At 43.6% G+C, this 72,089-nt stretch overlaps 2 protein-coding genes and 1 pseudogene across 2 annotated transcripts; all 3 read right to left on the bottom strand.

Moving 5' to 3' along the window:
- Positions 1-20,162: 20,162 nt before the first annotated feature.
- On the bottom strand, positions 20,163-22,806 carry LOC112887957 (annotated as a pseudogene).
- Positions 22,807-30,502: 7,696 nt separating this feature from the next.
- Positions 30,503-34,803, bottom strand: LOC112886141 (ruBisCO large subunit-binding protein subunit alpha, chloroplastic). The gene is made up of 8 exons (XM_025951934.1): positions 34,648-34,803; positions 34,274-34,427; positions 33,615-33,736; positions 33,307-33,514; positions 33,034-33,179; positions 32,615-32,921; positions 31,256-31,707; positions 30,503-30,991 (listed from the first exon to the last, which is right to left on the bottom strand). Exons 1-8 carry the CDS (start codon positions 34,699-34,701, stop codon positions 30,701-30,703), a joined length of 1,734 nt encoding a protein of 577 aa, XP_025807719.1. The 5' UTR covers positions 34,702-34,803; the 3' UTR covers positions 30,503-30,700.
- Positions 34,804-37,866: 3,063 nt separating this feature from the next.
- Positions 37,867-43,403, bottom strand: LOC112887598. Its single transcript, XM_025953823.1, has 7 exons — positions 42,558-43,403; positions 42,065-42,117; positions 41,320-41,683; positions 40,359-40,590; positions 39,956-40,096; positions 38,449-39,847; positions 37,867-38,366 (listed from the first exon to the last, which is right to left on the bottom strand). The coding sequence occupies exons 6-7, from the start codon at positions 39,826-39,828 to the stop codon at positions 38,127-38,129; spliced, it is 1,620 nt and encodes a 539-aa protein (XP_025809608.1). The 5' UTR covers positions 39,829-39,847; positions 39,956-40,096; positions 40,359-40,590; positions 41,320-41,683; positions 42,065-42,117; positions 42,558-43,403; the 3' UTR covers positions 37,867-38,126.
- Positions 43,404-72,089: the final 28,686 nt, after the last annotated feature.

Raw genomic sequence — 72,089 nt, 5'->3', positions numbered from 1 at the left:
TAATTAACCTTAGGTTATTATTTAATTATGGCTTACTTTTGATTAATTAAGCAAACCTTAAGTTAGGAAAAATAAATTAATACTATGAAAATTATCCTAAGTGGGTTTAATTGAAATAACATTACCCTAATTTTTTAAATATTTTGTGCAATAGATAAATCAGAACAAATCACTTAATTAAACAATATGTTTACGTTGAAAGAATTTTTACAGAGCAAGATATTTCAAAACAGGAGCTATAAAAATTACTGAGCATAGATTTGTATTAGATATATTTACTGCAGTTTTATTGGAATTTTATTCTAAAAGGAACTAAGCCACAAAATTAAACAAGTTCAAAATTGAAATTTCAAGATGTAATTATAACTGGAGTTTTACACTAAAACTAGGGTTCAAAATTTAAGGACATCCTAAACTACTCAAGATTAGTATTTCAGAAAAGTTTCATAATTTTTCATGCATAACAATTATTATTTATGAATTACCTTTGAATTTAAGCTTGAAACTTATAACTCAAGTTATATTAGGTTTCTGATTCTCAAATTTTTATGATGGATCATACTTATAAAGATCAAGTTATGGTAGAAATTTCATCCATAAATATGAACAGATGCTTTTGAAATTTACTTGTGAAGGTTTTATTAACATACAACAAAGGTAGCAAAACATTCTAGCTAGAGGGCTGATCCAAGCCTCAAAAATTTACACAAGGCTACTCAAGCCATATGCAACACATGCTCCAAAAATCAACAGCAGCAAGGCTATGGATCACAAGATTTAATTAAAGAATCCCTTTACTTGTATTTAAAATACAGCACAAACTATACATTTTCATAGCATGATTATGAAACAAAAGTTGTAGAATTCATCACAAGGATCCTAACCCAACAAGTTTGGTATTTTTCTGATTTTTCTACACATTCCTATGATTTTCCAAAGGTCAGGTTTTAAATCCATGAAAAAGGACTGAAACTTTGCAGATAAGGCCCTAGAAGAATTCAAAGGCTTGCAATGTGGCCCCTGGCCGGAGTCAGAGCAGGGGAAGGAAATTTGACCGTCGATTCCGGCGAAGCTCGTCGCCGGCGGCGGGGAAGAAGAGGGGGAAATGCATGAGGGAGTAGAGGACGACCTTCTGGAGGTTTTGGGTGGGGTCGGAGAGGTCCGTGTGGGCCTGCCCACGGCGAGGCAGAGGCGGCGGCCGGGGAGAACGGCGCGGCGGCGCTCCGGTGTCCGAGCGTGGAAGGGGAATGGCCAGGAAGCTGCGCGAGGATGAGTTGTAGCTGAAGACGGGGTCAGCGCAGGCGGAGTAGCCGTGGAGGAGTGGGGCGACGGTGAGCTCGAGCTCGCCGGCGTTCGGGTGGCAATGGCAGCGGCGTTCTGAGGCGTCGGAGTGGAGAAGGAAGGAAAGAATGCGAGCATTAGCTCTGCGGGGTAGTTGTAGTGCTCAAGCGTGCGCAAACACGAGGACCGGCTCTTGATTTGGAGCTTGCCACGGTGACGGCTCGGGGGCGGCCGAGCGGCGGTGGCGCGCGCGTGGCGAGCGCAGGAGAAGCCAGGGAGGGAGGGGAGCAGAGGTGAGGGAGACAGAGGGCGACGCGTGGGCACGTGCAGGAGCTGGAGGTAGAGCTCGGGGTGCGGCATCGGCGGTGAGCGGCGGTGGCAGGAGCGAAGCAGAGGGGGAAGCAGAGCGCCAGAGGAAGAAGAAGCAGGGAGGTGTCAGAGGGACCGGTTTGCAAATTTAGAAAATTCCAGGGACTCCTCTGTAAAGATAAAAATTCCTGTTGATACAAAATCCTAATGAGAAAAATGTCTAAAGCAAAGTTGTAAAGAATTTCAAACCCTACAACAATGCTTTAGGGTTCAAGTTCAAAATCTCAATGGATATAGTTTTATTTTAAATTTTTGAACCCAACTCCATTTATAAAGCTTTTTGTTATAATTCAAACAAAATGCTTTAATGTTTTGGGCCTTTTTGCAAGATTGCATGCAGTGTAATCATGACTAACCTTTTTACACTTTAGCCCTTAGTAAAAGTAAAAGTTACTTTTGTATTTCAATAATTTTTGCACAAAAGGTCTTGTATTTATGTAAAATTACTCAAACACCCTTATTTTTCACATCTCTATACAAATTTCACTCAAATTGCACATATTTCACACAATAAAATATATGTCTAGCATTACCAGTACACGAACTGTCACATCTCCGGCCAGACTTCCCAGTAAGTGGTCACAGTAGGTCACCCTGAAAGTCCATTCTGGGTCACGAGAATCCATTGCAGGAAATAAGCCAATGGGATGTCCTGCAAGTTCCTCAGGATGCTGATCGCAAAAGACGTGGATAGCTTCCATAGCTGCCGCTTCAAAAGTATCAGCGAGGCGATAACCAATCACATTAACTTCAATGGGCTGCCACAGGGATAAAGTAGGATGCGGAGGAATAGTCATCTTCACTCTGCATCGAGGAACACCTTCTTCATCGTACTCTATTCCATCATAAGGTGGAGGCTCGGTGTAACCAAACATCTGAAGGGTCTCCCACAAAAGACGAGGAAAACCCTCCCAATGCAAGGCATTGGTATGATCGTGTCCTGCGGAATCCCAAAAGAACCTTGGAAGCTCGGCCATCTGAAACAAGGATTCAAATGGTGAGATTACAAGTTTTCAACCATACACCTTGAGAAGACTGCGGAAAAATGTGAGTTAGACTTATGGAATGACTGGAATGCAGCTATCCAGCTAAAAACTCACAAGGTAAAAGAAACAAGATAACCTATTCTGATAACAGCAAAGTTTGAAAATCAGAGGGTTGTTATAGATCTTGAGGATGAAACGATAAAGTCCAAAACATTAAACCCTAAGGCTATCGGTATGACCATTTCAAAGCTGTACTAGTGACAAACAAGACTCTAGACATCCTTAAAACAACAAACCATGCCACTCATTCAATCAAATCAAGAAATATGCATGCACATGCTACGCGTCCTCACAACTTAAAATAATTGCCAAATATGTTTGGACTTATGTGATTAGTTACGGTGGCACAATATGTTCGTCTCTCCCTATAATAGCTAGTCGAAAACTCTTATTCGTCTTAGCCTATTTAACCGTGGTTAGCGTACCTGCAGAAAACCACAATATATATGAACCTTTCATGCCAGCACTAATGAAAGCGTCCTCAAACATTACTGTTCACTATAGAAGCAGCATCTGTACAATTACCGCCGTACAGATAACGTTAACATACGTTATCGAAACAACGTATTCATGGAATACCGCAAAATGCGGGGCTATTGCTGTTCATACCCTGCGCCTAACTATATACTCCTAATATAGTCAACTGAAGTTGGTATATTGGCAGCATCTCAAGTAGGCCACTGCTTGAGAAACAGCGTTCGGTTCGCATCAACGATGGGAAGGCTAACTCCGCAGTTAGCTGAGGATACTTACCTTCTTACCTCATCGTCGAAAGCGTTGTTACAGAATGTAAAGTTGATTGTGCATAAATTTAAGGTTTAACAGAAAAGTAGTGCTAGAAGTTAGAGTTATATACATATACTATAGCCACCTCTAATTCCCGTATTAAACATTACCCTAGGGCTTTACGCACTAAGCACAATCCTTAACGGCACCAACGTAGTTTTGTAAAATACTTTGTTGATCCAATTTATACTAAAAATACTTTTAAGGTCAATCATATCTCCGGTGTACACTTGTTAGCTCTGATACCAGCTGTGGCAGAACCAACCTGAATTACACTGGCTCAAGTACGCAAGTTCTCTTTCAAGGGCTTCATACGTACTTCAAACAGTGTAACTTCTTGGCCTGTCGGGTAATGTCCTGATAAACAGTGTAACTAGCAGTTCCCAAACCGCCACTGCCACCCCCAAATTTAGCAGAGGTTATGGCACGACAGACTGAGCTTCTCAATCTGCTAGTGCAGGCCCAACGGACCCAGCATCGCCAACAATCCCGAGAGGTTGTGATGACCTCAACCCCCAAGTAGCAAGCTATCAAGATTTCTTCAGTACCCAGCCCCCATTTTTTGGTAAAGCTGAAGAACCTCTGGATGCTGATGCCTGGCTTCATACTATTGAATCGAAGTTCGCCTTTCTTAATATACCATGTGCGGACTCGAGTAAAGCTCACTTCGCCGCCCAGCAACTTCGTGGTGCCGCCCGCATTTGGTGGGATAACCATTGTGCCATGCAACCCGATGGCCATGTTATCTCCTGGGAAGAATTTCGGACTGCCTTCAGGGCACACCATATTCCTGAAAGACTAATGGAGTGGAAATTGAATGAATTCCTGGCACTTACCCTAGGCAACCTTACGGTACTATAGTATGCACAGGCTTTTAATCATCTATGCCAATATGCAAGCTATCACGCTAACAGTGATGCCAAGAAATAGGATCCTTTCCGTCGTGGCCTCAGTACCAAGCTCAAGGAACGCCTAAACCTTGTTAAGGCTAATACTTTCAGTGAGCTGGTTAATATGGCCCTAACCCAAGAAGATTGTATCACGGCACATCGTGCTGAGAAGAAATGGAAGACCCCCATTGGACCCTCGTGATGAGGACATCGCCACTAACAATACATCCACACCTACACCAGTATCTACTTCAACAACACCTCTTGGTCCTATTACTCGCGCCCGTGCTCGTCGGCTTACCCATCAAGTAAGTTCACTTTTAAGCTCAGGTTCATCATATTTAGAGAATGGAGACACGTGCACTCTTGTTTTACTCAGGAACCATGGATTGGATCAAAAGGGAAGAGGCATCGCGCAGGCTGGATTCGGACTGCAGGACAGACACAACTTGTAACGGCCGCCACGACTTCATCCGGACTCCGTTTTGGTCGGTCAAGTACTTTTTGGAAAGCTTATCAAATCTACTTTCCAACGGATCCGGAATCACCTCAATATCTATTCGGAATCAACCGCAATCCTAGATTTACTACAGAGTCCTTTTCAGCCACGGTGCTGCGTCACCCTAATTTGGCCCAACGGGTCGTGTATCAAGTAGAGTCCAAGACGGATGAGTCCTAGGGTTGGAATACGACCCCAGCACCCTTGTGGTCGTTCTCCCACTTCTTTATAACCTTTAGCCGCCGTCAAGAACACGCGGGTTTTGTTAGATGCAAGTTTAGCTTTTGCTACTTCCTTGTAGACGCGCGTGCTGATCCAGCCGCCCGTCCACTTGTTTTCGGAACCCCTCCATAATTGAGATTCGGTTTGAGACCTTCAATTACATCTCGTAATTTTCAGTACTTGTTCTACTTGTTCTTGCTAGTTCTTCGATTGCTTGCAGGACAAGTGCCCTAGTGGCCGGGTGTCGCGCTCCACAAGATCGCGGCAACCAAAGGAGGTGGTGTATCGGTTGCTAAGCCGCAGCATCCTTGGAAGGCTGTAGTCGGGCCGTGAACGTCGTCTCCTCTATCAATCGAGTTATTCCACGCCTCTCATCGAAAGATCAGGAACAAACCCTAACGGGTTCACATCACCTCGAGTGCTCAATCACCGAGGTATCGTGTTGTGCCCAATGCGCAATTCAGAGCGCCGCAGCGGAATGCTCCACCTGGCAGATTGGTTTTCCGTCCGCCTCAACAGCAAGGAGGGTATAGACCTCCCGTGCCTCCGCAATAGCCACAGCAGTTTGGCCTAAGGCCAAACAATCAACAAATTCAACAGAGAAGTAGCACTTATTGCTGTTTTAATTGCGGGAGTACGGATCACTTTATCAAGGATTGTTCTCAGCCCAGGAAGCCTTTTCAAGGGCAGAGTTCTAATCAGAACAATCAGGGTAAGGGCAAGAAGAGAGTAATGCAAGTCCGGCAAGGGCGAGTCAACTTCACCACCCTTGCAGAACTTCCAGAAGGAGCCCCCATAATGACGGGTACATTTTCTATCTACTATAAGCCCGTTATTATCTTATTTGATTCCGGTGCAACTCATAGCTTCATTAGTGACAAATGTGTTGCCCGAGTAGGACTTGATTCTTATCAAGCCAAGGGGTCATACATGATCTCTACCCCTGGGGGAAAGATTGGTTCCAATCAACTGATTAGATATGTGCCAATACAGTTGGATAGTAAGATAATAAAAACTGATTTGGTTTTACTCCCTTTAGAGGATATGGATATCATACTTGGGATGGATTGGATGACAAAACATAAGGTGTCATTAGATATCTCTTCCCGAGTTATTGAGATTGACTCACCATATAACGGAGCCACTACCCTCTATCTACCCCAACAAGAGTATTTCCACTCTTGTGTTTGTGCAACCACAGACATCAAATTAGAAGACATTCCTATAGTCTGTGAGTATCCCGATGTCTTTCCAGACGATTTGCCTGGGATGCCACCAGATTGGGACATCGAGTTCATTATTGAGCTCCAACCTGGCACAGCTCTTATTTCCAAGAGGCCGTATCGTATGCCACCTAATGAATTGGCCGAGCTAAAAATCCAACTTCAAGATCTTCTTGATAAGGGTTTTATACGCCCAAGTGCTTCACCTTGGGGATGCCCCGCCCTATTTGTGAAGAAAAAGGATAATAGGTTAAGGCCGTGTGTCGATTATCATCCACTCAATGCGATCACTGTCAAAATTAAGTACCCTCTTCCCCGCATTGACATCTTATTTGATCAACTAGCTGGAGCTAAAGTCTTCTCTAAAATTGATCTACGCTCTGGTTATCATCAGATCAAAATCAAGCCTAGTGATATTCCAAAAACGGCTTTCTCGACCAGATATGGACTTTATGAATATCTAGTTATGTCTTTTGGACTCACTAATGCACCGGCATACTTCATGTACCTTATGAATTCAGTCTTCATGCCAGAGCTTGATAAATTCGTCGTAGTTTTCATCGACGATATTTTCATATACTCTAAGACTGAAAAAGACCATGCTAATCATTTACGTGTCGTTCTTCAACGACTACGTGATCATCACCTTTATACCAAATTCTCTAAATGCGAGTTCTGGCTTGATAGTGTGAAATTTCTAGGACATACTATCTCCAGTAAAGGCATATCGGTTGATCCCGCTAAAGTTCAAGAAGTTATGGATTGGAAGCCTCCAACTTCAATTCATCAAATCCGTAGCTTCCATTTGCAGGATATTATCGACGATTCATTCCAGACTTCTCCAAGATAGCCAAGCCTATGACTGAGCCACTCAAGAAGGAGATTAAATTCCATTGGAATGATAAGTGCAAAGAAGTATTTCATACACTGAGAAAACTTCTAACCACTGCTCCAGTATTAGCTTAGCCAGATAATACCAAGCCTTTTGATGTCTATTGTGATGCTTCTGGAACCGGACTTGGTTGTGTGCTTATGCAAAATAACCGGGTTATTGCTTATGCTTCCAGAGCACTCCGGAATCATGAACAAAATTATCCAACTCATGATCTTGAGTTAGCAGCTGTTATTCACGCTCTCAAGATTTGAAGACATCATCTTATGGGCGCCAAGTGTAATATTTATACTGACCATAAGAGCCTCAAATATATCTTCACTCAAGCTGACTTAAATATGAGGCAAAAGCATTGGTTAGAATTGATCAAGGACTACGATCTTGAAGTACACTACCATCCCGGCAAGGCTAATGTGGTCGCGGATGCACTTAGCCGCAAGGCACATTGTCATTGCTTATCCATAGAAGTCTTCAGTGAAACTCTCTGCTATCAAATGAGGAAACTCAATTTGGAGATTATTCCTCAAAGTAGCCTGAATCTTATATCTATTGAATCTACTCTTTAAGATAATATCATCATGTCGCAATTGCACGATGAAGGTATCAAAATTATCAAACAGAAACTATCTCAATGAGATGCAAAATATAGATGTTTCCACACTGATAATCAAGGGGTACTATGGTTCAACAATCGTATTGTTGTACCTAAGAATCATCAGCTTCGTAAACAAAACCTTGATGAAGCACATCTATCCAAGCTTTCTATTCATCCTAGTAGTACTAAAATGTACCAAGACCTTAGGCGAAACTTTTGGTGGACCAGGATGTAAAGAGAAATTACTAAATATGTATCCGAATGTGATACCTGCCAGAAAATCAAAGCCAGTCATCTGAAGGTATCAAGTACACTCCAACCACTACCCATTCCATCGTGGAAGTGCGAAGACATCAGTATGGATTTCATCGTTGGTCTTCCCAACACATTTCAAAAGCATGACTCAATTTGGGTAATCATTGATAGACTCACCAAAATAGCACACTTCCTTCCTGTGCATACAACTCATACTGCTAAGAAGTATGCCGAAATCTATCTGGAAAAAATTATTCGACTGCATGGTGTTCCTAAGACAATCATTTCTGATAGAGGAGCACAATTCATTGCACGCTTCTGGGAGCAATTGCAGTCTTCTCTCGGAACCAAGCTAGTTCGAAGCTCTGCTTATCATCCACAAACTGATGGACAAACTGAGTGAGTTAATCAGATCCTTAAAGACATGCCCCGAGCTTGTATCATTCACTATGGTACGAACTGGGACAAATGTCTAGCCTTGGCCGAGTTTTCTTATAACAACAGTTATCAGTCCAGTCTTCAAATGGCCCCCTTTGAGGCATTGTACGGTCGAAGATGTCGAACTCCTTTGAGTTTGTCTGAGACCGGCGAACGCAAAATCTTCGGACCAGACTTAGTTACTGAAGCTGAAAAAAAAAGTCAAGATTATCCAAGCCAACCTTAAGGCAGCCCAGTCTAGACAAAAAAGTTATGCAGACCAAAGGAGAAAACCATTACAATTCCAAATAGGAGATTATGTCTATCTTCGAATATCTCCTACTAAGGGTGTTCAACATTTTGGCATAAAAGGAAAGTTAGCACCTCGATATATCGGACCTTTTGAGATCACCGAAGACTGTGGCCCAGTAGCTTACAGAATCCGTCTTCCTACTCAGTTGGCTGCTATTCATGATGTCTTTCATATATCCCAACTCAAGAAATGCATCAAAATGCCTACTGAGATCATTGAACAACAAACCATCGAGACTGAGCCTGATCTATCTTATGTCGAACAACCCCTTCAAATTCTAGATACCAAGAAGAGGGTCACTAGAAGAAAGAAGATTAAGATGTATAACATCTTGTGGGACCACCATACCATTGATGAAGCCACCTGGGAGACTGAAGACTATCTTCAAAACAACTTCCCCGAATTTCTTAAGATTCTTTAGGTATCTACTTTCCAAATCTACCATTCCTTAGGTATCTACTTTCCAAATCTACCCTAGGTGTCAAAATTGTAACACATTAGGAAAGAATGTGTAATGTATGTATTGAATTGAGTGAAATTGTGTGAATGTGTGGAAATAAGGACTTATATGTAATTTTTCAAAAAAAATAGGAGTCCTTTTATGCAAAATATTTGAATTAAAAAGGTAACTCTTAAATTTTACTAGGGGTCAAAGTGTAAGAGTGTTAGTCATCATTACATTACATAAAACTTGCAATTAAGTCCAAAAATAAAGGAAATTTACCCTAATAAGGACAAAAACTTGATGATTTTGAATTTAGCCCAAGGGTTCAAAAATAAAACCTTATCCTTTGAGTTTTTGAACTCGAACATTAAAGAAAAGTTGTAGTTTTCAAAAAGTTCTACAACTTTTATTTTGACCATTTTCTCATTTGAGCTTTAGAATAGTGGGAAATTTTGTGTTACAGTGAAATCCCTATAATTCCTGTAATTGCAGATAGGCCCCTAGGATGTTTTCCCCTTTCTTCTTCCTCTGCTTCCCCCTCTGCCGTGCAGCAGGCCGCCGCCGCTCACCGCCGCTGCAGCTCTGCCGGCGCCACCTCCTGCTCTGGCAGCTCCCACGCGGCGCCCCCAGGCCGGCCGCCGCCCTAGCCCCTCTCCTCTAGCCTTCTTCCGCGCGCGCCACGCCGCCCAGCCTCTGCCCGAGCACCGCCCGGCCGCCACATCGCCGCCGTCGTGGCTAGCGCCCATGCATACCCCCCTCCCTTCTTTGCTGGTCCAAGACCTTCAGTAGCTTCCCCTCCCTCCATTTTGCTCTCTCTTGCATTCTCATTTCACCCCGAGCTACTGAACGCCGTCGCCGCCCGTGTTCTTCCCCAGCGAACCCCCTGTCCACCGTGGGCAGACCACCCCAGCCCCTCCCGATCCACGACAGCCCCTCCCATAGCTTCACCTCGACCCTATGAAGCTCGCCCACCCTTCAATCGACTTCTTTGAAGCTTCAGTTGGCCTTCCTGACGCTCGCCGGTGTTCTTCTCCTCCGCCGCCGTTACGGTCACCGTCGGTCACCCCTCTTCCGTAGCCTTTAGCCTCAATTGAATGCAGCAATGCATCACCCATGGCTCACCGATGCTCGTGCGCAGGGCCTTCGCCGACGTTGATCGCCGGAGCATCGCTGTCGCCGCCGCCTCGGTCTGCCGTGGGGATCTACCTTTCTGACCACCCCAACCCTCGCCAAGGTGCTCAATCGAACCACCTTGCTCCCCTCGAGCTTCTCCCCAACCTCTGGACCGCCGCCGGTGAGCCCCCTCGCCGGAACACCGCCGGCGTAACCGCTCAGCCTCTGTCTCGCCTGGCCAGGGACCTAATTGCAAAGATTTTAATCTTTGCAGGGTCCCATCTGCAAGATTCCAGTCGCTCCCTTCAATTCAATCAGTGATTTTAGAAATTTGTAAGAATTTGTAGGAAATTCAGAAAAATGTCAAACTAGTTTTGTTTGAGTCCTTGAAGTAAACTCTACAACTTTTGTGTTATAGCCTTGAGCTGAATAAGTGAATATTTTGAATTAGAATAAATACTAGGAAATGGATGTGCTAATTAGATCTCTTGATGCATAGCTATGCTGTTGCTGAAATTTGAAACATACAATGTGTGTCTCATGTATAGTTTTATGTAAAATTTGTAGGCTCAGAACTGCTTCCTAGCTATGATGTTTAAGTGTCTTTGTTTTATATTGATGAAAGCTTTAGGATTTATTCCAGGGTGAATCTGTTAGTGTTTGTAGCTGAAACTTTTACTCTAACTTTCTTTCAGCATGTGTAATCCATGGTAAAATTTTGAATATCAGTAGCATAGAGTAGCTTGAGTTATGAATCTAGGCTTAGATTCAAAGATAATTCATGAATAATAGTTTGGGTTTATGAAAATTTATGAAATTAAATTAGAGTGTTACTTTTGAGTAGCATAATATGTTCACAAAATTTTAGCACAAGATCTTGTGTAGAACTTCTGATTTAAATAGATCTTAATATCACAATGCTGTTTTTGTCTATTTTATAGCATAATTGCTATAAGGATAAAATCTCGATAAAATCACAGTAGCTTAGATTCAGATCAACCTTTTTCTAGTAAAATTTCTATCCTTAGGTCTGCAGTAGATCAAACTAGAAAAATAGTTCATGATCTAAATATTGTTTGATTGAATTAATTATTCTGATTGCTATGCTGCATGAAATGTTCTAAAAATTTTGTGATAAGCTTATTTCAATTAGGCCTATTGATACTAATTTTTATAGCATTAGTAATCACTCCTAACTTAGGGTTTTATTATTTAACCAAGAATTAAAATAATAACCCTAACTCTTGTTGAATGAATAATTTAGTTAATTAAATCAACTAATGATGTTTAATGAATAGATTAGAGTTTTTCCATGTGTTTAGTGTCATTAGTTTGATTGTTTAGAGTAACTAGGTTGGTTATTTGATGAAATTAGGTAATGTAATTTAATACTCAATAAATGACTGCCCGTAGAAGAAGTTTAATTAACTTATTGGATTGCAACTTTATCGTGAAATGAAATGGAAGTGTATGCATTTCCTCAACTGTGATGTTTGCATATCATATAGACTCGACAACTCTCGCTGACGGAGATTACCAGCTGATCCCGGAACCAGAAGGGGATATTTTTGAAGACCCCGGGAACGTCATCGGAGATTTAACTGAAGCTCCGAACCCCAATTTGGAGGATTTTATTAATATCTCTGACCCCAGCCCAACCAACGAAGGCAAGCCCCGAACATAAACAGCTATTTTTACTACACTGCAATTTATATATTCATGTATATCTACTTGTGCATCTAAGTTTCCAGGAATTGTATTGAAACCTTAGTTGCATATTCATAGGAACCTACGTATTGAATACTAGAACCTGAGTCCGACTAGCTGCTAAGCTAATAGGACCGGTAGAAGTCGAGTGATTCCCTGTCACTCGCGAGCTTTATAGGAGTTGCAATGTTTACATTCCTACAACCACTATAAGGATGACAGACGGGGTTGTGATTATGATCCATGACCTTGGCAAAAACCCCGTCTATGTTGATGAAAATTTGATAAGGTCGCAGTGTGTGGTAGCGGTGGTTAAGCGTTTGAAAGTACTAGCGACATGCCGCGAAATATGGTAAGCGGTAAGCCTAGTAACCGATCGGCCCGAGGAGTGGACGTTCCGCATAGCGGACAGGAGTACGGTCATGTAGTCGCGCTACAGACGTACGTCCTGCACATTGGATGTGCGTATGGTCCTCCAGTCGCTTGTGGTGGCACTGATCCACGAGTCGGAATGAAAGACAAACGGTTGCTTCGGAATGATCGTTGGATGTTCCAAGCGTGTGAGTTAGGCTTACCCTTGCAAGGTTTGAAATTCAATTCAGAATCGTCCGTTTCTCGCGGAGATTGAGACTGCTTGATCCCTTTGCCATATAGAGTAATAAGAGCAACCTGATGATGATCAAAGATGATGTTTGCTTAAAAATTTCTACCATGCTTGAGTAGCTATAGTTGCTTACTTAGAATGGATAACCAACTAGAATCTGAAAGCTAAAAGTTGAAATTAAGGATCTACTATTTGTTGCTTTTCAGCTGAAATTATACCCAGAACCATTACAAGCCTTCATAGTCTACCTACATGGCTAAGTATACCATGAAGTGGGTAAGCCTTGCTGAGTATTAGAATACTCAGCCTTGCAATATGACTTTTGTTCAGGTAATCCCCCTGAGAACTCTGCTCTGCCTGTGCCCTGGCCCTATGCTCTTCCCGATGGTTGGTCCGTGGAGTGGGATCCGTCCCCGGCCAACACAGGTCCCTCCGAGTCATGTTGAGCTTGGGCTTAGCTCAATATCCGTTCCGCGAAGTCTGGTAGTGTCGTGTTTTATTTTCCGCTGCAGATACTCTAACTTTGAACAGTTTTGTATAAATTCGTACTAGTTAGGTCTTGCTACCATATATATTTGAATACTAATGTAATATTATGCCTGTGATGTAAAATTATCGTTGATAGTATCTCTGGACTCGCCTTCGTGCGAGGTACCTAGTTTTGATCCTGAGTTAGGTGGTTTTATCGGAACTTTACCCGACAGACCACGGGGTTACACCGTTTGAAGTGCAGTTGAGTCCTTACTGCCTTCCGAGAAAGGATCAGCGCACTTGAGCCGGTGTAATTCAGGTTGGTTCTGCCACACTACACTGACCATAAGAGCCTCAAGTACATTTTTACACAAGCAGATCTAAATATGAGACAAAGACGTTGGCTAGAGCTTATAAAAGATTATGATCTAGAAGTGCACTACCATCTAGGCTAGGCCAATGTGGTTGCGGATGCACTCAGCCGCAAAGCCCATTGCCATTGCCTATCAGTAAAAGGCTTCAGTGAAACTCTCTGCTGGGAAATGAGAAAACTCAATCTTGAGATTATTCCTCAAGGTAGTTTGAATCATATAGCAGTTGAACCCACACTTCAAGATAGTATCATTAGGGCACAACTACAGGATGAAGGAGTCAAAATCATCAAACAACAACTAGCCAGGGAGAAGAAAAGTATAAGTGTTTTCAAGTAGATCACAAAGGAATTCTATGGTTCAAGGGACGTATTGTTGTACCCAAGGACCATCAGCTTCGTAAGCAGATTTTGGACGAGGCACATCTGTCCAAATTCTCTATGCACCCTGGCAGTACCAAAACGTATCAAGACTTAAGACAGAACTTTTGGTGGACTCGCATGAAAAGAGAAATTGCAAGATATGTCTCTAAGTGTGATATTTGCCAAAGAGTTAAAGCCAGTCACTTAAAGACTGCTGGTGTTCTTCAAACTTTACCCATTCCTTCCTAGAAGTGGGAAGATATCAGCATGGATTTTATCGTTGGCTTACCCAACACTTTCCAGAGGCATGATTCTATTTAGGTAATCGTTGATCGATTAACCAAAACCGCTCATTTCCTTCCTGTGCATACTACTTACAATGCTAAGAAGTATGCTGAGATCTATTTAGACCAAATCGTATGTCTCCATGGAGTACCTAAAACAATCATCTCTGATCGTGGAGCACAGTTCATTGCTCATTTCTGGGAGCAACTCCAACACTCTCTTGGAACCAAATTAATTAGAAGCTCCGCGTATCATCCACAAACAGACGGACAAACGGAAAGGATAAATCAAATCCTAGAGGATATGCTTAGAGCCTGTGTAATCCAATATGATAAAAATTGGGACAAATGCTTAGCTTTGACAGAATTCTCCTACAATAACAGTTATCAGTCGAGTCTCAAAATGACTCCTTTTGAAGCATTATGCGATCGCCGATGCCGAACTCCTTTGAGTTTATCTTAAACCGGCGAACGTAAAATTTTTGGACCCGATCTTGTCACTGAAGCAGAAGAAAAGGTGAAGATCATTCAAAGTAATCTCAAGACAGCCCAATCTCGACAAAAGAGCTACGCGGACAAACGAAGGAAACCATTACAATTTGAAGTTGGTGACTTTGTATATCTTAGGGTATCTCCTACCCGTGGTGTTCAACGGTTTGGTATGAAAGGAAAACTCGCTCCTCGATACATTGGACCTTTTGAAATTCTTGAAACTTGTGGACCCGCAGCTTATCATCTTCAACTTCCTCCTAAGCTAGCAACCATTCATAATATCTTCCATGTATCTCAGCATAAGAAATGCATCAAGATCCCTACCGAGGTTATCAATTTCCAAACCATTAAAATCGAGTTAGACCTATCTTATACTGAACATCCGATCAGAATACTAGATACCAAAGAGAGAAGCACAAGAAGAGAAACAATCAAGATGTTTAAGATCCAATGGCACCATCATACCGAAGAAGAAGCAACATGGGAAACTAAATCTTATCTTCAGCATAACTTTCCAGACTTCCTTAGAGTCGAACCAAACATCTAATCTTCCAATTCCATCTTATTCCGGAATCTCGGGACAAGATTCTTTTTAGGGAGGGTGGCTGTGACATTTCAGGTACTTAGGAAATAGGCACATTAAATTCTAGTACGAAGTGGTGCTTAGTGTGTGTTTGTTTTGATGAATGCCTTTAAAAACTTAAAAATACGTTAAAATAGTATTTTTGTAATATTGGAAAAATTAGCGTTCTTTTTGTAAATTGTGTACAAATGGAAGGTAATTTCAAAAATATGTGAAGGGTTGATTTGCAAACGTGAGTTTTCACTTTTTAACCACTGTAAGAAGTGTAAATGCTTCAACGTTTCAGTAAAAAGGTCAAACTTATTTTGGATTTATTTGAAATTGAATGATTTGTTGGTTTTAAAAATAATTTCAAAACCCTAACTATTTTAAAGTTGGACCCTAAAGCAAAGTGGTAGATCTTTTTAAGCTCTACATTTTTGATTTTGGGCATATTTTTATTAGAGCTATAGTTCGGAAGAAAATTTTACTTTACAATGAACTCCTTGAACTTTTGCAAAATTTATGAACAGGTCCTCGTCTTCTTCCTCCTGCTTCCCCTCTCTGTTTCTCTGCAGCGCCGCCCACCGCCCATCGCCGGCATTTTCCCCTGACTGCCAGTTGCCCCCTCGCCGCTCTTCCTGTGCCACATAACCCCCAGCTAGACCGCCCGCCGCTTAAACAACCCCGCTGGCTCCTCCTCGCGCGGACGCGTTACGCCGCCGCCTGCCCGAGCCGCCACGCGCGCCGTCGACCGCCAGCAGCTGCTTGCCGCCCGCTTGCGCGCCTCTTTTTAGCTCGGGGACGCACCCAGTAAACGTCTCCTTTCTTCTGTTCCCTCGTGCACACCATATTCCTGTTCTTTTCCCCGCTCGACTACTTCGACGGAGCTCCTCTGTTCACCGCCGTCAGCCGTCTCCGCCGCTCCTCCTCTCCAATTTCATGCTCCACCAGCACCGCCGCATCTCACTGCCCGTTCCTCACCCGCTCATCTTCCTCCTCCTGCACACGCGCAGCCCAGAACGTTGCGCCGGCGATCACATCCTCCACCGCTGTTCTAAATTATTGTCGAACCGAAGTTCCACCCTTTTTCTCCTTCGCCAAGAGCACCATCAGCACCACATCACGCCGAGGCTCCCTGACCAATTTCCTTCGCCTTCCTACACTCCAGTCGCCGGAACACCATCGCCGCCTTCAGAACCTCACCGCGCCGGCTCTGTTTCTACTCGAACCGCTGCCTCCGAGCTTCCCTTCTACGATTCCAACCACCCCAAGTCCACTGTGAGCTCCTGGACCTTTTTCCCCACCTTTCCCTCACCGCCGGTGAGCCTCTTTGCCGGATTTTAATCATCGCCGCTCGACTTCTTTTGTTTAAGCCGATTAGGGACCCAAATGCAAGCCTCCATTTCTTTCTAGGGTCTTGTTTGTAAAACACACGCCTGCCAACTGCACACCCATCGGCCACATGCCCATCGACTAGACCCCTATCGACTACTTTTGCTGAAGAAAAATCACAGCCAATGCATACCCTAATCAGCTGGATAAGCTATCTGAAAAGCATGCTGTGAAGTAGATTCGATCAGCTCTGTAGTAATCTTCACCAATAGCCATTTGGAATAAAGTTTTTACACCAGAAACTCTACTTAAGTTTTTCTTTCAAATCTTTTTGTTTGTACAAAATTAGTTAAGTCTCGAAGTGATGTACTGAATGTAATCTTGTTAGAATGCAACTTTATCGTGAAAACAAAATAATAACCATTTGCTTCAAATCATTGCGTATCATGTAGATTTGACGACACTCGCCGACGGTACCTACAAGCTAATCCCGGAACCCGACGAGGGTATTTCTGAAGCTCAAGTAAACGTCACCAAGGGTCTTTCTGAAGCCCCGAACCCAGGTTCGGAAGATACTGACATCCCTGACCCCAGCCTCACTAGTGAAGGCAAGCCCCGGTGCATAACCCAGTATTTTAGATTATGCACTTATATTGTTATATATCTATCTTGTGCATTAAGTGCTAGGAGTTGTTATGAAACCCTAGTTGCATGAAACCCAGGAACCTATGTAATGTTTCCGAGTCCTTATCGAGTAGATGCTCTGCTAATAGGACCGGCAGAAGTCGAGTGATTTCCTATCACTCGCGCGATATAAGAATTGATTGTTTACTATCTTGCAATCACCATAAGGATCATGGACGGGGTTATGTGCAGTATTATGATTTGGAATGGTACCCCGTCTGTGTTGATCAATTTGATAAGGCCGTAGTGTGTGGTAGTGGTGGTCAAGTGTTTAAAAGTACTAGCCACATACCATAAATATGGTACGCGATAAGCCTAGTACCTAATTGGCCCGGCAAGTGGACTTCTCCCACCACTCGAATTTTTTTATTTTATGTTCACACGCACCGATGTGTGGGAGTACGTTCTGCATAGCAGACAGGAGTACGATCATACAGTCGCGCTGTAGACGTACGTCCTGCATATGAGCGTATGGTTCTAGAATCGGTTGTGGTGGTTTTGATTCACGACCCAGAATATGAGGGGAATGGTTGCCCGAAAAGGAAAGTTTCCGAGCGTGTGAGTTAGGATCCCTTGCAAGGTTATGAAATTCGATTCAGGAATCGTCCGTTTCTCGCGGTGATTGAGACTGCTTGATACTTCTACCACATAGAGTAACAAGAGAAACAGTTGATGGAATAATATTGATGTATGCTTTAATATCTACCTTACTTGTTTAGTATAGATGCTTATTAAGAATGGTTAATTGAACTAGAACCTAAAAGCTAAAACATGGAAATAAAGACATACTCTTTGTTGCCTTTCAGCAAAAAAAACCTAGAGCCTTTCACCCTCTCATGGTCTAGTTATGGGCTAAGTATACCCAATTGACGGGTAAGCCTTGCTGAGTATTAGTATACTCAGTCTTGCTAGTAATGTGGTTTTCAGGTATGTCATTCGAGGACTCAGTAGAGTAAATCAGATGCAAAGTCCAGGTGGTTTTACTCATGTGCTGGTGGCCATCGACAAGTTACCGAGTGGATTGAGTACAAGGCAATCACAACGCTCTTTGCAGATCGAGTGGTTAGCTTCATCTGCGACATCTTGCACTGTTTTGGCTTCCATAACACCATCATTACGGACCTAGGATCCAATTTCCACTCGCATCAATTCTGTAATTTCTGTGAACGCGGTGCCATTGAGGTCAAGTACATTTCAATGGCTCACCCGCGGGCCAACGGCCAGGTTGAGCGTGCCAACGGCTTGATTCTTAATAGCTTGAAGAAAATACTCTACGACGAGAACAGCAAAAAGCACAGCAAGTGGATCAATAAGATCTCGTCGATAATCTAGGGACTTCGCACACAACCAAGCAAAGCTACAGAACAGTATCCTTTCTTCCTCGTATACGGGTCTGAAGCTATACTACTGGCTGACGTCATGTGGAAATCTCCTCGACAGGAGATGTACGAAGAAGGCAAGGCTGATAGCGCAAGACAGCTCGAACTTGACTCGGTAGAGTAAATCAGATGCAACGTCTTGCTCCAGTCGGCCCGCTATTTATAAGGAGTCCGTCGTTACCACAACCGCAATGTTTAACAACATTCTTTCAACGTTGGAGATACGGTCCTTCGTCACATCCAGAACGAAACCGGGCTGCACAAGCTTACAGGACCAGGATCGTAACGCTTACAGTACCCTGATGGCCAGGAGGTCCCAAACTCCTGAAATGTCGAGCACCTACGGCGTTTTCACCCTTAGCTAACTTGTATCCCAAGTTGTCAGCTGCGGCGTAGCATAGTCTACAGGAAGAACATTGCTTTCATACTCCTAGTACTACTCCATCTACTGGTTCACGACTGGTACTACATCGAGTTTACTTCATAGGCCTTGCTCCCATGCTCCCTACTGGTTCACGACTAGTACTGCATGAGCCTTGCTCCCTTACTCCCAGTGCAACTCCATTTATTGGTTTATAACTGGTACTACATGGAGTTTACTGCACGGGCTTCGCTCCCACGCTTCCAGTAACGGCCAGATTACAGGTTCTCGACTAGTACTCTATATTACTGAAGGGGCCTTGCTCCCGTGACACTATATTTACTAGTTCCCGACTAGTTTTACACGTGTTCGCCTACGAAAATAATCCTACAAAACTAATCGGAATGGACTCCGACTAGTCGGCCTCATCGACAGTTCAAGATCTAGCGGTAACTTTACCAATACCTAGGCTCGGAGGCTGGCGCCACCGACTACTACGTGCATCTTGTGCAACTCATCTAGATCCCAGGCTCGGGGGCTGGATACGACACGACTCTCGGCAACAAACGTTTGTTTTGAGCGGTAATTTAGGGCACTTTTTGGTGAAATTATTTATTTAACCATTTTTTCAGAAAAGTTATCCCGAAAAAAGTGGTTTTCAGATTTCTGAACCAATTTGCCCATCTTAACCATCAAATCTTTACTATCATATATTGCATGCCACAATTCTTTCGATCTTTTACTTAAAAGCTTAAGGATTTGGATTCAAAGCACAGGGCCTACAGGGACACGTGTCATCAGCAACCTATTTTTCAGATATTTTAGAAGATAAGAACAAAAGACTCAAGACTAAATTGACCCTCAGCCTAATTCTACGAGTCAACCTAAGGATCGGGGGCTACTCCATATGGAATGTGAGTTTAATCGCACCCGCATAAAAGAAGACTTGATAACTAATTGGGGCATGAGCACCATACAGCCTCGATGCAGCTAAGGAAGTACTCGGAAGACACATTCAAAATGAAGTTCAGGAGAACTCGAAAACGTCTTCAGAAGTGCTCGGAAAAGCCTGCAGTACTCGACTACGAAAAGCTCGAGGGCTTATCAGACCCGAGCCCACGGGACTGCGCACATGGACTACATCTTACAGGATAAAGGGTGGGACATGACCCACGCCCTACACCAGTTGTAACTACTTATAGTGTAGTAAAACTACTCATGCAATAGTAAAACTAGTCAGATACAGTAGAAAACTACCCGAGAAGTTTTCGTGTAGTACTCCAGAATTCATATCCGACTAGAACTTCCATATAACCCTATCAACCCAGACTATATAAGGACGGACAAGGACCGCCTCCAAACATCAGATCACCCAATCACCACCTAAGGCAATACAAACCACACAGGACGTAGGGTATTACGCTCTCGGCGGTCCAAACCTATCTAAACTTTATATTCCTTGCACCTTCAAGTTCCTAATCTCCGCGACACCCTACCTACAAACTCACCACCTTGGGGATATCCCTCCGTGGGCGTGGCAGGAAAACACCGACAATACGATAGTCCAATGTTCGCACGCAAATATTCCTTAATAACATGTTCATAATAATAAAACCTATTATACTAATTCCATACGAGTGCAATAGATGTAGCCATACCATCACGGAATGCATCCATTGTCATGAAGTTTGATTCCGATGTTGATCCATCGGAGGCATGCTGAGGCACAGCATATTTTTTGTATCTTTATGGGATAGTAGGCAAAAAGTTAGGATCCCGATCGAAATTAGCAAAATCCTCATCATCCCTTGCATGCTCACGTATGAAATTATGGAGAACCATGGTAGCAGCGACAATCTTCTTTTGTGTTAGCATTGAAAAGCCAAGCATCTTATATAGGATCTGCCATTTCATCTTCAATACTCCAAATGAGCGCTCAATAATATTACGAACCAATGAATGTATCCGGTTGAACTTCTCTTTTGGAGTATTTGGTTCCATACCTCGATGCCACTCAGGTAATTGATACCTCTCATCCTTGTATAGAGCTAGGTAACCCGGACGATTAGGATAGCCCGCATCCATAACATAATACGAGCACAATCATTGGGACTCAATTCTACTTTTGATACTTGTCATTGTATTTCCTGCTCAACTAATTGAACCTTATCTCGTCAGTAGGCAAGGTCATAAACATCTCCGTTGCTCCTTCTTCACAAACAATTCAGATGCAATGTAATGTTCATTGCTCCCATAGCCAGCACCGCAATCAATCACAAGTTCCATCACTTGGTCAATCGAATATTTTTCTTCCCTCTTGGCAACATATTCATTAGCTGAGCTAGCCATACTTGAAACCGCTTCTTGAATGAGGATATCATTCCCTGTCTTATGCTTCTTTTCATTGTCTTTTCCTTGAATAGGCTTTGCCAACCTCTTGCCAGTAGCAGGGGAAGGAGAAATAACAAAATCTTTATCATGATTTTCAGCATTCAATGCATCATCTTGTGTCCCAAAAATGGATAGCTCCTCTTGTGTGTCACCATCAACTAGAGGTGTTGCGGCATTAGCAAAATGAGGAGACCAATGGTCAATACCAATATTAGTTATGCCTGCAAAACACCTTGCCAATTCATCTTCATTTTGAAGGGGTTGCTTCCTAAACTTCCCACATCCAGGACTATCCTGAAATTGCCAAAGACTACCTCATATTAGGACAGGCAAGAAAAAACAAGTAAAAACAGTATTACGATAATAGCAAAAGTGAAAACAAACACACTTACAGCTCTAGCTCTCTTCCACCATTCATCATCACAACAAAATGTCCTCTTTACAGGGTCCCAACCGGTTCCTGTTTCCTTGTTCAGAAGCTTCTTCCGTGCCTTGAAATCTTCTTTTAACTTGTCCCACTTGTTTTTCAGTTGACCCTTATTTTTTTTTTGAAATGCAGTTGACCCTTGTTGATCTCAAGACCTGTCCTATCTTTGAACCCTTTCTCAACCTCAGCATAACCAAGTGCATTCATGTATGTGCTTGGTTGATTTCCTTTCTCAACTTGTTCGGCAAACAATTTACATACAATCCGGGTGTTCTCAGCGTTCCAATCAATTTCCAGCATCTATGCCACCTCACAAATAAAATTTTAGAAGGTATTACTGTAATACACAACCACATCCTAACAAGAATAGTATGCATCTCACTGAACTGCAATAAAATTCACACTAATCCGATCAAATTCAACCAATTTTACTACTGTCCTCGAGTCTAGGTAACAAATACAATCTATTTTGCTATAGAGAAAAAGGAGAGAGAGAGGGCAAGGTGTACCATGTCTGTTCCTTGCTTGGCTTCACAGGTGCAGCGGCGGCGTCCAGCAGGGAGGGGGCAGCGTCATCCTGCAGGGAGGGGGCGGCGAGGTCCTGCAGGAGGGCCCGGCGAGGTCCAGCAGGGAGGGGGCGGCGCCGTCCTGCTGGGAGGGGGCGGCGAGGTCCTGCATGAGGGGCGGCGCCTTCCTGTAGGGAGGAGCCGGCGAGGTCCTGCACGAGCGGGCGGCGAGGTCGTGCAAGGAGGGGGCGGCGAGGTCGTGCAAGGAGGGGGCGGCGTCAGATCTGCAGAGAGGCGCCATGGCAGGCGTTTGTAGGGTTAGGGGCCGGATGGGGAAGACAAACCGAGGGAGGTGTCGCCAGAGGGGAAGGCGAGGGGGAGGAGGCCCCCTCCCGGCGGCGGGATGGCGCGCCGGAGCAGGCGCCGGCAGAGGGCCCGGCGTCGGGCGGCGTTCGGAGGGAGGCCACAGGAGGGAAGCGTCGGAAGGGAGCGACGGGAGGGAAGGAAGCGGAAGGGCGTCGGGGAAAAACAAAATCGAACCGTACGTGTGTAACCAATCGTAAAGGTAAATAATTTTGTCAGAACTCTAGATCATCCATAATTGAGGATTCTGGAGCTGAAAAAAGATGCTCCAAAACTTCAAGAAAAATTGAACTGCAGCTGCAGAATTTTGAAGCTCCATAAAATTTTAGAGTTAGGTTCTTTGCCTATAAAATTATTTGAGATTGCTAAAGTTCAGCTTCAGAGGTATACTAAACAGGACTGCAGTACTATGCCTAGTGGCTACGAGACTTGAGAGACTAGAGATACCAACCAAGCTAGTTGCTAGCAAGGTACGTCTAAAAGGCACCAAGTCTAAAAGACACCAACCAAGTCAACAACTCAGACCCTATTGAGAGCTAATGCTATGAGAACACTAATAGACGCGTACTATATGGGATCAATTAGGCTGGAGTATCCTGTGGACCAAGTATAGCAACTGTTTGGTTGCCTGAGATCTCCTTCATCCCGGCTAAGTGGATCGTCATAATCCGAGAAAAAAGTTCATCATAATCATGGCTAAATGTGCCTCGTAATATATACCTGAATATTTACATCATTGTAGCCTAGACACCTAACAGCTTTCACCATGACTTGTACCAAAATCATCTGTTAGATTGTCCACCTAAACAACCATTTAGCCCGATTAAACACTATGTAAATGCTATATTATATTTAGTCATGTCCGTTTAATTAACTATTTATCTTGCTTAATGACCGTTAACATGCTAGAACGATTAGTTCAAATAAACAGATAAACGATAGGGGCTGACTATTTAGCATTTAGCGTTTAAGATAAAATGGTTTGCTTTCATCATTTCATGACAAGGGGGAATCATCAAGAAAATTACGCAGTACATCCAACAGCTAGCAACCATTTTAAGGGTCCCTTTGGTTCAGCCGTGAACCTCAGATTCACGTTCCAAAAATCAGATTCCCAACCAAAGTGTTCCCTCGAACGAATCGATTCTTGTAAATCGACCGATTCCGGCTAGTGTAAAGTGAAATCGGGGCGCACCTTAGATTTCACCGCTTCTCAGCGGTATTTGCCCGCACTGCCATCCGTTATGCGATCGAATCGTTTTCTTTCTTTTCCCCCGTGACCTTCTCTTTCCTTATCCACAAGCTCCACCCGCCGTTGCAGGTCCTCCCGCCACCCCCCCCAACCCCCACCCCACCCCCCCCCCGACGCGCCCCTCGCCACACCCCGCCGCGCCCCCCGCCCCCGCCCCCGCCGCCCCCAACGCGCCACCCACCGCTGCAGGTCCTCCCACCGCCCCCCCCCCCCACACCCTCCCGCCCCCCCCCCCCCCGCCCCCCGACGCGCCACCCGCCGCCCCCGCCGCCCGCCCCTCGACGCGCCCCGGCGCGCCCCCCGCCGCCCCCAACGCGGTTCTCAGTCCAAAATACTCAACAATACGGTTCTTCAAATCTCATGGCTTGTTTACTGGTTGGTTTGTTTACTGGTTGATGCTCATTTATACTGCTTCTTTCAGGCAGACCACCATTTGTTGGTTCCTCCATTCTTCACCCTGCACTCCGGTTCGCAGTTTCATTTGTCAAGGTATTAGTACTTACCACCTTACTTCCTGAAGTATTATGGTAAATGAATCTTGCCTACAAAACACTATGTTTATGATTTAGACTTTGAAAGCTAGGTTCTTCTAGAATTTCAGAACATTTACTTTAGAGCACTTTTTTGCTTAACTTTGTTAATCACTTGAGCTAGGGTGAATTATGCTACTATGCTGTCATGTATGTTCTGGCATCATTGTCATGCATTCCTTGATTTTGTTTTGCCTTCTCTAGATAAATTAGTGAGTGCTTCAGCTTTGTGGTGAATGAATTAATTTTATTAAAATGTTAATAATGTTTTCATGTTAGAATGGACTTAGCTCTATAGGATACTTCTATGTGCATTCATGTGGGGCTGTGACTTCTTTCACAATTACATTCTGGCAGCTTGATAATTCATGACCTCATTGCACAATGTGGTTCCTCAACTGTGATTAAAGTTTCCTTGAACCACCCGCTAGGGTTGGACCTCCCTACTTCGGCGTGGGAGCCTCCCTCCTCCGCGGGGCGTCCCTCCGACGACGAGCAAGCCTCCTCCGACGCGCGGTGCTCCGTCCTTGACGCCAGGTCCGACGCCCTCTCGTGTCCAGATCTAGAGACGCCACCCTCCCCTGCTCCGCTCCTGACAACCGGCGCCCCCATCCTCCCCTGCTCCGCCCCCCAACCCCTAGCTAGGGTTGCAGTGCCGCCCCTCAACCCCAGCTAGGGTTGCAGTGCCGCCACCCTCCCCCAGCAGAAGGTAATTTCTCCCTCCCTTCTTTCCCTCCCATCCCTTCTTTCTATCCTTGTGATTGTTAGCACTGATGAGGCTTCGAATTAGCACCTAATGAGATGTAAATTATGACTATTTTTGTTGACACTAGTATGGCTGAGAAGGTGGTGTGGGATAAGGAAAATGTGAAGCACTTCTGTGACATATGCATGCGTGAGGTTAATGCTGGGCATAGGCCATTAGGTCATTTGAATAGAGTCGGATGGAAGAATGTTGCAGAAAAGTTTGAACAGAAAACTGGTCGGAAACTAGAACATTTGCAACTCAAGAATAAATGGGATGGTCTCAAAAGAAGTTATACTATTTTTATGGAGTTAAAAAATGCTGCCACTGGACTTGGTTGGAATGATGTAAAGAAGACTGTAGATTGTTTAGATGAATGGTGGAACGAGCATCTTGCGGTGAGTGTCACAACATTTGTCATTTTTTAGTTTTCGATATTTTTTAGTAGCTAATTTTACCAATGTATTGCAGAGATGCGACGATCCAAGTAATGGAAGGAAATGCAAACATGTTCAGTTTAGAAAACGTGGTCTCGGACAACTTGGAGGCGATGCACATCATGTTTGGAAGTGCACATGTTACTGGAGCATCTGCTTCCACACCTGGAGATTTGTCTGATAATTTCAGTGGTGATGAAGTGCATGAGGTTGAGATAAGCCCCTCAAATATCCACTTATCCGCTATGCTCCAACAGAAAGGCAAGAAGCGTAAAGCCCCTTCTTCTACGTGTGCGGATGACAAGGAAGAGAAAAGTCCATTGTTACGTCTGTACAAACAAACCTGCAACAAGATCGAAGACGGAGTGAACAAGATTACCACTAGTGTAGAAGCTTCATCGGCTCCTTATATGACCATCCACGTTCCTACCATTGCGGAGGCCATGAGGATGGTGAAAGAATGTGGAGTACAGGAGAAAACTGCCCTCATGCATACAGCTGGATTATTGATAATGAAACCTGAAATTAGGGAGCTCCTCACCTTGTTTGAGACAAATGAAGGAAGACTTGATTGGCTGCAAAGAGAGCATGAGATGAAGAAGTTGCCTTGAATCATTATGTTCGTTCTTGTTATTTGAATCATTATTATTTTTTGGACCATTATATTGTTGCTCTTGTGTAAGCAAACCATTATGTTTGAGTCCTTGTATATTCAGACCCGTATCTGTATGAATAATGATTTGTTTGAGTCCTTGTATGTTCAGACCCGTATCTTGATAATCTGAAATGTGGCTTATGGTATGTACTTGTTATGCTCATGCTTGCAGAGGCTATGGAAGAATTGGCAAAGAAGGGTCACAACGGACTTCAACTTCTAGCCGAGTTGTCCAAGCAGGCTGCCACCATTGGTCATTTAGGTGATCGGTACACCGAAAGGTACTTGAATAAAAATGATTACAGAAATCCTCAACAATCTGGAATTGAGTGGGTTGAAGAGTGCCTAGCTGCACCTAGATATTTCTATAAGATGTTTAGGATGACTCCTGAGGTTTTCATGTCACTTCATAATTTGCTTGTCGCTAACTATGGTTTGAAGTCAACAAGCAATGTTTCATTTGTGGAGTCACTAGCTATGTTTCTATGGATTGTTGGAGGACCTCAATCTTTTTCTCAAGCTGAAAATCGCTTCGTTCGGTCTCTATGGACAGTTCACAATAAATTTAAGGAAGTCTTGAAATGTTTGCGAAAATTAGCAAAAGATAATATCACACCGAGGGATCCTACTTTTAGTACCGAGCATGCAAAGGTTAGAGAAAACCGTTTCTGGCCTCATTTCAAAGGTGCTATTGGAGCTATAGATGGGTCATATGTAGAAGTTTCGGTGCCTACAGAGGATGTTATCAACCACACATGTCGGCATGGGTACACATCGCAAAATATTCTAGCAGTTTGTGATTTTGATATGAGGTTTACTTTTGTGGTTACTGGTTGGCCGGGCTCTGCACATGACACACGGATCCTCAATCATGCCTTAACAAATTTTGGTGACAAATTTCCAAAACCACCTGCAGGTACAAATGCTAACTTTGTGTATACTTTGGTATTATTTGAAGTATATGTCATTGACTTGTGTTCTTTTTCAGGCAAATACTACCTTGTGGATTCCGGTTATCCGAACCGAACCAGATATCTTGCTCCTTACAAAGAAAGTACATATCATCTACCCGAATTTCATCTTCGCAGACACCGAGCACCTCAAGGGAAATATGAGATGTTCAATTATTTGCATTTATCCCTTCGCAATGTAATTGAGCGTGCATTTGGAGTCCTTAAGCAAAAGTGGCGTATATTGAAGTCGATGCCAAGTTTCTCAACTCGTACGCAAGTGCATATCATTATGGCTTGCATGGCATTGTACAATTTCATTCGTGATAGCGCATTACAAGATGATGCGTTTGAGAAATATAATGAAGATGAGACTATATGCTGCGAGATAAGGACGACACCGAGGAACAAGAAGTGGCGCAACCACAAGTGGATGAAATTCTTGAGGATGAGAATGAGGTTACCATGAACACTGTTCGTGATAACATAGCTAATACTTTGGTTAGTTGAAGATAATATTTTAGTTAGGTCGAGGTGGATCTATATATCTTTTGTATTAATTATATATGTCAAATAGTTCTAATTATGATAATTTCCTTTTCAAAACGGTCATCTACATATCCTTACAATTAATCAGTATTTAAACAGGGCATAACTGACATTTCTTACAGAATCCCACAGTTGACAGCTGTTTCAGCCAAACAGCCTTCAGCTTTCCCACAGCTGTCAGCTCACAGCAGCTTTCCCACAGCTGATTTCAGAAATCAGATTTTCAGGAATCCATAGCTGAACCAAATACACCCTAAGTGTCCACGCACATCTAGCTATATGTTATTGAGTAGTCTATCTAGCCATCATGGTACCTAAAAATAATGTTTTTCATTGAGGCAATTCAAAGTAAGCTCTGCTTGTGCACAATCACGCTCTCCCTTTCATGCATCTATGCTTTCTTTTTTACATCAAAAAGGAAAATATTAGTGCTAACTATGAAAAACATTTATCGTGGTTTATGAAATTGATGTGCGTCATTGACCTGTTGGCTGAAGCAAGATAATTACCTTGTGTACTGCCAAATCATGTCTGTTAACGCAATTGTGCACATCAGAATGATGAATTTCATCAGACAATACATCGTGCGCCACATTTTATTATGCAGTCAATGTCGCCACATATAGTGGATGCACATGATACTGTACATAGGAAAAAGAAGTGAAATTGTGTGGCATCGAGTGTGTTGGATGTGCCTATGAGATTTATTGGATACAAGAAGTCAATGTTTTGATGTTGGTAGTATTGATACATGGTCGAGCGTATATGAGCATTGACCTTTATTAATAACCGTAAGAAACTTGCATCCCCCTGAGGACCTGACTCAACGGCTTAGCTCATGATGAGACAAGCAGGATGTGCATCCCTCCCTGCATATTCAACGGCAGTTAAGCTCCCCGTGCTAGGTAATCAGTTCGATAGGTTTGTTATTCGTTTTACTCCTCCGGTAAAAAAGTATTTATTTGACATTATGGAAAGTGGCATAGTTCTCATCAAATGCAGCTTTGACCACTATTTTGGGTGCGAAGAACAAAGAATATGGTTCTTATTTGAGAATATATGGAAAAATAGATTAATTCAGAATCAGCACATTTCCCATCAGGTGATGTATTTATAGGGTGTTACTACCTCGGTCCCAAATTACAATTTGTTTTGGCTTTTATAGATATATATATTTTGCTATACACCTAGATATATACTACATATAGATATATAACAAAAACTACGAATCTAATAAAGCTAAAACTAATTGTAATTTAGGACGGAGGGAGTAGTTGAAACTAATTGTAATTTGGGATGGAGGGGGTAGTTGAATATTTCTAGAGCCACAGAGCTGGACAAACAGGTAGCTAGCTAGAGACTTGCTGCACAGGCTGCGCAAAACACTCTCTTAATAAACTAAGGCGCATCCTAAACGCGCCATCATAAGAGGGGGCGTCTATTCCTTGCTCTCTGTGATTGGAATCAATCCAATCGCAGAGCCGAGCGCCCCTGCCTTTTCCCGCCTCCCCCGGCTCCGACGGCGCCTCTGCCGCCGCCCTCCACCGCGCCGCCGCAAAACCACACTCGCCGCCACGCCGTCCGTCCACCGCCGTCGTCTTCTCCTCGCCCCCGCCGCCAGCCACGGCCCACCGGATGTCCGGCCCCGCCCGGCCAACGGCGCTCCCGCGCCGCCTCGCCTCCGCCGCCAGCAGAACCGTCACCACCACCGGGCCGCCGTTGCCGCCGATCTCCTCCTCTAGGACCCATGGCCATTGGAGCCCCGGAACCCCCAACCCTAAGGTCCGCGGCCTCGACCACCACCCTGGCCACCGCCGGCCGCTCTCCCCACCTCTCACCCCTCGCCGGCGGACGCTCCACCCCCTCCCCTAGCTCGCCGGTGGCGCGCCCCTTCTGCGATGCGGTGCCTGCTACCCGCGCACGCAATAAATAGATGCGGCGATCATGAGACGCTGGACAAAGGGGTACATTATCATGTTGGGAGAGAAGGAAGAGGCACGCAATCCTTACTTAGCGCGTTGGTGGTGACAAAGGGATTCGATGGTAGCGCGTGGGAGTTGCATGGTGTCACCGATGCACTGATCTATAGTTTTCCATCCAGCCCGAGGCCGGTGGGCCGGTCCACGACCTGGCTTTTTGCCCCGGCACACAGTTAATCGGGCCCGGGCCGGCTCGCCACGGGCCTCATGCCATGCCTGGGCCGACACCTCAGCACGTGGGCCGGCACAATCCGGCTCGATTAAGCCTCGGCCTGACAAAGCATGTGGGCTAGGTCTGCTAAGGCCCGGGAGCCCACGAGTGTATGTGTATATGATGTTTGAACGTGTATGTGTGAATAAAAGTGTTTGAATTTGAGAATATTGTCAGATTTGAAATTTTGAGACAATTCTGGATTAAAGAAGGGGTTAATGGTTGCATGGGCTCACGGGCCGGTCTGGCATGCATAGCCTATATGGGATATCGGGCTGGCTCGGCACGAATAACAGGCCCTTCGTGCCGTGCCTGGGCTAAGGCCTCAGCACATGGATCGGCCCGGCCCGGCACGAATAATTAATCGGGCCAGACCTAATTGTGCCGGGCTGAGTCGGGCCCGAGCTGTGCGGTGCCAGGTGGACCGAATGGCCAACTATACACTGATCAAAGAAGACTACTGAAATTAACAAAAGATCGATCCCACAAAAAAGCCGTCAAAGGAAAACTGCACAACTCCTCCCACATACAATTGAGCATCGCCATCAATTTATTTCAAAAATGGTGATTGAAATTTCTTTGATTTGCACGAGTTCAGACCCATGTAAAATCACCTTTCATCCGCAAAATGGCAATCCTACTATACACCTTCCAGTGGACCCCAATCAAAATTGTCAAACCGAAGTTTCTACCCTTTTCAACTGATCTGAACCATCTAATAAACAGCGGCCTCAAGAACGTTAAAATTTACACAGTAAGGGTGCCCTCCGCGGGATCAGCCACTTGAGGCTTCGGCTTTGGCTTCTCGACAACAATGGCCTGTGTGGTTAGGACCATCCCCGACACTGAGGCCGCATTCTGGAGCGCACACCTAGTTACCTTGGCAGGGTCGATCACACCTGACTCAATCAGGTTCTCGTACTTGTCTGTCATTGCATTGTAGCCCACTTCCCACTCACTCTCCTTGACCTTCTCAACAACCACTTCACCCTCCACTCCAGCATTGTGCGCGATCAGTGAAGCAGGTGCCACCAATGCCTGCAGAAGTTGACAAGATATTGTAAAAAGATGATGTGTTGCTCCAACAGAAACAGTATAGATGTGAAAGAACTGGCCTGAATCATGCAAATGCAATATCTGCAGCAAACACTACTTTCTCTATGTTTACTCATAAATAAACATAGCAACGCACATCCTATATGATGGGTCCTAGTCACGTTTTACCAGCATAGATAAAGGTATTATGTGATTGGACGTCTGGTGATAGTAAATACAGCTTATAGGCACAGATCAATTTTTTACCTTTTGAATAATGTCAGCACCAAGGCGCTCATCAGGATCCTCAATTTTTTCCTTGATCGAGGGGACAATGGTGGATAAGTGCACATATGCCGTACCACCTCCAGGAACAATGCCCTCCTCGATAGCGGCAAAAGTGGCATTCTTTGCATCCTCAATTCGTAGCTGGCGGTCCTCAAGCTCAGTTTCAGTTGCAGCTCCAACCTTGATAACAGCAACACCACCAGCAAGTTTCGCAATTCTCTCAGCCAATTTCTCAGTATCATAAATTGAATCAGTTTCAGCAAGCTCCTTCTTTAGCTGTGCAACCCTCGCTTGGATCTCATCTTTACTGGCTGCATCTGCTATCAGGGTGGTTGTGGTCTGATGTATCGTGACTTTCCTTGCTGTCCCAAGTTGTTCCTCTGTAGCATTTTCAACCAACAAACCAAGATCTTTTGCTAGGAACTCAGCACCTGAAATTACATCATAAGCAAAATGAAATTGAGAAATAAATAGCCAAGGATAATATAATTGTAAAAAGAAGGCCTGGATAACAAAATATGATGCTTAGATTTAAGTGTCTAATTTTGAGGAAATCACACTATCCATTTAGTTATTGCAGCATTCACTTGCAAGCAGCTCTTATAATGTTCAGTAAGCTGAAACATCATAGTTGATGCAGGTGTGTACACAAAGAACCATAGTTTCTCTCTCTGGCAGGCTGACACTACTAGTCGAAATCTTTCAATGAGTAGGGTTCAGGGTGTCGACTCGACTAATGGACCTAAAGGGATGAACTTCAACAACTTGCAAGTATGCCAACGACTATAAATAAGTGACATAAAAAGATGCAATTCAACTTTTCAACTCATTCATAGACACATGTCAAACACCATTGATCGACATACCATGTTTTTGCATCCGATGGTTGTATAAAGTTTAGCATTACAGATGAAAAATATGATCCATGAGTCCATGAAATGCCAACTGACAGAAGCCTCTGATGGTGTGATCACTTAGCATTCTCGAACAGTGATCACTTAGCATTCTCACCCAATTTTGTTCAAGTGGAAGAAAGAAACTACAGGAAAGGCGATGAAACTAAAGATCTACTGAGTATTGTAGAAAAAGGTTAGGCCCTTGGACAAATCATATGGAAAAAGAAAACAATAGTTTGTATCTTACAGCATTGCTCTGAGCATGGAGCACAATCTGTATTTTTAATGCATAAGTTTATTGCAGGCATCAAACATTCAAACCACAAGACTTCAATCAGTAAAAAGCAATGCAACGCAACCACAATAGTGAACAAAAAAAATATGTACCAATGTGAGGAAAGAATTAAGATAAAATAGTGTTGCCTTTGGTTGCAAGACAAACCTGTGACAATGGCAATGTCCTGAAGGACAGCCTTCCGCCGCTCACCAAAGCTTGGGGCCTTAATTGCTGCAACGTTAAGGATTCCTCGAAGCTTGTTAACAACAAGAGTTGCCAAAGCTTCACCAGTAATGTCCTCAGCGATAATGAACAGTGGGGCTCTCAGCTGTGTGGTCTTCTCCAAAATTGGAAGGATTTCCTTTATGCTTGTGATCTTCTGATCAGTAATAAGAACCTTAGCATTCTCAAACTCCACAATAGATTTCTCGAGGTTGGTAACAAATTGTGGGGAAATATATCCACGGTCAATCTGCAATATTAAAAAAACTTGAGAACCTGTGATATTATATATGCATGGTAGCATTTTGACGTTATGTCAAACATGGAAAGGTGGTAACTGTACAAGCTGAGTTTTAACGAACCTCCATTCCTTCTTCAACATCAACAGTAGTCTCAAAGGATGATGAAGACTCAATTGAAAGGACACCATCAGGGCCCACTTTGTCAATTGCTTCGGCAATCATGGATCCGATGAATTCATCATTGCCAGCAGAGATAGCTGCAACAGCTGTAAAACCGAAAAGCTCCAAATGAGGCATGAACTATGTTTCGCATACACATTTTGTTATTTATTGGCGCTAAGAAGTGAAAGTAAATAAATGATACACATTCTAACATTAAAATACAATAATCACCTTTGATATCACCACCACCCTTGACTGGTCTAGCCCTATTCTCAAGCTCCTGAATTAGACCCTGCACAGTTTTGTCAATTCCCTTCTTAAGTGACACAGGGTTTGCACCAGACGTTACACTCAGAAGGCCTAGCTTGATAATTTCACGAGCAAGGACAGAAGCAGTTGTAGTCCCATCACCAGCAGAATCATTGGTCTTGCTAGCAACCTTTCATGACAAAGAATTGGAGACCATGGGATTTCAGAATTCTCAAATATCACGATGATAGCACATGTTAAGTATAAGAAATAACGAAAAATGAAATCACCTCACGAATTAGTGCTGCACCAGCATTTTCCATTGGATCATACAGCTCAATAGCCCGGGCAATAGTTACTCCATCATTTACAACTTTGGGGCTGCCATACTCATCCAGCACTACATTCCTTCCTGTGAAAACATTCCAGAGGTCGCAGATTGCATCAGCTAAACAATACTGTATATTTTGTTTTTAACACTGGATTACACAAGAACGTGTTATGATTACAGAAGGATATGCTCGTTATCTGAACCAACAAACAGAAAGACAGTAAACAGGTCATTGAGGACCATAATTAGCTTTTCAGGATCAGAATTGGCAATTAAAAAACATTCTTTCAGCGTTCACTAAAGTTCCTGAACATATGGAGCATCCTGATAACGTTACAGAAGTAGGGGCAGCAACATTATACAGAAAAGTCAGTGTTGTATCATTCGAGAATGAAGTAATTTTTCTTTTTTATTTATTTTTCTTTTTTTTGCGAGAATGAAGTAGTTAATGAAAGTTGCAACTCTAGAAATGAACTACAATTGAGCCTCTATCAGCAAGCGTAACTGTGAACATGAAGCACATGATACAACATGAAAAATGCAGGTCTTAATTCTGGAGATGAAACGCAGTTGGGAATTTAACGAAAGGCACGTGCTGTAGCAGCGGGTGTTCGCTACCTCGGGGACCGAGGGTGACACCGACGGCGTTGGCGAGCTTCTCGACGCCGGCCTGGAGCGCCGCTCTGGACTTCTGGTCGAAGGCGATGTCCTTGGCGTCGGCACGGACTACGAACCGCTGCAACCGGCCGTTCCTGGCCCTCCTCGCCCTGCCCTGCTTGCAGCCAGGAAGACATGTTGTTACATAATTGGAGAAATTTGAGAGCACAGAATTCCACAGTTTAACGCAGACGAAAGGCCCCCAAATTGGGCGAGGAACCACAACCCAGTGGCCTTACAGCCCAAGAAACCGCAATTGAGGAACCAAGAAACAATTGACCGCCACGCCGGGAAAGCAAGAAAGCTGCGCGCGAGGGGGGAAAGGAGGAGCTGACCTGAGAGAGGGGCCGGAGGAGGGAGGCGGTGGAGATGGCGTTGGCGGAGGCCATTGGGAGACGGAGGAGCTGGGGGCGAGCCGAGAGGATAAGGTGGAGGGGACGAGGCGGAGGATTTGGAGGCACAGTGGCGAGGTGAGGCGGGGTTTAGAGATGAGGCTGCGCGGTTTTATACGCCGTAGAGTGGGTGCGAGACTGAGGGAGGGAGATGGGGTTTGGAGGCAGATGGGTTGAGGGGCCTTCGGAATATTCGACCTTTTTTGTTCGTGTTCTTTCATGATTGTAGATATAACTAATAAAATTCCAGCTATTTTGAGATTGTAGCCGACAAAAGAACATCTGTAAATTTAGGGATCCAAACAACACAACTATTAATATTTATAATCTATAAATATTATTCATATTCTAATAATATGTGTCCCAATTGTCTAAAATGATTAGACCCTATTGCCATCTGACAACAAAATCAGAGGAAAAAAATAGAAAACTCAGATTCACGATTTGAGCTCACTGCTTCATTCCTGAAAGACTGCTGCCACACCACCACGTTTCCTCGCGCTGCGTCTTCGGTAAAAGGAACATAAATTTACGTCAAATTCAATCATGGCATCTGAATTTTGCATTTTCTATCCTTTCCGGTACCGATAAATTTGAACTTTAGAATTTAGGTGTACATACAATACAAGAATGCAGATACTTGGCCTTCTTCCTCTCTTTAGAGACGTTTTGCTAGTGCATGATGAGATGAAGGAAATAGAAATTAGGAAAGCCTCCTCCCATAGGGTGAGCCGGCAAAAGAGGAACACTATATTGCTCTGTGGGTTCAAAAGGAAGTTTGAGCAACAATATTTGCCTACTCAATTTTTCAGTAAGGTAAAATAAGTATCACTAAATCTATCATCAGATGGACTTAAGATTTGACTTGTAGATTATCTATTTCTATAAATATTTATAGAAAATAAGAAAAGTCAAACAAACAAAGTGAACATTGAGGTAAAAAACGGTAATGCTATGTCAATGCTCGATGCGCGCAGCCCTATGAGAGCACTCCAATAGCTCTGGTGAACGGCGGCGACCCAAGCGTTCCAAAATTAGGCGGGTAGCTTTGATGATGGCGGCACCTGCATTCTCGACGGGCCCACACCTTCTCCATCCCTCGATCAATAGTTTATTTCTGCTCTCTATCCCCTTTCTCGAACTGAGCTATTCTGAGCATTTCATAAACAGAGCTTCGTGGTGGTAGGGGAGGATCCGCTTACGATGTGGCTGGAAGATCTCGATGAAGATGACAGCCATAGCGCATTCGGCAGCAACGTATCTGCTTATGGAGAAGGATCCGCTCTCGGCATCAAGCTTCTACATAGTGGGGTAACCCATCCTCCCCTTCTGTTCCAATGGTCGGATCTGGCCATGAATCATGAAGACACGATGCTATAATCCAACTTCCTCGTGAGATGAATTGTGATGTTTCAAATGTATTCATGTGATGTCGCAATTGCAAGATTTAGGATTTTTTTAATTAATTTGAGATGTTGCAACTGCAGTTTTGTGATGTTGCAACTGCAATTTTATGATGTTGCAACCATGCTTTGAGATTTTTATCAATGAGATGTTGCAAATGTGGTTGTGGGATGTTGCAACTATGAGTTTGTGATGTTGCAACCATAATATAAGATTTTGTATCAATGTGAGATGTGTTGCAACCGTAATTTGGGATGTTGTACAATATATGAGATGTCGCAGTGGTGATTCTATGATGTTGCAATTGTGATTTCCTAATGTTGCAACCATTATTTAAGATTTTTTTATTAATGCAAGATATTGCAAGAGGTGGCATGTTCCATTAATGTTTCTTACTCATAAAGTAGTACTTCCTCCGTTATTCACTCTCCATTAATATGAGTATTTCTATCGAGTAAAAAAAAGAAATACAGAAAGAATTGTTGATGTTGCATGCAACAGGTGTAAATGTTTCTGTGGAAAATTTGCACCGTGACGTCCGGGCACTAGTAGCGCTGAAAAATTGGTATATAGTGGAAACCATTTCCTTCATATGTCTTTTTGCCATCTCCTCCTACTGACATACTCCCTCCGTTCGGAAAATCGTGTCGTCAACAGTAGAGATCGATTTTCCATTTTTTCCTGTCGCCCCTAATACAGATCGCAGTCTACTTTCCAATTTTGCCCCTGCCCTGCCCCCATCTTCCTTCTCGGCCTCGGCGCCCCACCGCCCCTCGCGCCCTCCGGTGCCGAGCTCTCTCCGCCCCTGCGTCGCTCTTCTCCGCCGAGGTCACACCTGGAGCTTTGTCCGCCACCACCGCAGCGCTGCCCCGTGTGGCCCGCTGCCGTCCGCCCGTACTGCTGCTGCGACGCCGTCTGCCCCTGTCTTGCCGCTTGCCGTGAGACCACGCAGCGCCTCCATCATTCAGCACCAGGAGCAGCCGGCCATGGCGCCGCTCACTTCCTCCTCCACCAGGAGATGCATGGGCGTCCGCAACACCCGTCCCCCGCCTCTCACCGAATCTGCTCTGCTCTCTTTTCCTTTTTCATTTCTTTCCTTCCCTTCACCGAATACTCAGATCGATCTTGGAGGAGAGCACTTTTGTTTCATCCTAGCCGTGAGCTTTTAGTAGGGATGGGCATGGATCAATCTATGGATGCCTCTAGTTCATCTAAAATAGTGAATTGTTATCCAATCTATGGAGTAAAATTGAACTGAATAAGACACTGATCTGTACCTACTGTTTTTTCTTTGCATGTCCATCCAAGTACAGGTTTGTGGCTTGGATTTGTAGTTCTTGGACACTCACGGCTGTATCCATCGAGGTAATGAGAGTTTACTGCTCTGTTTGTATGTATGGTCTCTGGCCTTCGATGGTGCTTCTCTCCGAAATCGTTCTGACATTCATCTTTGCAGATTTCTACTATTTCTGCTACTAATAGTTTGCTATTTCTGTAATGAGAGTATGTGAAGAGTTAAGAACAGTATAGCATATCTGATGATCATGTAAATAAAAAATCTGACATTCAGAATTTGGACTTGTGAATAAAAGTTCATGACATAAGTCTGTACACATCATGATCACATATACTCCCCATTTCAAAAAATAAGTTCTCCTCATTTTTTTTAAAAAAGTTCTTATCAGTGAAGAAAATAATAGTATAAATGTATAATGACACTCATAATAGCTGACAAGAGAATGACACTCATAATAGCTGACAAGAGAATGACACACATAATAGCAATATATAATGGTTGCAGCTATATAAGTCTGCTGATTGCACTCTTATGGTATAGAATGGTTCACAGCATCCTGACATTGCAGCAAGAGCATAAAGAGAATTACATGGCGAGACACACACACGATTTTTGACATTGCTTCACAATTCTTGACACAGCAAGGGAAAACTCAAGCAAATGGCAATGAAATATCTCTCAAATGCAATTAAGGGTCACTACAAGTTCACTCAAAGGGCGACTAAGATGTGGGCGCGGCATCTATCAATCCAGCATCTGATATTTGAGACATAGCAGCCGCCACCACTTCAGCATCACAGCCAAGTTGCACTGGGAGACAGTCTTGTCGTTCTAGTACCCCTTTTCTTATATGAGGAACCTTGTATTCATTTCCACCTCCAATCTTTATCACTTCATTCATGCAAGCATGAAAGGATAAGAAAATGCGATTTAACTTTGATGGTGGATAATCTGCAAAAGCCTGATTCATAGTATAAATGTGTTAGCTAACATTATTGAAAAAGAAAGAGAAAACTGAATAGTAAAATAAACCATAAACTTGCCTCAAGAACTGCAGATACAAGTTCCTCAGTGCTTTTTGAGCTAGTCTTGTACTGGATAGACTGTATAGAGTTAAAAAAGCCTAAATCACAGATATTCAAGTCGGGTGAATTGGCGGGCTGCAACATGAGTCGGATATCGAATCCGTCTTTTTTAGCAGCTTCACAAAATATTATATCATCAGGATTAACGTGGGACGGAGCATTATCTTGCTGGATATAGATGGGACTGTGCACATCCTCTGGAGGCCACTTCTCCTGAATTGCTGGTATGATCTTCTTAACCAAATATTCTCGACTAACACCCATTCTTACTGTATCCATAGGTTTCAGCTCTATTGTCCCAGCTGGACGATTCTTACTTGATCTCTTAGCTGGCTCATAAGTCACGAAAGGAAAACACCCGATTTTACCATCAAAAGTGCAGTTTCCCTCAGAATCAAACCTCGGACGAGCAAGAGCACACAAAAACATTATTTTCGGAATAAAATTTTTGTTCTTGGATGATCTTGTCGGTTGTTGTTCGTCCGGAGTCGTATAATACCTTGCTGTCCTTTTAGTAATGTAAAACCACTTCTCATCGATGACGACAACATCAAACAGCCCTTTGAAAACAGGATTATGGGGTACAGTCCTAGGATCCAACATGGATAGGCACCACTTAAGACGCTCTTTCTTATTCTCATTTGTCAACAGTGGCTTCAAACTATTGGAGACGCGCTTGATGGTTCCATCCTTCAATCTGTTATGAGCTGTTGATACACTGACATTCATGTGTGTGGATACATCCCGCAAGGTACCACGCTTGGAAATTGGCAACTCGCGAATCTTTGATGTGTCAAATTCCTTCTTCTTGCGACCTCGATTTGACCTCTTGCCCTCAAAAGTTGGTTCAGTCCCTTGATCCAGGCAGTGCTTTCCTTCATCCCAAATACGTTGTACTGTTCTCATACTCACAGAGAATGCAACTGAAGCTTCTCTTGTTTCATGGCCTTTCAATTGTCCATTCACAGATTTTGCAAGCAAGAACTGGAATACAGCTTTCTTTGTGTGCTTGGGATATTCCTTTTGTATCCTACGTGCTCTGTTTTGAAGCTGTAGATCAGGTATATTGCCATCTGTCTGCTGACCATAATCCAAACCTATGGTCAGATTAACTTGGTCCTCTGCGCTGCAAATAGGCATACTATTCAAATCAAAATCTCTTGACCCCCTATGATGCTCGTTGACTGCAGCCGAACTCAATGGAGATTTGGAAATCCTTGGTGAAATCCTTGGTGTAAGTATCATCCGGCTTAATGGAGATCTGAAAATCCTTGGCGATGTTCTTGGTGAAAGCCTAGGTGAACGCATTATCTCTGGTGATTTTCTTTTTGTGCTCATGTGCCTTTCTTGCAAAACCCTGCAGGAATAATAATGATAAGAAAATAATCCTCTTAAATTGGTCAAGAATGTCCACATATAACCTGCACCTCTATATGAAGCAACGATAGTAGTGAAAATAGTATACCTTTGTGATCCAGTAGATGAACAATCTGTGCCAGCATTCCTGCATGAACTTGAAATGGTAGATGGGAGTGGTGCGTTGCTGCCAGCCTCTTGTATGTCCTCGGGCACCACCTCTGGCACCAACTCCACTTGGCTCACCACTCTGCAAGAGTAACGATGAAATGAAATTAAACAAAGGAAAAACAAAAAAGCAGACTTAAAGAGCTGCAACCAACATTCTGGTACCCAGCTACAAAATGCCGCTCGTTTGAAAAAAATGGCGCTGACCATGGACATACATTGAAAAATAGAGGCAATAAGTGCCGCTGACAAAACTGAATATACTATAACATTTTCCATCGGCAATATTCAGCTGACAAACTGAAACTACCAACTAAAACAAATGGTAAAAATGTGGTTCTCACCTTGTATGCACAATATGTCTGAAACACAAGTCTTTGGGAACCGTGGAGTTCTTGAACTCGATGAGGTCGCTGGACCATTGTCTCCAATCTTCTCTTCTTGGACTACTCTCAACAGCTCCTCACATCGGCACGCAGCTATGGCTGAGAGGCTCGCGACATTGCTGTCAGATTGATGATTGGACAACAAAGGTGGAATAAAGTGCTTCCGACGTCCCATTAGAGAATATATTTCCTGAAACAAAAGAAAAGGTGTTAGGCATCGTTGCAAAAGATGTTAGGCATCGTTGCAGCTCACGGATAAAGAATCAGTGTGAGGGCTAAAGCAGCAGCTAGGAGCACGTGCATGTACAATTAACTTGTTGAGGACCAGTAGTCCTTCCTGTAATTTGATCAAAATTGTACTGTAAATAAAATCTAAAGCAGAGCAACTGCAATGGCAAAATGCAGCAGCAGGGGATCAGTACTATACAGATTTACAGAGCGATTTGTTAGCATGGTGGGCTGAAAAGAAATGCACGTGCTGCCTGTGAGGCATTAGCGTTTGTGCAGCATGAGTGCATCATATACTCAACAGCAATTAGATTAAAGATGTCATCAGCATCACCTTGGGGAACATTAATCGATTCTCTCAACAGCAATTAGATTAAAGATATCATCAGCATCACAATTAGATTAACAGCAATTAGATTAACAGTATGAGTGCAAGTTGTAAAGCCCAGTAATGGCTAGCTGCTATACACATGGTGACTTTTATTATTGGTTCCGTCGTCTGTGGATAAGAAAGATGACACCAAATCGATTCTCTCAACAAGTCAGAGCCGCCGCTGGCGCTGCAATTCGTCAGCCAGCTTCTTCGTCAGTAGTTGGTCCCAGAGCTGATGCGAGGATAGTACTATGCGAACGAAGAGTAATCAACACAGGACAGCTCAATGCGAGGATAGTAAGAGTGAGGGGTACGCACCAGCCACTCCTTGTGCCCCTGCGCACCCTCGGGGTCCCAGAGCTTGACGGCGTTGTCCTGCGGCTTGAACCCCTTCTTGACGCCCTCGTCAGCGAATCTCTTGTACACGGTGATGGTGGTGCTCTTGAGTATGAAGCGCTTGAAGCACGGGAATGGCGGGCTCTGCACGTCCCCAAAGTTGTCGGCGGTGAGGTCGGCGGCGGTGCTCCGGATCTCGACGGAGACGGCACAGGGGTGGCGGGAGATCTCGTCCCGGCGAGGACGACGCCGGTGGGATCTCGGCCCGCACAGGGGTGGTGCCGTCACCCTGGATCTCGGCTCGGCGAGGACGGCGCCGGCGGGATCTCGACTGCGAGGTGGGAACCTTCAATGGATGAAGGGCATAACTGTCATTTCACTGTTTCCTTAATTTTTTGATTCTGGTCGGAAACGTCAGGATTTTCCGAACGGAGGGAGTACACCTTTTATGATTGTCTGCTGGGTTCACCGTGAGGAATATAGCGGAATATATCTAGGTGAGAAGTGCTTTCAATTATTTTTGTTCTTTATATTATACTAGCATAGATGCCCGTGCGTTGCTATAGGTTTTTATCCTCTCCAACACTGTCATTTGTCCATATGTTTCATGCTACTATATCATTTTTCAAAGCTATACTTGTGTGCAAATTCTGATGCTATATTTGAACAATACATGGTCAATTTTCATGTATAGGAAGCACAGTAGAAAGATTGAAGCAATGCATACCACTTGTCTTCTCACCCAGCCACCGGTAAATAGGAAGCTTGTTGAAATATTTCCTTGTCAACAAAGAGAAAAAGCAATAAATTTATCCGATCCCCAAAATATCCAGCCAAATATTTCTACAAATATTTGAACATTTTAACCTCTTGCACCTTTGCATTTTCGTTCCATAGTGGAAGAGATATGAAGAAACTCAATTATTTGACCAATTAATTAAGGGACGCAATATCAATCCTTCCCAACCAGGCCAAAAGAAAAAAAAAAGGCTAAGTATCTCTATGTTTCAGTAATGGCAAAAGAAAAATTAGAGTTGCAATTTATGTGAATATAGTTGTGAGCTCATTTCAAACATCATGATGAACAACTACTGCAGAAAGGTAAGTTTGGCTCACATATTAAGCTCAGTATTGTTGCAATTGCTACCATCGTTGCTAAGCTTTCTTCTTCTGTGAATATAGTCAAAGGAAGAAAAGGTAAAGAACAGAAGCAAGCAAACCTTGGTAACAAACAAACGTGATGGATGAGGCACGGTCAGGCTAAATCGAAGTGGTGATTAACACGTCAGGTAGGCAGTCTTCGTATACGGAGTGTCTTGCCGGCGGCGCCTGACCTTGCCTCCGAAGAACGATGCTTCGGGTATTAATAGGGATGAATACATGATCTTGTCTATGATCTCACTCCATCCCAACTCCGTCCGTGAGCTTGCATCTGATTCGAATCCGTGGCCATCCCGAACGACGGCGTCTCCGCTCGCCCCTGCCTGCGCCTGCTGCGGTGAATCTGCAGCCGTCCCCGACGACGGTGCCTCCGCTCGCCCCTGCTTGTGCTTGCTTGCAGTAAAATAGAACAGATGACAAAATAGTTTGTTCCATCTTTTATCAATTGCCGCTGAAGCCACCGAGATTGGACGCCGGGAGGGACCTCCGCTGCCCGTGCACGCGCAGCCTCAAGGGGCCTCTGCGCGCCGCAAAGGGTCCCCGCGCGGGCTCGCGCGCTGGGAGCCGCACCACCTGAGGTGGCCGTCCGTAGGGAACCGCGCCGCCTGCGGACCGAAGCTTGCGGCCGCGGCAGCAGAACAGCGGACCCGCGTAGCGGGCGGCAGGAGTCCCTACGCGCCGGAGTAGGCCGCCGGTAGGAGGGCCGCCGCGCGCCGCTGGGTCGCTAGAGAGCAGTAGGCGGGATGCGGAGGGATGGATGCGGATGGGATTGCCGATTGGGATCGCGATTGCGGCATGCTTCTCTATGTACTCCCTCGGCGTGCTCGGATCGCGATTGCGGCGCGTGGCAAAGGTGAGGAGCACCGGCGGTAGCAGTAGCAGAGAATCTGACTGCAAGTTTCCAGGGCATGACAAGGAGACAGTAGGACCGGTCCCCGGTTGTTCAACCACGCAGGCGGAGATTGTTGACGTTTGTTAGTATGAATTTCGACCATCAATTTAATCAGAAAATTAGAAAATTAGAAGAATTACTGTATTTTGCACGTATATTTATTCTGAATAATATCAATTCTAAATATCCTCTAGAAATCAGTGCAATGCAGGAATTTGAGCAGAAATGGAGAGAAACACACTCTTTAATCCAAGGTAAAAGGCGTCGATCAATCAAATCACGTCGTTCACCCTTACATGAATCAAAGGGTCCATAAACATATGCAATCGACTTATGACAGAGCCGGCACATGCATTACCGACCTAAGGGCCCACTAGGTAGCCACCCTGCTAAAGGGTAAGACGGTGGGAGCCAAAACTAGGTTGGCCGAACCAGGCTGAGCTCCGCCAACCTTCCCCTTCCACGTGGCGGCTCCACAGCTCTCCCAGTATCGGTTCCAAGTGACTTCAGTTATTTTGCCGGCTGAGAGCTATTATGACAAGGCTATAAATATGATAGGAGGGGCTCCTAATTGAAACACACAACTCACACTCCTCTCTTGTGCTCTCACTTTTTTAGCTGAGCTTTAGGCTTGTTCTCCTCTCTTGTGCTCTCACTTTTTTAGCTGAGCTTTAGGCTTGTTCTAGAGGTTTAGTGCTGCTTAGGTAGTGCTTAGAAAATAGGGAGAGAGCGAGTGGAAGTCGGGGAAGTGCCAAGTTTGTCGGCGCTTTTCTCCGGCTTATACCTCGACGGATGCTTATCAATCAAATTAAGTATTCGTGAATTCTTTTGTGCTTTAGTCTCTTAGTTAAATAATTATTCTAGTTTCTTAGTTGTTTACAGGATCAATAGTTCACTAGTTTAGTGGATGCTCTAATCTAAAGTTAAGGCTGGAGTTAGTAAAAGACGGTATAGACGTGGTGTATAAATGGTTGTGGTATATCCTATGGTTAGATGAGGTAGGTAGCAGGTGGTGATAGTCCCATCTATCCAGCGTAACATTCCTCGTTCGGGTATATTCTGGTGCCGTATTACTGGAATAAGCTAGGTTTTATCCGGAAGATGCCGGTAGGCCGAAGTTAATAATTAGGACATCTCTATCTTATCTTTGAATACAGTATCTCGAATACTCTTGGGTGAAAATTATAATGGTATATCCAACGGAGCTGCACACGGGCAAGTTCTGGTTGAAGACGGCACTGCGGAGGAGCTGCGCACGGTCCGAGTTCCGATCGAAAACAACGCGGACGACTACACGGAACTAGAGAGAGGGGTGTATGTTGAGTGGACCCGGCTATCAACGGACCAAAAGTTAATGTACCGCAGACACCGTCTATTTTTTAAAATAGGTAAAGATAAAGATAAAAATATATTATGGATTTGGAGCCAATTATGGATGGCCTCCTCGACCACGTAGGCGGGTACTCAAGGATAGGGGGCTAATATTGGAGATGCTAGTCTACCTCCATGGACTTAGGCCTGACCATGTTATAGATTGTATTTTCACTTCCCATGATCCATATAGAATGACTCTAGGCTGTGGTGCTGTAACGTCGCAAAAAATTCAAATCCAAAATCAACTCCAATTCAAACTATTTTCAAATCTAATAACGAGAAGTTAACTGAGCTCCAAACTTTATCTGGACCCAAAAGCCCAAATTCTCCCTTACTCAGCCCTCTCCAGCAGCCTGGCCCAATCCACTTCCCTTTCCCTTCTCGTTTGTGCCCAACAGAAACTAGCCCCGTCCCTGTCTCCTTTCCTCTAGCCCAGCCCAGCAGCAAGCCACTTTCTCATCTCTCTCCATATGTCTCGGGCGCCCCCGGCCACTGCTGCTTGCGTAATGCCACCCCCGCAGGCATGCATGATGCCCAGGTCCTCTGCACGTCATTCACTGGCACGTTGCGTGCACCGTCGCCTTGCGTAAAAAATTCTTATATCGTAATATGGAAATTAGGTAAGTGTCCGTGCGTTGCTGCAGGTAATAAAATATCTTTCATAAATAAAATATTTTCCACGCAATAAGCAGATGATTGACCAAAGATAAATAGGAGTGCTCGAATGTAGTGTCACCAGGATTGTCGTCAAAACATCTGTAAAAAATGTTGGATAAATTTGGACTTGCAAAAGAAAAATAAAATCGTGAGGATGATATCTGGTTTACCATACCTCCGCATACCTAAATATAGTTCTGCTCTTATCTCATTTTAATTGTTTCTTATGTAGTCTAAACGTAAACTCTCAATATGCTCTTGTCTCGTTCTCTTGTCTGTATGCATGTAGTATCAGACCAGCATCCATGGAACTGTTGATGTGTCATGGATTACCTTGGAGTAGGGATAGGTCACTTCATGTACCTTGTCCATAAAGCAATTGTAAAGTACTCAGATGCGAGGAGGCCTAGTCAGTATAGAAAGAAACTACTTGGATAAACCCAAATAGGACTTTTTAGGTCGTATTTGGTTAGGAATTATAAAAAATATGACATGTAACCTGCCCTCCGGAGTATATAAGACCGGATAGGGACCCCCTCAAAATATCTACAATCTCATGCAATACAAACCACCAAACAAGATGTAGGGAATTACGCTATTCATTGCCTTGAACCTGTATAAATCCTAGGTTACGTGCTTCGAGTTTCTGATTTCGGCGATACCGTACCTACAACTCTACTACCTCAGGATATCACTTGGTAGGCTGGCAGATAAAACACCGATATGTAGTCTAACCGTGAATTCTCGATCTTGATGTATGTATCAAAATGGCAAATTGCTGGAAAAGTCGCTTCCCAAATAGTATTGGATTAAATATCCCAGGTCTCATCTAGAATTTGTAGCAACAGTAGTCGTGCATGGAGACACATTTATTTCCAGCATATCCTGCATAGGGGAATTACACTGGTTATTGCACTTTCTGATAATATCTCAACAGCTAGATTGTTACACTTAATTAGATAGATGATTTACGTTCGTTCATCGCTGCGGATCGCGCGAGCTGCATTGACTTCGGCCATAGTCGCATTGGCCTTTGGGATGCAATTTTGCCAACCGAGCTCTTCTTTTGGAAAGAACAGGGGATATGATAGGGCATCATAGCATGCGTGATATGTTCGAATGTCGTGTATAGACCTATCCTTCCCTTGCAAGACGACACTACGATGAACTGCCTTAACCATTTGCTCCCTTCAACCCAAATCGCGGCAACTTCCGATGTGGACAGTATATTATAAGTCCTCTGATCCTAAGTGTTGGTCCAAGTTCAATTCTACATGATAGTCCTCAAGGTGATCCAGCTGCCCCATTATGCTTAGACGTTCAGAGTATGTGTTACCTTGAAGGATTCCAACCAAACTCTCAATAACCACCTTGTCTTTTTGTAAGCAATCTTCACAGCACTTGTGGTACCAATGGTAAAGACCCGGATCATCATCATAAAAGTAAAGGTCAAGGTGTCTAGACTCTATTCCCTCTTCTTTTCCAGACGGATGTTGTGGTAAATCTGGCTATATGCATGGAATGTGTATACACCAGCGGTACGCATGTCGGTGGTTACACGATCCAGGTGGCAATAGAGTGAGGTAATTGAGAAGTGTCTATTGAAAAATCTAATATTAGCACGGAAGTGTCTAGCATCGAAGTCCGAACTTGTCCACAATCTCGTGAGTTCGGGTGGTGTGTCGGGGGTAGATAGATGTATGTCGCCACTACGACAACAGAATCCTGGTGAAGTGGTGCAACTGACCTCATGGACACCTGACAACCCAGGGAAAGGATTCATTAGATGCCAAAATTATAAAATGGTTTGTTTTGATTTCACTTTTTCTTTGTGCCAAAAATATGTTAGTCTAATTTCCTTTTATTTTCATTACATATTTTCTGTTTGTAGCTCGGTGGGTGTTATTTTTTCTAAATGGATGGGGCCTGACCTCTCGACCTTTGAGAGACAACTGATGCTGGATCTGCAGGAAGAAATTTATCGATCGAGAGAATAGAACACTACATTACCTAAATTGTTTGCTCAAGCTAGGGGAAATTTTCCAGTGCAGCAAGAGGAGATGAAATGGGGAAATCTTTCTGTGCTGCAAGCGGAGATTTAATAACTGTCGCTGCATGGTGTAACAGCAGGTGAGTTTGGTATAACATCTAGTGTTGCCAACATTAACTGTAGTTCAGCCTTGTAGCATTAGTAAATTTGTTTGCTATGTATTCCAGCTGAATAAAACGCCATGTTAGATGGATTTGATGATTCTCTAGCTGGAGTTGATGGAAGCTGCAATGTTTCCTTTTACATTGCCCCTTTTTTCAGTTAATATATGTGTCTGTAGAATGCTTATAATTTTGTGGTTTTTTTATAACAGGTAGCTCAAGTGGTTGCAGCTCTGATTCACCTTGTGTTTGCGCGTACGTACGTTACTGGATGGATCCTCGAAGAAGGAAATGCTAGTGTGGCCTTTTGTTTGGGTGAACCTGGATGACTGGAGTAGCATTTACCAGTATGGTAGTAGCAGATGGAGTATGGCCTCCACCGTGGAGTATGGCCTCTATGCCATGTACTGAACTTTCATTTAAATGTAAATATGAGGCTAGCTATGGTAATGTACTGAACTGCTGTAGCTCTCTAGGTCAGCAGTGGTTTCATCAGATTGTATGAACTGCTGTAGTTCTCTAGGTGAGCACTGGTACTTTTGTTGCAATGGACGTTATGATCTAACTAGAGCAGATTGTATGAACTGCTTGAAACATAATTTTAGCCTTTGATGATCATCTATCATGTCAATTAAAACTGAAAGATCTTGGTGATGCCTAGGGGGTGGTGAATACGCGTAACCGTAAAACCTGAAATTCTTTCTAGCAATTAAATGTGTCGAAACTTCCGCACTGTGTAGGAAGTTCCGATGGGTCGAAACTCCAGACACTGGACCGGAGCTTCCGACAAAAGGAAAGTTCCTATACAAAATTCAAAATTAAACTTGAAACTGCAGAATCTGGCTGAATCAAATATTGTGCAATGATACTAGGAGATTTCTGTAGGTGATCTTTGCAAGCACAATAACTCGAGCACGTAGATCGACACAAAATAAACTCTAGGTCAACAAGAATTAAATGAAAGAAATAAGCACAAGATACAAGAGATTTGTTCCCGAAGTTCACTTCCACTAAGGAAGCTACGTCTCCATTGAAGAGCTCACAAAGAGCCGGGTCTTCCACTAACCCTTTACCTCATTCAATCAACCACAAAGGAGGATTGAGTCACTTACTATGAAATCCGCAAAGGATGGGTAATACAAACTTCCCGGGGTGCACACACATGAGAGGACGCTCAACCGAGCGACAGCAAACTGTCTAGAAGCAAACTTCGAGAGTAACAAACGTGAAACGAAGGATGAGGATGCTTCAAGTGCTCTTGAGATGAACTTGGCTGCCCTCTCACTTAAATGGTTAAGTCTCATACCTCAATCTTGCTCTCACCCAAGCCCTATCTCAAATCAACTAAAGGATTAGCTCAAGGAGGGACTGGGGAGGAGTAGTAAATTGTCTTGGAGGTATTGTCTTGGGTTAGGTTAGCAGTAAATGAAGGAGGGGCTGAGGGGGTATAAATACCCGAGCTCCAAAAACTAGCCGTTAATGTGCAGAATAAGTGAGTGTTGGAACTTCCGACCTAGCTAAAACTTGCTGGCCGAGAACCCCTTGTCGAAAGCTACAGGGAATTTCCGATATGTGTCAGAACTTCTGACATAGGGTCGGAACTTCCGACCTAGCTAAAATCAGCTGGCCGAGAACCCCCTGTTGGAAGTTAATGGGAACTTCCGAACAGGTGTTGGAACTTCCGACCCCAAGTCAGAACTTCTGACACACACTGAAATAGTTAGAAAACTAGGTGCACAAGTGTGTGATTCTGTATCTCTCCTTGATGGTTAGCATCTTAAATAAGCACTTTGACACCTTCATGCTATCCATTCGCATCTCTCTTAATAATACGATGTTTCCTATACTCAAATTCAAAAAGAAAGTATTAAAAGATCTTCTTTTAAGTCCAACACCATCCTTTAAGCAGATTTGGCATCTTTTCTTGCTCGTTTTCATTTCATTGAATTTTAACTTGTCCATAACTCGTTAAACTCATTAGCTTCTTAATTTTATATGTCATCAACACAAAACCCACTTAGGGGGTCAAATGCACTTTCAATCTCCCCCTTTTTGGTGATTGATGATAACACAATTAAGGCTGACAATAAATCCAATAAAATATTTTGAATTCAATCATATAGTTGAACTCCCCCTTAATATGTGCATTCATCAAGATAAATTCAAAGATGGCCTCAAATGCCATTTGCACATATTAAGATAGTTTCTTCTATATTATTGCATTTGTGGGGTACAAAGTGTGATAAATATCAATATGGTGCATACGACAAGATATATCACAACAAAAAAGTGGAAATAAACAATCACCAAGTCATGAGCACCACAGAAGCAATAAGGTTCTAAGATCACACTAGCATAGAGAATCACAAATAATTCTTACAAATTTAAAAGTTTCACTTGGCACACCACCACACATAACACAAATATAAGTCTAATTTGTCCACAAGCACATAGAGTTCAAAGTTCAAAGCAGCCTAACGTCCACAAATGTCCTATGGTGAGCTCACTCCCCCTTTATCATCAAGCGCCAAAAAGAAGAGACCCTTCCATAGCCATCACTCATCGTCCTCATCATCTTCATCATCATCTTCTTCATCATCCGTGGGTGTGTCGGTAGCGGGGACATCATCGTCTTCTTCATCATCTGACTCCTCACGCCCACCCAAGTCTTCTTCAATTTTATCATCATAAATTTGAGGAGCCCCAAACATCATGGAAGGTCCACCCATCTACTCCCAAGGGTTGTAAAAAGTCAGTGGAGGAGGAAAGTCCATGGGAGCATGAAGAGGTGAGTGAGGCATGTCATACTTGGCCATGATTTCCTTTTGTCTCGCCTCAATCTTGAGGAGCTACTCATCCACATGCTTCTTGTGATCATGGATTTCTTGGGCGTTGTGACGGCCCATGTTGAAGCATGCAATCAATCCTTGAGAGATGAAACTTGGAATTCCTTTCTTCTTTAGGGCACGAGGAGGAGGGCCACGGGAGCTCGAAGGACCTTGAGAGCTAGATGGACCATGAGAGCTAGATGGGGCATGTGATGGTCCTTGGGTGGAGTGGCGAGGTGCATGAGCTCCAAGCTTGAGAAGACGCTGAAGTTGACCTTTCTTAGGCTTGTATACTTGATGGCTCTTGTCGGTCAAGATCTCAATGCCTGTCACTCCTTTGATCATAGCAAATATGTAAGATGCATAGTGACAGCTCTTCTTGGGTGACACAGAACAAATGATAATCTCCTCCCAAAATGAAGTAAAAAACACTCATGTTGTCCGGGAGCCATTCTTGCAATCAGGTTCTTGGACATATTTGAGATGTTGTCCGAATCACCGCCCTTGGGACACAGAGTGTAGCAGAAGAGTTGGTTGAGCAGCTTGTAATAAGATGTCAACCCATGTATAGTCCCAAACTTGATGTCACCATGAGAACTTTCATACATGTAGTGGAGCTCGCCATCCTCTAACATATACTCCATCTCATGTATCTTCGTGAGATTAGCATTAGAGAATCCAAGAATGCTAGCAAAGTGTGCATACTCAACGTAGAAGGGCTTGCCTTGAATGGTCCAATGGAAGGTCTTGGTTGAGCGGTTGACATAAAGAGTTGCATAGAACTGAGTTATGACCTCCTCATTCCAATCATAGTTGAAGAACATGATTGATAAATGATTCATTCTTCTACAAGCATCTTCTACTTCCCTTACCACCGACAAATCAATTTCAAACAAATAATCCCAGTAGATGGATTTCATCTCGGTGGTGGGATGGGATTTGCAAAGGATCACGGAGGCATACCAATCTGCATGAAAATTCATCCAAAAACAGACATCCCATTGCTGCTCTTTGGCATACTCAGATGGATCATCATATCTCAAAGCATAGAGATCGTGCTTGCCCTTGGTGTAGTCCACTGGACGAGTCCCATTGTACTAAGGAGAAGTCGATCTAATTGGAGGCTTCATCCGGAGAATAATTCTCTCAAGATACTCTATGGACTCTCTAGCATCTAACATATGAGAGCTCGGAGCAGAGGTATGCTTCATGCATGGATGAGCACCGTGAGCAGAAGAGCCTTGGGGATTGGGCCTTCCATGACCATGAGAACGCATAGGAACTTTAGGAACTGCCTTCCTCTTGCCCGTGCGATGAGCAATGGGGGAATCTTCCAAAGTTGCCTCGAAATCAGATGATGATGGTGACTCACTTTCCAGTGAAGAAGCCCTCTGCTTTCCTCTCTTTTCATGAGCCATCTGAGTATATAAGATGAATATTAGGATGGATCGAAAGAACAGAGTCAAACGAGTCAAGATTGTGCAACTCAAGTGCTTGTCGGAACTTCCAACAAAGCCCGAGCTGGCACAATCTTCCATGGATCGAGAGATTTGGCCCACCAAACTTGACAAGATTCTAGGCATATGATCAGTGATGTACCAGGAAGCTACCCCAAGAAAGGAACATCTAACTCCTTCTACATTGAGAGATCAGGCGATGGGGATTTTGAATGACATACCTTGAAGATTTCTCACGCGAATCGAAGGAGAAATGATGAGGATCGGATCTTCCGAGGAGTGGGGAATCCAAAGAACTCAATGGCAACGAAATCCCACGATTGAAACTTGAAATCCCCTCAAGAGTTTGAGAGTGGGGATGAGGAGGTGTCGGTTGTGTTTGAAAGAGAGAGTTAGGGTTTGAGGGGGTTGTCCAACAGGTAGATATAGGTGTTAGTGAATTGTCGGAAGTTCCGATTAGGGATCGGAAGTTCCAATGAAAAGGAAATTTCAAACCCAAGGACCCTCTATCAGAAGAATGAAGAAAGTTCTGATGGAGGTCGTCAAAAGTTCCGACCTTGGGTCGGAAGTTCCAACGAAAGTAAAACTAGCCTCCTGAGGATCCTCTGTCGGGACAACCCTGATACTTCCGATAGGTGTCGGAAGTCCCGACCTAGGGTCATAAGTTCCGATGTATACTTTTTAGCTCCATAAAGATAGATTTTGAGATTGAATGAATTTGGAGTTTTGAAGAGTTATGGCTTGTACATATGAGACAACTTTACACTTAGAGATCAGCCACAATCAACAATATAAGACAATGATCCCAAGAGTCAAGTTTTGATTAAAAAACAAAATCCAAGTATTTCAAAACAACTCAACACAAGTAAAATCATTTTTCTTATCTAAGCAACAAACAAGTACGTGTAACAAGTCAAGCCAAGTTATGGGAATCCAAGATATTTAGTTCACTCCTCAAAGCACAAAACCTTTGCTCATCCAGAGGTTTAGTGAAGATATCGACAAGTTACCATTCGGTGCTCACATGACATAAAGCAATATCTCCCTTAGCTTCATGATCCCTTAAGAAATGATGTCTAATATCTATGTGCTTTATTCGGGAGTGTTGCATTGGATTGTTTGCTAGCTTGATAGCACTCTGATTGTCACATAAGAGCGGAATCTTGCTAACTCACAACTGAAGTCACTTAACGTTTGCTTCATCCACAAGAGTTGGGCACAACAAGCACCCGATGCAACATATTCAGCTTCGGGCGGTGGATAAAGCAACCAAATTTTGTTTCTTGGAGCTCCAAGAACCTAGGGACCTTCCAAGAAATTGACAAGTCCCCGTGGTACTCTTTCGATCTACCTTGCAGCCGTCATAATCCGAATCGGAATAGCTAAGTAGATCGAAAGTGGAGCATTTGGGATACCATAAGACAAGGTTAGGAGTGTGTACCAAATACAGCTATTAAGTGACATTACTTAGGATTGGCCTGAAATCATGCACACATGCACACACTAAGCATAATATCGGGCCTAGATGCACAAAGGTAAAGAAGAGAGACGATCATGGAGCGATATACCTTTTGATCAACCGACTTTCCTTCTTCATTGAGATCAAGATGACCATTTAATGCCATGGGTGTCTTGATGGGCTTGGCATCGGCCATGTCAAACTTCTTAAGCATATCCTTCACATACTTAGTTTGACATATGAAAGTCCCTTTCTTCAATTGCTTGACTTGAAATCCAAGGAAGAACTTCAATTCACCCGTCATGGACATCTCAAACCTCTTGGTCATGATCCTACTAAACTCCTCACAAAATTTCTTATTAGTAGAACCAAATATAATGTCATCGACATATACTTGGCAAACAAAAATATCCTTATCAACTTTGTAGTAAAGAGAGTAGAATTGGCTTTGTCCATTACAAAGTCGTTCTTGAGAAGAAAATCCTTAAGACATTCATACCATGTTCTAGGAGCTTGCTTAAGCCCATAAAGCGCCTTATGGAGCTTGTACACATGATTTGGAAATCTTGGATCTTCAAAGCCCGGCGGTTGTTCTACATACACCAACTCGGATAGGGGGCCGTTCAAGAATGCACTTTTCATGTCTATTTGATAAAGCTTGAAATCATGGTGAGTGGCATAGGCTAATAGTATACAAATTGACTCAAGCCTAGCTACGGGTGCATAGGTTTCACCAAAATCCAAACCTTCAATTTGTGTGAAACCTTGGGCAACTAACCTTGCCTTGTTTCTTGTGACGACACCATGTTCATCTTGTTTGTTTCAGAAAACCCACTTGGTGCCAATCACATTTTGCTTTGATCTTTCAACCAACTCCCATACCCTATTTCTTGTGAAGTTGTTCAACTCTTCTTGCATGGCAATTACCCAATCTAGATCATCAAGTGCTTCATCTACCTTAAGAGGTTCCAAAGAAGAGACAAATGAGTAAATGTCCACAAAAAGTTGCTAAACATGAATGATTAGTTACCCCTCTTTGAGTACTTCTAAGAATATAGTCAACGGGATGATCCCGTTGAACACTTTGATGAACTCTTGGATGAGGCACTTGTGATTGAGGTTGAATGGGTCCATCATCATCATTTTCAACTTGTGGAGCATCTTCTTGAGCTTCTCCACCTTGTTCTCCCCCTTGATCAATGCCATGAACTTAATCATCACCACGAACTTGACTTTGATCTTGAGGTTGTTGAGAGCTTGGTGGTTCAACTCTTGTGGATGATGGATCATTATTTCTTTCTTCAACCGGAGTTTGAGCTTGAACTTCATGAGGCCTTACTTCTCCCATGCCCATCCTCATGATTGATAGACTCGGGGGTTCCTCTTCATCTACAATGTTTTATCAACTTGCTCTACTTGAGAGCTATTGGATTCATCAAAAGTTACATCTACCATGACCTCAACACAACCGTTGAAGACACGATATGCATGTTTGTTAGTACCATAACCAAGTAGAAAGCCTTCATCAACCTTTGGTGCAAACTTTGAGCTTTTGGTTTTCTTGTTAAGTATGAAACACTTACTCCAAAAAACTCTAAAGTAGTGCCCCTTAGGTTTGTTACCGATAATTATCTCGTAGGGTATCTTGCCCAAGTATTTGTGGAGGTAGAGGCGGTTGATGGCATGACACGCCGTATTGATTGCTTGGGCCCAAAAGATATTCAGAGTCTTGTACTCATCAAGAATTGTTCTTGCGGCTTCGATCAACGTCCTATTCTTCCTCTCTACAATGCCATTTTGTTAATGTGTGTATGGTGCGGAGAATTCATGCTTGATTCCTTCTTCATCAAGAAATTCTTCAAGATTGGTGTTCCGAAATTCCGAACCATTGTCACTTCTTACATTCTTGATCTTCAATTCATATTCATTTTGATCTCTTCTAATGAATTTCTTGACAATTCCTTGAGCTTCACTTTTATCTTACAAAAAGAATACCCAAGTGAAATGAGAAAAATCATCAACAATGACAAGACTATATTTGTTACTGCCAATGCTAATGTAGGCAATGGGTCCAAACAAATCCATGTGTAGAAGCTTCAATGGTCTCGATGTAGTCATGATATTCTTGATGAGGTGTGGAGCACCAACTTGGTTCCTGGCTTGGCATGCACTACACAACCTATTTTTTCTCAAAGACAACATTTATTAGTCCTAGGATGTGTTCGCCCTTTTGAAGTTTTGCCAAATTCCTCATCCCAACATGGGCTAGTCGGCGATGCCAAAGCCAACCCAAGTTAGATTTTGCCACTAAACAAGTCTCAGGCTCAACTTTCTCCTTGGAGAAATCAACAAGATAGACTTTGCCCTTTAAGCGACCCGTAAAAGCAATAGAGGAATACTCTCTTCTAAAGATGGTCACACCCTCATTAGTAAAGAGACAATTGTAGCCCATCTCACGAAGTTGCGAGATCAACAACAAATTGTACCCCAACGTTTCAACTAAATAAACATTTGAAATAAAGTTATCATTTGAGAGAGCAATTTTACCCAAACCAATCACATCTCCTTTGCTATTATCTCCAAAGACAATAGTTTCTTTAGGTATGTCATGAAGCTCTAGGGATGTGAACAAGTCCTTTTCCCAGATCATATGATTTGAGCATCCATTATCAAGCAACCATGCGGTGCCGCCCGAGGAGTAGGTCTACAAAATAAGTTAAGCTTCGAATTTTGGTACCCAAAAAGATTTGGGTCCTAGAGGGTTAGATGGATAAACTTTTGTAACCCACACACTCCTAAGAATTGCCCTCTTAGTGTAAGCTCCAACATACTTGACCACTATTTTAGCATTGTGGTCCGTGTCATGTAGTCGGTAGTGTAGCTTAGTGGTGGCTCATGAGTGACAACCTTAGTCTTGATGGGAGCCTCAACCTTCTTTTTGTCTTGAGAAGGAGTTGTGGTGGTCACACTGTGTGCTATGTTCATCAAGTTCTCAAGATTTGCTCCTTTTGTGAACATGACACATTACTTACCTTTGACTACCTTCCGGTCATTTACCTTACCTCCCTTGTAATGTCCAAGTCCATTCTTTTTGTTTGGATATCTTCCATCCTTGTAATTTACCTTAGCCTTAGGCTCTAAAATTTTTTATGACGCTCTTGATGAATCCTACAACTTTTGTACAGAAGGATTACCAATTACAAACTATAACTTGATGTAAAATTAATCTTGTTTTAAATAGCCGATAAATGTATCTCTTGATCTAGGACAATACTATAGATGATTTTTGGACTGTAAGCTAGTCTCTACCTGTTAAGACCTGTGTAAAAATCTCAAGGCCAGAAAAAGTGTCTATGAGTAGTTCTTGTTGGACCTTGTTTGATGTGTTATTTTACTAGAGTTATTTGTTCATACTGTTCTACTGATATGTTAGGGATAAAACATTTACAGTAGAGTACCTTTGATGCATAAATGCTATGGACAAAGTTTGGAATTTTTTACTTCTGTGTAACTTGCTCATATGATTTTAGTTAACAAAAACTACATTAAATCAAAGTAACTAGTTTTGGTGCTTAGAAAAATAAGAAATTTTTAACCAGAGACTACCTTTGAGTAGATCATCATGTTGCAAAAGTTTGACATGCAGAAACTTTGTGGAACTGCCTGTAGAAATAAATCTTGATTAATGTAGATGTATTTTGACTTATTTTCTTTGCTCTGTATCTTGCACACTAAAATCTAAAAAATTTACTTTAGACTCACCATAAGTTTTGGAGTACTCATTTAAATGTTGAGCACCAGTTTTTGTATGGTTTGTTCTGTATAAATGGATCTTGATCCTAGCAGTAGCTGTTTAATGTATTTTTCATGATTAATCTACTGAATGAAAATGGCTGGAAACTTTATAATGATTTTGTACTTAAGTAATGTGCTTTGCATAAAAATATCAACACCAGAAACTATCTCTAGTAGTTGTTTTGTTTTTAATCCATGCTTATTTTTAAAAAATGGCCATTTATGAAATGATAAAACCCCTCACTTGCTTAGTGAAGTTAGTTAATCTAGATACTACTCGATAAATGACTGCCCAAGGAAAAGAAAATTAAGTGCTTCACTACTTAACTTGAGTTTAATATAAATTACAACTTTATAGTGAAATAGTTATTTATCTTGTACCATTTAAACAACTCATACATATGCATTCATATAGAATCAACGACTCTCGCCGACAGAACCTACAAGCTGGTGCCGGAGCCCGAGAATGAGCAGCGCAAAGCTCAGATCAATCTAATTGAAATCATCAAAGACTTGAACCAAAGTTTGGAAGAGCCCAAGGCTAGCTTTGCTCAGGAAGGCAAGCCCCGGAGCATAACCCCTATTTTTAAACTTATGCAACTTTTATTTATATATGGTATTGCGCATTAAGTTTGTAGGAGTGGATTGAAACTCTAGATGCATGATCCTAGGTACCTATGATGTGAACACTAGTCTGTGTGGGTCGCTAGATTGCCATGCTAATAATACTCCGGTAAAAGTTGAGTGATTTTCTGTCACTCGCGAGATATAGGATTTACTTGTTTTACTTATGTTGGAATCATAAGATCGACAGATGGAGCTATGTTACGATATTCCTGTTGATGAATGAGGCCCTCTCTGTTTAATGAAAATGCTAAGATAGTGGTGGTTAAGGTTTTGAATGTACTAACCACATGCCGAGAATATGGTAATCGGTAAGCTTAAATACTTGATTGAACCGGAGCGTGGAACATACCATCCTACCGTCTTGACGTTGTTCCCATGGGCACATGGTGAGTGCAAGAGCAGCGACGGCCTAGCATCGTTCCATGGTTCGTGGACCTCTGTACTCAAGGACGGTGACCCTGTTGTATGAAACGGGAATAAAGGGGAAAATTGGCACGTGTGACTCCGGGAGTAACCACGTAACTTGTGTTTAGGTTTGCCTTGCAAGGTTAAGAAATTCGATTCAAATCGTCCGTTTCTCGCAATCATTGAGACTGCTTAACCCTTTTACCACATAGAGTAAGAAGAGGAACAATGATGATGATTAATGTGGTTGGATGCTCAATTAATTTTCCACCATCCGTGATATGGATAGTTGCTTACCTAGAATGGTTAATCAACTAGAACTTGATGCTAAAACTTGAAAGGAGGAACTCACCCTTAGATGCTTTTTGGTAAAAGCAACCCTCAGCCAAAAAGCCTTGCATGTCTAGGAGTCAGCTAAGTATATACCACTAGTCGGGTAAACCTTGCTAAGTATTAGCATACTCAGCCTTGCTTGTGGCTTTGTTTTCAGGTAAGACCTTTGAGGACATGGTTGCTAGTTTGACTTGGCCGTGTACTATTCTTCCTGGTTGGTTGGTGGAAGCTAGCTCGTTAGTTTATAAGTATTTTAGGAGTCTTTCTTGCTCGTTGTCCTCCCAGCTACTTAGCGCTCTAAGGTTTAGAGTCTCCTGTGTCAGATGATCATCGCTTGGCCATTTATCCTATCTTGTCACATATGGCTTACCCCCACTATATTAGTGTGACATTCAGGTATTTAGGATTATAAACACACTGGATTTTAGTATAAAGTGTGTATGTTTGATATTGTGTATGTGTGTTCAAATTTAAGTACAAAGGAAAAAGGGTATTTATGTAATTCTGAAAAATTTAGGCCCTTTAGTGTTAAAGGGGTAAGAATGGGAGGTAAAATTAAAAACATAGGAAGGTTGTGACACCCTAGGTGTTAAATTTGTATCACACTAGGGAAGGAATTGTAATAGACATGTTGAATTATATGAAATTTGGGTGTTTATGTGAAAATAAGGACTTATGTGTAATTTTTGCAAAAGTATGAGTCCTTTTATGCAAAATATTTGAAGTACAAAAGTAACTTTTAAAGTTTACGTAGGGCCAAAGTGTAAGAATGCAAGTCATCATGACATTACATGAAAACTTGCAATTATGCCCAAAATTGCATAAAATCTACCTCAATAAGGACAAAACCTTATTACATTTACCTTTTGTTCAAAATTTAAAATTAAAGCTTTGTACTTTGGGTTTTTGGACTTGAACCCTAAAGCAATTTTGTAGGGTTTGAAAAACGCTACAACTTTTATTTTGATCATTTTCTTATTAGGGTTTTGGATCAGCGGGAAATTTTACTTTATAGAAGGATCCCTGAGATTTTTGAAAATTTCAACGAGACCCCTCGGACCCCCTCCTCTCTTCTTCTTCCTCTGGCATGCTCTGCTCCTCTGCCTCCTCTGCCGCCGGTGCAGTACACCCCCCCGGCCGCCGCTGTGCTGCTGCTGCCGCTCCACCTCCTGCTTCCCCTCACCTCCACGCGTCGCCCCGACACCTTCCCGCTGCTCGCCGCTCCTATGCTGGCCGTCCTTGCACGTGCCACGATCGCTAGGGGTACTGCTCGGCCGCCAGCTCGCCACCGCCATGGCAAGAACCTGAGCGACCCCTCTCAGCTCCTTTTCTTCTGTCCATAACCTTCTCCAGCTCCTGCCCGACTCATTCGTGCTCTTTCTCCTCCGGCACAGCGCCCAGTACCCCCGATCACCACCGCCGCCCGTTCCTCCAGTCCGGTGAGCTACTGGCCACTGTGGGTAGCCATCGTCGATCGCCCATTGCCCCCACCGACCCCCTACCGAGCTTCCCCATGATCTGCTCATGCTCACCAGCCCCTAACTGCCATCAATTCCGGCCGGAGCGCCACCCCCTGCTCGCCGTGGAGCACCCATCCCCGACCTTCCTCGACTCCAATTGACCCCATATCTAGCTTCCCCACACCGCACTGAAGCTTCCTGCCCCCTCCCCCTTGCCCAGAACTCGCCGGAGTGCCGTCTCCGTCGTTCTCCTCCGCTGCCGACTGCCTGCTCTCGTCGCGCCGCCGCTACAGGTCACCCCGACCCCAATTCCGGGTAGCTACAGGTGGGCATGGACTTGGTGAAGCCCCCACGCCCCTTCACCCTCGCCGCCGACGATCACCGTCGCCGGATTTGGTCGGTCAAAACCGCGCCCCCTCTGACCACGGCCAAGGACCTCGGGTTGAAAGAAACAAAAACCCAGGGGCTGTCTGTGAAGCCCGTGACTCAAGTGAATAGTGTCATCAGGGACTCCTTTGTTATTTTTGTTGCAAACTTTGAAATTCCATATAAATTTAGAGAAAAATCAGAAAAATACAAATCTTGATGTTTTGGAATCCTCTTGAAGAGATCTTTACAGTAGAATCATAATATGTTGGGTATTAGTTGAAAGTTTTTTCTGTAAAAATAGATTTGTGTTACTAGTGTTTAAATGCTAGTTGTTTTTATCTTTTCCTTAACTAATGATTGAAACCATGTCTTGCTGTGAAATTTTTATGGTGAGATGTTCATGTGACTCTAGTGTTGCTATAAAAATTTCATGGTCATTCCTTTTGTTTAGCTACTTCTTTGATTTAATACTTTTTAAGTGAGCTTTAATCATGTTAAATAATTTCCTTGCTTAGGAAATCCTGATAATTTTTATAGAACCTTGTTTCAGTCATATGTTACTGTCTGTAAAAATTTGAGCACCAGTTCATGACTAGGACAGAAGCTAAAAGTGAATCTTGTGAGATTGTGAGTAATTTTGTTTATTTTCTCATAATCAATTCTGTGTAGAATAAATCTTAATAAATTTACAGTAGTTTAGACATAGCTTAATCTATAATTAGTAAAAGTTTCAACCCTAGTGCTATGGCAGTTTGGTTTGGAAAAATAAAACATGTTGTCTAATGTAGCTAACTAGGTTAGTTTATACTCGACACATGACTGCCCAGTAAAAGAGTAAATGAGATGTTTGATGAGTGAATTATGTTTTCATTGGATTGCAACTTTATCGTGAAATGAAATGAAACTGTATGCATCCATTAAACTACATCTTTGCATATCATTTAGACTCAACTACTCTCGCCGACGGAGATTATGAACTGATCCCAGAACCAGAAGGAGGTTATTCTGAAGACCCCGGGAACGTCGTCGGAAATCTAACTGAAGCTCCAAACTAAAGTTCGGAAAACTTTGATACTCCTACCCCCAGCCCCACTCAAGAAGGCAAGCCCGGTGCATAACCTAGTATTTCAATTTACTACACTTTTATGCTTATATATTATATCTTGCATTAAGTCTAGAAGTTGAAATGGAACCCTAGATGCATAAATCCTAGGAACCAATGTATTGTACCTGAGTCCTTATCGCTTAGATGCTCTGCTAATAGTACCGGCAGAAGTCGGGTGATTTCCTGTCACTCGCGCGATATAAGAGTTGAATGTTTACTATTTTGCAATCACTATAAGGATCATGGACGGGGTCATGTGCCGTATCATGACTCGGAAGGTTACCCCATCTATGTTGATAAAAGTTGGTAAGGTCGTAGTTTGTGGTAGTGATGGCTAAGCGTTTGAAAGTACTAGCCACATGCCGTGAAATATGGTAAGCGGTAAGCCTAGTAACCGATCGGCCCGAGGAGTGGACATACCTCCCACCACTCGTATTTGGTTTTTCCGGTTACTCGCTTCGACGTGTGGGAATACATGTTGCAGGGCAACCAGGAGTATGGTCATGTAGTCGCGCTACAGACATACATCCTGCACATTGAGTGTGCGTATGGTCCTGCAGTCGCTTGTGGTGGATCTGATCCATGAGTCGGAATGAAAGGCAAACGGTTGCTTCGGAACGATCTCTGGATGTTCCAAGCGTGTGAGTTAGGTTTACCCTTGCAAGGTTGAAATTCAATTCAGAATCGTCTGTTTCTCGCGGAGATTGAGACTGCTTGATCCCTTTGCCACATAGAGTAACAAGAGCAACCGTATGATTATTAAAGATGATGCTTATTTAAAAGATTTTATCATGCTTGAATAGTTATAGTTGCTTACCTAGAATGAATAATCAACTAGAACCTGAAGGCTAAAACTTGAAATTAAGGATCTACTCTTTGTTGCTTTTCAACTGAGAACTAAACCCAGAACCATTTAAAGCCTCCATAGTCTAGTTACATGGCTAAGTATACCATGAAACGGGTAAGCCTTGCTGAGTATTAGAATACTCAGTCTTGCATTGTTACTTTTGTTCCAGGTAATCCCCCTTAGGACTCTACTCCTACTCTGCCTGTGCCATGGCCTTATGCTCTGCCCGATGGTTGGTCCGTGGAATGGAACCCGTCCCCGACCAACACTGATCCTACCGAGTGATGTCATGCCAGGGCTTAGCATGATGTCCGCACTAGCGACGTGTATAGTGGTCGTGTTTTTAATTCCGCTGCCGTAATCTTGAAAACTTTGAACTGGTTTGTAATAAATTCTATCAGTCTGAGAACTGATACTACTTTTGGAAATTCTTGTAATATAAATGCTTGTGATGTAAAATATGATGGCAATTGTATCTCTGGACTCGCCTTCGTGCGAGGTGCCTTATTTGATCCTGCATTCGGTGGTTTATCGGGACGTTACCCGACAAGCCAAGGGGTTACACCGTTTGAGGTACGTTGGAGCCCTGGAGAGAGGACTTGTATACTTGAGCCAGTGTAATTCAGGTTGGTTCTGCCACAATTAGTCGGTTGATATTTCCTGTACGCTTCTTCGATATTCTCTAGACCATAGTGCTTCCCTGAGGAAATTTACAATTCCATGGAATACTCCAAGGTGAAATGCTACAATGTTAATTTGTGCGCTTGCGATATATCAATTCTATTGGGCATAAGAAATGCCAACACCCAGCTAGCCCTCGGTCTTTTCTGGTTAGCACAAGGGGAGGTCTAGAAGGTATATACAGGAGCCTTGTTGCCGGTATTGACCTATAGCTAGGGCCCTCAATCAAGCATATATTCATGATTAACCAGCTCAATCACGTCTATATCTTCATTAGTGGCTCTATCATAGTCTAGCAAAAGTTTCAAGCGATGATCATTTACCTTATAGATGTTACCTTCATCTTCTTGGATCATTATGGCGCCACGAGTTGATGTGTCAATGATGAGGTACTGTCCTAGCCACTTGGTCCAAACCTTCCCTTGACCGAACATCTTTACCCTGGGATATAAAAGAAATACCTTATCCCCTGGGTTAAAAATCTTTGGCTTTAGCCTGCTATCGTGCCATCGCTTAGTTCTTTCTTTGTATATTGTGGCACTATGATAGGCTTTTTCTCTAAATTCCTCCAATTCTAAGATCTGCATCTTCCTGTGTTCTCCGGCTTGGTTGAGATCCATATTCCATTTCCAGATTGTCCAGTGTGCTCTGTGCTCCAAAACAATGGGTAAATAACATGTTTTCCCGTAAACGTGCTAATAGGGTGACATACCGATAGGAGCCTTGTACACTATACGGTATGCCCATAAAGCGTCAGCTAGTTTCGGTCTCCATGCCTTGCCCATTGTTGGTATTTCTTATGGTCTACAAACATAATTCAACATTAATTCTGCAAACGCACAAAATCACTGCTGTAGCACTTCACCCGGGAGTATTCTAGAGTATTGTTATTTATATTTTCCATGGGGAAGCAGTAATGGCTAAGGCAGTCGGTAAATAATACTTAAGAATATATCAAAACTTTAGTGAACAACAACTTAGCAGGGGTAAGGTAATGATAGAAAAATGATAGCAGTTACACATGAGGATATCTTGATAAAATAAATAAGTGAGTGACTTGAGTAGTGGGAGAACAACGAGACGAGATAGATTCCTAGATACTTCTTATGTACTTGAGCCAACTCTAGTAGAGATGTATAAGTGGAAGCAGAGATAGGTAAGAGAAACTGTTGCATTTGGTCTAAGTATGCTTCGGGCACCCGGACGGGTCAAGCTCCAAAAAAGGATGAGAAGGGGAGCTTGTGCGGCCAACTCATAAGTCCTACAACACCAATCGATCTCACGTGGTGGAATACGTAGGCTAGACAGGGCTGTCACCACCTATCAGCTACCACCACTATCCGTGGGGTTGGGTGCAAATCAAGTTAAGCGATAACTCTAGGCACCACGCCTATAGATATAACTTAATACTCTCCTGGGATTCCAAACAAGAAAGCACCCTCTCCCCTAAGCTCTAAGGAAAAGAGTCTAAGAGAAAGAACGTGAAACCCGCATATAAGGGACTACAACACTCGCTCTAGTGCCAATCTAACCCGACTTAGTCTAAACTAGATACTTGCACTAATAATGAAGTAAGTGCTGAAAGTAATCAACTCAAGATAGAAAGAAGATAACTTTATAGTGAAAGCTCAAAGTCTTACAAACGAGTAAAGGAAGAGCTTATACCAGAACTCCCCAAGATGACTCCGGAACCCCGAGGCTAAGCTCGACTCGATTGTAACTCCCAACTACTACTAGCCTAACTCAACTAAAGTAGAAGTGAAGTAGATAGGTCCTCTTGGGGTGTGCGTGTTGATTTCTGCTACCAACCCCTCTATTTATAGTGTTTAGGATGCTTGGGGGTACTTGTCTCCCAATCGACTAGGCCATCCAACGCTCCAGAATGCTTCCTAAGGTTGGTGTGACTCTGTCTAAGGCGGTTGACCATGCGAGGGAGACAAGTGTGGTTCGACCGAAGCACATGGAGTTCGGCCAAACCCCACCCAGGGCCTCGGCATCCCCCGTTCCACTGACGTTTCCCTTGGACTGTTGGTGATGCATTCCTCAGGTGGGTGGCTGGTAAGTTTGGTTCATTTTCTCTCTTTTGTGGGCCATGGATCCATGGCTATTCCCATGCAGTCTTGGGATCAAACCGTCACTGAACCAACATATGGGATGAGTTCTCTTTGTGTTTCCTTGCATGTGTGCGAAGCTGGGCTGATTTGGGCTCAACTTGGGTTCGGCCGAACCACTTGTGTTCGGTCGAACTAGAGTTTCCTCGGTTTGGACTGAATTTTGGTCTGGTACATCCCTGCACCAAATACTCAACAAAACTCATGGAACATTCTTAGTTCAATAAAAATAGACATGTATCTTGTTATGAACTCCATTTTATTCCAACATTGTGGTGGTCGATTATCGAGATAACAACCGCCAACACCCATCTCATTAACGGTCTTTTGCAGAATATTCTTGATTTGATTGTTAGATGTTTCTTCTTGACCGTATGTCTAAGGATGGTAAGGGGTTGCAATGTTGTGCATAGTCTCTAGTTCATTTAGGAAGTTTCGGAAAGTTGTATCGATGAAATGCGACCCTCCACACTTATTACCATCCTTGGTGTTCCAAATCTTGGAATGATCACCTCTTGGAACATTTTTTGGGTGTGCTTGCCATCGGCAGCCCTGCATGGCATAGCTTCCACCAATTTGGAGACATAGTCCACAACGACCAAGATATACTTGTAGTTATGGGACATTAGAAAGGGTCCCATGTAGTCAATGCCCCATACTTCAAAGAGTTCCATTTGAAGATTGTATATCAGTGGCATGGCAACGCGAGCTGAGATTCCCCCATTTTTCTGGCATCTCTGACACATCCGAATGAAATCCTTGGTATCTTCATACATTGTGGGCAAATAGAAACCACTCTGCCAGATCTTTGCTTCGGTGCGAAATACACCATAGTGACCTCCATATGGTGCTGCATGGCATTTCTCGATAATTTTGATCCCTTTTGCTATGGGAACACACCTTCGTACTAGTCCATCTGACATACTCTGTATAGATACGACTCATCCCATAGATGGCATCTGCTTTCATAGGCCAGCTTCTTTTTGTTCTCTCCTGGTGGTACATACCCTGAAACCATAAAATTTACAATATTTGCATACCAGGGGTTTGAAGCCATCACCTTGAGTAGCATGTCATCCCAGAGGAAGTCATTTATTGGAAGATCCTGCGTGTTAGTGATATTCATACGCGATAAATGGTCTGCCACCGAGTTTTCTACTCCCTTTTTATCCTTAATTTCCAAGTCAAACTCTTGGAGTAGAAGGATCCATCTTATGAGCCTTGGTTTAGCATCCTTCTTAGTGAGGAGGTATTTTAGAGCAGCATGGTGTGTATAAACAATGACCTTTTCTCCACTAAGTAAGATCTAAACTTCTATTATCTATTGCAAAGACAACTGCTAGGAGCCTTTTTTCTCTGTGGTGGCATAGTTAAGTTGAGCTCCTGTTAGTGTCTTGCTAGCATAAGCGATCACGTGGTGCTTCCTATCTTTGCTTTTCCCAAGTATGCCCCCGACCGCATAATCACTAGCATCACACATGATCTCAAAGGGCAGCTTCCAATCTGGGGGTTGGATGACTGGAGCTGAGATGAGCGCCTTCTTGAGAGTTTTGGAAGGGGAAGGGAACGTCCTTAGGTAGTAGGTTTGTAAGGGGTCTAGTAGTGTTGGTACAACTCTGCGTGGCCTAAGAAACTTCGGATCCCTTTCACATTGGTAGGAGGAGGTAGTTGTTCAATGACTTCAATGTTCGCCTTATCCACCTCTATCCCTCTCTCGAACACTAAATGTAAAAGAACGATGCCTTCTCGGACCATGAAGTGACACTGTTCCTAGTTTAGCACCAAGTCCTTCTCCTGGCATCGCTGCAAGACCCTATCCAAGTTTTCAAGACAATGATCAAAGGTCTTACCATAAATCGAGAAGTCATCCATGAAGACTTCCATGATTTCTTCGATCAAAGTTGAGAAGATGGACATCATGCACCTCTGGAACGATGCGGGTGCATTGCACAACCTGAATGACATCCTTCGATAAGCATAGGTTCCGTAGGGGCACGTGATGGTGGTCTTACTTTGGTCGTCGAGATGGATGGGAATCTGATGGTAGCTAGAGTAGCCATCAAGTAAACAAAAGGAGTGTTTCGCTAACTATTCTAGCATCTCGTCGATGAAGTGCAGCGGGAAGTGATCCTTCTTTATTTCCTTGTTGAGTTTTTTGTAGTCGATGCACATTCTCCATCCCGTGATGGTTCGCTATGGAATCAGCTTGTTCTTGCTGTTTTCCATGACTGTCATACCTCCTTTCATAGGCACTACCTGAATGAACTTACCCACTCGCTATATTGGATGGGACAAATAATCCCAGCGTGTAGGAGCTTTAGGACCTCCTTCTTCACAACCTCTCACATCGCATCGTTCAACCTTCTTTGAGGTTCCCTAGAAGGTGCCATAGTATGATTGATAGGAATGCGATGAGTGCAAAGAGTAGGGCTGATGCCCTTGAGATCCTGGAGAGCGTAGCCAAGAATAGCCTAATGATTTTCTAGGATGGCGATGAGTTTTGTGATCTCCTCTTCTGAGAGTTTATCATTAATGATCATTGGAGATTCTACATCGTTGTTCAGAAAAGCGTATCGAAGCCTAGAAGATAGAGGTTTCAGCTCGACCGGGGGTCGTGTTGGAGTTTCAAACTCTAGAAGTTCAAGGACCTCATCGGAATCATTCTCCTATTGAGTAAAGTTTTCAGCTTCTTTTTCAAGAGCTGATTCCGGTGAGTTAAAAGGAGATACATCCAACACTTCCTCAATCGGCTCGATGATAGGGGAGTTCTCTGCTAAAGAATTTGTTGCTCAAGTAATTGTAACAGAGAGAGATTCCTTCCCCAGTCTGATACTAAGGCTCCCCGAATCTGGTAAATCCATAAGAAGCTTCTCAATGGGATGACCGATCAAGATGTCAAAGTTGGGAACTTCGAAAATGCGGTAATCTAGGCTTGCCTTAATGTCTTTGTGCCATAAGGACACATTTTGGAGCACCCCAGCGTGAAATTATCTGACATGATATTAGCTCCAACTGTAGGGTTATAGAGAGCTTCCACATTTTGGTCCTTTATGCGGCACTGAATGAGAGAAGAAGGATGGAAAATTTGAAGTGGCTTTGAAGACAACTCTCCTTCTCTTAACCATTCGTCACTCATTAAAGTTGTCAGCTCCTTGATGGTTTCTCGAAGAAATTTCTTCTCGCATAGCTCAGATGGAGTGATGGGGTCCGGTGGTCTCTTCTGGCAGAAATAGTTTGAGGTGTTTCTGAAGTCTTTAAAAAGATCTTCCTCGAAAACTATGCAAAAATTCCAAAAGTTGAGGTTCCTCTTCCTTAGGTGTTTCAGGATTAGGTTAGGAGAGGATTTAGGAATTGAGTTTAAGGATTGGATGTCTATGGATTCAGACTCGGGTGCTATGATTTCTTCATGGTGTACCTCGGGATCTACCCAAGGAGGCTCACGCTTGCAAACAAAGGAGGTGTTTTCCATGATTTTATCGAAGATTTCCCTTCCTCGGCTGGAGTCTTGTGTGTGAACGATCCTCCAGCAGTGATTTTGAGGTATTGTGCATTCTCCTTGCTAAGTCCCTTGTAGAGATGTTGAAGTAACAAGTGATCGGGTAAAGACAAGTCAGGACTAGATTGAGCTAATGAAAAAAATCTGGCCCAAGCTGCACCGATAGATTCCTTCTCACTCTGGCAGAAAGTCCAAATTTCCACTTGCAAGGCACAGACATAGGAGAGTGGAAAGATGTGAGACAAAAGAACTAGTCTCCAGGATCATTCCAATCTCCGTTTGTGCTTCTTACGATGCGAGTGTACCGTTGCTTCGCTGACTCTATCAGAGAGAAGGAGAACAACTTCCACTAATCCTTGATTGCCGTAAACCATGGCATAGGGAGCGTGGCCGCATGCACGTGTAGGAGCATAGGCGTACAGAAGAGTCGAGGTTTCACGAATTAAAGCATACTCTACCTGGGTATTGTAGCAACCATTGAGAGAAAACTAGAGTAGTCGATGCGGCGCGAAAAAAAGAGAACCGTCGTGGAGCGCACTTATAAGGTGTAACCCAACCGCCCGTGTTGCAGGGTGAACCATGCAGGCAATCGGGAATAGGCATGACATAGCCTGTGAAGAGAATGCGCGTTGCACAAAAAGTATCCAATCCTGTGAAGAACAAGTCGAAAAAGTTATAAGTGACTTAGCATGATTCGTGGATGATTATCGATGACCCGCAGCGGCCGTTGATGGAGCCACGACGGTTTGCTCATAAAGCCGACTAGTTGTTGACAGTGTGAAGCCCATTCCCGACTAGTTTTCTGGCCGAAAGAAGTAGTCAGAGTAGTCGAAACAAGCCCACTCATGGACGATTGTCGACAAAACCACAGCAGTCGTCGATTGAGCCGCGATAGTTTGTTGATGAAGCCGACTAGTTGGAGTTGATCCAGACTAGCTGTTGACCGTGCAGAGCTAGTTGCCAAGTAGTTTAAGGCTCATCCCCGACTAGTTTCTAGTCGAGACAAGTAGTCGAAGTAATCGTTGGCGATGCAGATTTGTCCAAGTAGTCATAGCCGGTGGTAGCAGCACGTCGGTGCTGCAGCGCTATTTGAAGTCGAGCCACGCCGTCAGGGTCAGCGGCGATGATGTGTCGTCGTTGTGGCATGAGCTGAATTCGAGTCGATCATGAGTAGGAGCCAGGTTGGATCTAGACTTGCCCTCACGGTTTTCGATTAGATCAAAAGTCAAATTCCACCGAGATCATCGGTGAGGTCATCTATGTCGCGGCAGGATGTTGGAGCAGATGCCATCGGCTCCTTGGTTTGGTGAGGTGGCTGTTGAAGCCACCATGATTGTCGATGATGTAGAACCAGGAGCCGAAGGCGAACGCCGTGCCCTCATCGAGCACAGCGCTGGTGAAATTGAACGATGCCATCGTGTTCTGAGTGGATCCTCGATGGACACCCCTACCTGACGCGCTAGCTGTCGGTATTTTACCGCCACTCCCACCAGGGATACCCCCGATGTGGTGAGTTTGTAGGTAGGGTGTTGCCGAGATCAGGAACTCGAAGGTGCAAGGAACACAAAGTTTAGACAGGTTCGGACCGCCAAGAGTGTAATACCCTACGACCTATGTGGTTTGTATTGCCTTAGGTGGTGATCGGGTGATCTGATGGGTGATCTATTGCATGAGGCACGAGTTGTCCCTCATGCTCCTGCTTGAGGAGGGTTCCTGTCCGCCCTCATATAGTCTGGGGGACATGGTTACATGGAAGTCTTAGTTAGATACGAGCCCTAGAGTCCTACCTGAGTGGATTTCGGGTTGTTTCCTACTGTCTCCGACTAGTTTTACTACTGTATGAGTAGTTCTACTACGCTACGAGTAGTTAGAACTGGTGTAGGGCGTGGGCTAAGCCCCACCCCCTATCCTATAAGATGTAGGCCATGTGCGCAGTCCCGTGGGCCCAAATATGACAAACCCCGAGCTCTACGTAGTCGAGTACTGCAGGCTTCCGAGTACTTCTGAAGGCGTCTTCGAGTTCACCCAAACTTCATCTTGAAGGTGTATTCCGAGTACTTCCTTGGTTGCATCGAGGCAGTGAGGTGCTCATACCCCGAGTAGTTGTCAAGTCTTCTTTTATATGGGGTGCGATTGAACTCTTACTCTATATGGAGTAGCCCTCGAGCCTTAGGTTGACTCGTAGAATCAGGCTGAGAGTCAATTTAGTCTCGAGTCTTCTATCCTTATCTTCCAAAAGATTTAAAAAATAAGTCGCTGATGACATGTGTCCTGCAGCCCCCGAGCCTTGAATCCAAATCCTCAAGGTTTTGAACAAAGGATCCAAAGAATTGTGGCATGCAATATATGACGGTAAAGATTTGATGGTTAAGCTGGGCAAATTGGTTCAGAAATTCAAAAACCATTTTTTTCGGGATGGATTTCTTGAAAAAATGGTTAAACAAAAAACTTCACCAAAAAGCACCCTAAATTACCGCTCAAATCAAACCTTCGTTGCTCAAAGCCATGTCGTATCTAGTCCCCGAGCCTAGGAGCTAGATGAGTCGCATAGTATATGGCTAGTAGTCGGTGGCACCAGCCCCTAAGCCTAGGCTTCAGCCAAGTTGCTGCTGAATCTTGAACTGTCGATGAAGCCGACTAGTCGGAGTCGATTCCAATTGGTTTTGTAGGCAAGACGAGTAGTCGAAGTTGTCACCAGTGCGTCATCAAGCATAGCCGTCTCCCACTAGTCTTGTAGGCAAAACAAGTAGTCGAAGTAGTCGCCAATGTGTCGCCAAGCATAGTCATCTCTGACTAGTCCTGTAGGTGAAACGAGTAGTCAAAAATAGTCGCCAGCATGTCGCCAAGCATAGTTGTCTCCAACTAGTCTTGTAGGCGAAACGAGTAGTCGAAGTAGATACTAGCGTGTCGTCGAGCGTTCTCGCGAAGTCGAAGTAGTCGTGGACGATTGTTGATGAGGCCAACTAGTCGGAATTAAATCCGACTCGCCCAGCAGTATGGTCCAGGTCAGGTCCCCTGCAAGGTAAACATAAAAATTATATTGTCACTGGTATACATGATATCATGTTGGGAGAAAATCCCAATATTGTAAAATGCATGTAAAATTTTTCACGTTGTACTCTTGCTGGGTCACATAATATCCCCAGACAGATAGCCTATTACGTTAGCCACCCGATCCCTGATTGCCATAAACCATAGCGCAGGGAGCGTGCACGCATGCACGTGTAGGAGCATAGGCGCACAGAAAAGTCGAGGTTTCACGAATTAAAGCATACGCTACCCGGATATTGTAGCAACCGTTGAGAGAAAACTAGAGCAGTCGGCGTTGTGCAAAAAAAAGAGAACGCTCATGGAGCACACTTACAGGGTGTAACCCAACCGCCCGTGTTGCAGGGCTGACCGTGCAAGCAATCGGGAACAGGCATGACATGGCCTATGAAGAGAATGTGCGTTGCGCAGAAAGTATCCGATCCTGTGAAGAACAAGTCAGAAAAGGTATAAGTGACTTAGCTTGATTTGTGGATGATTGTCGGTGAGCCGCAGC

The sequence above is a fragment of the Panicum hallii genome, chromosome 3, assembly GCF_002211085.1.
Source record: "Panicum hallii strain FIL2 chromosome 3, PHallii_v3.1, whole genome shotgun sequence".
Classification (NCBI taxonomy): domain Eukaryota; kingdom Viridiplantae; phylum Streptophyta; class Magnoliopsida; order Poales; family Poaceae; genus Panicum; species Panicum hallii.
The sequence above is the reverse complement of the archived record's forward strand: the minus strand, read 5'-3'. Positions and strand labels throughout refer to the sequence as shown.

Coding starts and splice junctions, on each gene's coding strand:
- LOC112886141 (XM_025951934.1), bottom strand. CDS start 34,701: ATGGCCTCCGCCAACGCCATCTCCACCGCCTCCCTCCTCCGGCCCCTC. Junction 33,180..33,306: donor GGGTGGTGGTGATATCAAAG/GTGATTATTGTA, acceptor TCGGTTTTACAG/CTGTTGCAGCTATCTCTGCT. Junction 31,708..32,614: donor GGACATTGCCATTGTCACAG/GTTTGTCTTGCA, acceptor ATGTAATTTCAG/GTGCTGAGTTCCTAGCAAAA.
- LOC112887598 (XM_025953823.1), bottom strand. CDS start 39,828: ATGAGCACAAAAAGAAAATCACCAGAGATAATGCGTTCACCTAGGCTT. Junction 38,367..38,448: donor TTGTATCTGCAGTTCTTGAG/GCAAGTTTATGG, acceptor ACTATGAATCAG/GCTTTTGCAGATTATCCACC.